We start from the raw sequence: 72,089 nt of genomic DNA, 5'->3' as shown, positions 1-72,089 counted from the left end.
TTTTTTCATTTTCAGCCTTTTAAGAACAAGGTGTAATAACAGAATTGCTTTTAGCACCACTTTCTGGCTGAAAATTACATAAAGCAATTACAGGATCACATCCTAACATTTCTCCATAGCAAGCAGCCCTAGTGGCAGTGGCATTACATCGATTGTAGATCATCACATGATCTGACACCTAATTTAATCTGGGAAGTGACTAAATTGAAACACTGGCATATCTTCCATCTAAGAATAAAAGTCAAATTAGTCCCTCAATGAAAAAATATATATTTCTTATCTAACAGGTAGGATCAATGAAAATATGTATTAAAAATTACTTTTTTTTTTTTAATTGACTTGATATCTCATTGGCAAATAGAAATCTATAAATTTATTCTGCAGGTGAAAGAACAAACAAGCTGTCTCTTTCAATCCTTCCCTGTCTGGTTTGGATTTTATGGTGCAAGAGGAAAAAAGCTTCAATACTTAGGCAATTTTTTATGTATGTATTCATCTGTATTGTGGGTTGCTAGTATAAATCTTATGCTCAGAACAGCAGACACTGTTGTCTTCTTCATCACATTCACTACACTACCAAGAAGCTGACTGCTCAGTGACTGGAAGGAATTACTCTCCAGGCCTATAGTGTGATCATCAATACGTACTGTTTCAGGATATGTACCAGCATGTTCAAGTGATTAGTATTATCCATCCCTCCAAAAATAAAAAAAGCGCTAAAAAATGTTACCAACATTGCCAATATTATGCTTTTTCTGTCTTTCTTGTATTTAGAAAAGACACGACAACATGCAAGTTTTGGTGTAAAACTTATTTGTATGGCTGTATTATATGGATATCACTATTCAACAAGTCTTCAGTAACTAAGTATATGAAATAAATAGCCATTGATTAAGTTCCCCTTAATTTAATATTAAATGGAGGATAAAAATTAACATCTATCCATCTAGATTCCATTGGTGCTATATAGACACTAAGTGTTTCTATCTATTCTCAGTTCTATAATTTTTCTTCACGTATTTTTAGAGCAAATCTCCAACAATAACACATTCTTGCCTAGCTAATCATAAGTATTAAGGCACATAGAAATTATTTAAATCGTGCAATAATGCAATATGCCTATGAGTACATTTCGACAGTGTAACTTTCATTTGCTCTACTGAAGCTTATTAAGAGTTGTCTTTATTAAAGGCAAAAGAAAATGAGTTCATCTGCTTTCTGAAAAACCTTAATGTAGAAAGTAGACTTATTTGGAAGAAAGGTCTTGAGACAGCTGAGAGAGGGATGTTTTCCAGAGAAATAAGACTAGTAAGCCTTTAGACAAAATTGAAAGTAGTAAAAAAATTGATCTTGCCTTCGCAAGGGATTTTTCGCCATCTGTACTGTGGTATGGAAGAACTGTGAGAGAAAGACTCTCAGCAGCCCTCAGTGTGGAAGTCAGGGACTCAAGGACTTCTCACAGGCTCCAAAGATATCTGCCTGAAAAATCTCTTAATCCCTCGGGTTGTTGATAAAGCCATCGTCTGAGCAATGTATTGAATCTGCCAGTGTCTTCGCTAGCAGAGATCATAGAAGAAAGGTTTTCTAAAGCATCTTTGGAGTACGACTTCTTGTTCTTTGCAGAATCTCATTTGCAGGTTGACTATGCCTGAACCACATCACAGCCTCTGAGACTGGGGGAAAAGAGGAGGGAATACAGGGGCCTGACAAGCTACTGCACATTCTAAGAAATCACAAATTTGTTGCTGGTAGTACCAAGTCAAACAATAACAAAAAAAAAAAAAAAATCGGAATATTTACACTGTTTTTGCGGGACTATGAAAAATGAGTTGTATTACTCAACTATGCTCAGATCTGTGGATCTTTATGCAGGGCTTTAGGTGTGTGTCATTCATCTTGGTTATCAAACACTTATTTAGGGGACTATTTGATGTTTGCAACACATTGGTCATGCCAATAGCATTGAAATACTGTCAGAATCACTGCTGTGTTCTGAAAGATATCTAAATGTAAAACTGTCTTTGTTTTGCAGCTTTAAAGAATGTGCAAGCAAGTTATCTAGAAAGACTATAGACTGGTGAAGAAAAAGGCAAAGGCAGGAAACACAGTATTGATGATCTTGGTGGATCTTCCTCTCTATATATCTGCATATATAATCTGTATAGATATAATTTGCATACATACATATTTATATATAAAACTATATTGCTGACTCTTCTAAAGGCCATGTGCCTTTCTTTTAGATCAGGGTGTCAAACTCACTTTCACCGGGGCCACATGAGCCTCGCGGTTGCCTTTAAAGGGCTGAATGTAATTTTAGACTGTACAAATGTAGGAGTAGTTACATTTACACAGTCCTAAAATTACATTCAGCCTTTTGAAGGCAACTGCAAGGCTCATGTGTCCCCTGGTGAAAATGAGTTTGACGCCCCTGTCTTAGACAGTTTGGAGCTATGAGGGGTATAGAAGACAATATAAGTAGCCCAAGGAAGGAAGAAAGGTAACAGATATCAAACTTTTTCCTAGAACATATATTAATATATTCTTTTTTAAATCTTGCAAGCATTTCTGGAGGATGCTACAATTAAGAAGCACAAATTACAAAGGAGAAATATGGAACAGCATGGCTGGAACCTTGAAAGAGGGCAGAAATGTGCATGAGAAAGAACATCATTAGCATAGATGATGCGGGAATGAACTGTCTATCCGTGAAGGTAAAAAGGTTGACAAATCTCCACTACTAAGTGAGATGGGAATAGCGAAATAAGGGGAAATGAGATATTGTGACTGCTTTCATTCCCTTTTTTCAGCTCCAGAAACTTTTTAAGCTGAGTGTTTTATTGATGAATCTAATAAGCTTCATTCTTCAGAAAAGTCTCTTTGCTTGGGTGCATGCCTTTTTCAGTCTTCTCTACTTTTATATACAAATTACATATTGATTGAAAAGTGTAGAAAAAAATAAAATGCCACTGGGAGGTTTTTCTCTTGTTTGGATTTTCATCCTTTGCCTGAAAAGGCAAGAAATTTTAGCAGCCTGAAAAATATATCAAAAAGCATTTGAACTTCAGAGCATTTGTATTTATCTGGACCTACTGTGGTTTACCAAACTCAGACCATTACTCCAACTTCCGGTTCTTAAGAGTACAATTGCTCTAACAGGAACCAAAGCATTAATCATTTTATCTTGTTATACCTTGACATATTTTTCCTAATTATGGCATTACAGAGCTTCTTATCAAATTCCCTCAAAAAATATGTGAGCACATAAGGCAGCGCCTTTTATTCTGAAGACCTAGAGAATTCCACAAAAAAGGAAAAGCTTCGCACACCACTTATATAAAGGCACTCTCTGGGGGAAAGAACTTTATGCCATTTCTTTTTAAAAGCCTAAATACATTTTGTTCCTATTCAGCCACTTGAGTACTTTAAATAGATGAAAAAGAATTATCCAGGAAATATAACTTTCATTCTCCGTGTTCATACGAGAAACTTTATTTAATTCATATTCTGTATGCACTCTACTCAGTTCAGAAAACTAGCTCAAACTCTCAGAGTCTCATTTTCCAGCAGCTTGCTTAATTGTAGGTTTTTAAATGGCAGGATTTTGAATAGGCTTGTACACTAAGTACTGTAGCCATATCAACAACTTGGGTGAGTTTGTAGACTCTGTGATGCACACTGAGAAAATGGTCTATTTTGTAAATCTGTATCTGACACACACGGTTTGCGAATTTTTTGGTATTGCCTGTTTCATTCCTTGCTGTTTTTTGTGTCTTCTGCACACAGCTGCACCCACCTGTTGTGAACACTTTCATCTTCAGAGGAAAAAAAAGGCTGATGAGCATTAGTCTGTTGCTATTTATGATTTATGGTATGATGTGAGAAGAAATAGTGCAGAAATCTGTACTTGCACTTTGTGTGAAGTCTGCCCAAGAATCGGGACATTTTTCTGATATGCTAGACCCCATGTTGCAAGGATGACAGCAGAATTTTAAAGGCCATTTCTGAATCACTGTACATGCTGAAGTGCTGTTCTGCAAGGTGTTCAGTGTCCTTAGTTTCCTTCAATAAACCAAGGATTAATGGAGAATGTGTTTATTCCAGATACTGTCAAGAGAAATGGTGGGTTTTGTAACGGTAACTTACGACTGAGTGGCACTTTTATTATCCTTCTTATAAACTTGATGTTTTCAGTAAAACAGGAGAGAGTCAATACAAATAAAAATGCTAATATGCACTGCAGCTGATATTCACAAGATTATCTAACTACTAAAACAACTCAAATTAATCATGTAAATTGTGTCAAGCAAAAGCCAACAAGACAACTCAATTACTTTTTGGAAATATTCCATAACGGAAATAGAGAGATCCCTTGTGTTTAGATTATTGCTTTTACCAGGTTTAAACAAACAAACAAACAAACAAACAAACAAATATTATAAATAAATAAATAGATACTTTTTTTGTGCCCCATATATATATATATATGGCACAAAAATAAGCATAATCAGCTGTGAACTTCCTAACATTTGTTTTCTTGTGTGGTAAGTGTTCCACCAAGTTTATTTTTTCCTCATTATTAAATAGTCCACTTGTACTATTTGTGTTTATTGTGTGTATGCACAAGGGGAGCACAGGTACTGGAACAGAAGGAATGTATTAGGTGAAGAGTACATAAGTTTGCAGAGCTGAATGTAGTGGGTATGTTTCTGAACTATCTTTGACTAAACCACTGCTGACACTAACAGTTGCATTAAGCCTGTATTCGAAGACTTTATTCAATCAGTCCAGCACTCTAAGGGCTACTGAGCACGAGGAGCTCTGCCTTGTACCAGCTGAGGCTGCAGAGGTTCCTCCCCGACTCCATCACGTGTGAGTCTAAGAAACAAACTGGAAAGTTGAGAAGGTTGAAGAAAGCCTTAAAAGAAACACTGCATTTAACTTTTTTCATTCATACCTGACCCATGTGTTTTCTGTTTAGAGGACCAATCAAAATTTTGGAAATTTTGTGCCTGTGTGTAAAGGCACGCAAACACATGTTCATGTGTTTAATTTAATTAGAGTTCTGAACCACAGCCTCTTATCTTCAAGGCGTTTTCTCTCTCTTCCTCTCTCTCTTTCTTGACCAACTCCTGTAATAGTTTCAGGAGTAACACAGTTCTATGTATATAACTTCAAGTCCCCAGTTCTGTAGGATCATAACCACTTTACTCCATCTAAGGGCACTTTAATAGCAATTCCATTGGAAGACAAATTTGTTGGAACATTCTTTTCAGATGTGACTATAAAAATGGGTCTTAACAGAAGTCTTGCACTACTTTGCTGTTAGAGATGGGCAAATTAGTATATTGAGCTGTAGAAGCAACTTCAATAAAAACAAACAAACAAACAAACAAACAACAAAAAAAAACTCACACAAAAACAAAACCAAAAACCAAAACCAACCAAGCAACAAAACAAAAAAAGTAGGAGCTCTTATTACATTAGCCAAGAATGAGAAGATTTTGCATACATAGCACACCATTTCTTTTTAACTCCTTCCAATACTTTTGGTTACTTACATTTTTAGGATAAGTAGCAACAACCCTTCACAATATCCTACCTAGTTTTCTATTAAACTTATCCAAGAGCTTTTTGTTACAGCTGTTAAAGCATGTAAAAATGCTGAAAGGAACAATATTTTGTGATGAATTTTGGAATTTAGTAACCAGTTTTCATTGTGTGGTACAAAAATGCAGCTCCTTACATATTTTGGAAAAGGATGTGAAGAGACAGGGTATAAACCAGAAAACGTAAGATATCCTTACAGAGATAGATGGTTAAGAAACTCACATGAGATCAGTGCAAAGCAAACTCTGAATGCAACAGAGACAGTGCTTAATCCTAAACTGCCTGTGTTTCAAGTATAATTTTAAATATCAGCTGCTGACAGCTCTGGACTCTTTCTCACTCACTTGCAAAACCTTTCCAACTAAAAAATAATTATTTTTCTAATTTTAAATATTTTGTTTTAAATTTAATAGAATTTTCGTTTGGAGAACTTAATAAGAAACATTTCCCTGACTGTAAAAATATGTGTTGTGCATTTCACATTTTTCTTTTTTGTTTTCTGTTAGGTTTTTTTTCTCCTTTATATAATAAAATATTCAAGAATCTTCTGCAAGACTGTCTTCCACTCTTATGCACATACTCATTTTATTTGTTATTTTTCCGTGCTTGATTTTTTGACATCTTGGAAGATATTTCATATAGGTTTACTTTGTGAAGTTGTGGAGTGTTGTAAGTGTGATTTCTGATGGAGAGAAAAAAACTTCAGTAAGCATATATCAGCTGTATTTCAGAAACCAAGGGAGAAAAGTGAAGTAATATAAGTGGGAAAATAAGTAGATCCTGATTTTATTAAAACTTTCTAGATACTGCCAGTGCCTTTTGCTGTGTAGTGATATAAATAAAATGGCAGAGAGAGTAAAGTAATCCTCACCTAAGAATCTGTCAGTGTATTTGTCACCCAGTATTCATATTTATTATTTTTACTGATACGTGAATTTAATGCAGGACATAAGAATTATTTCTGAGGTACGTACATAAAACTAATTTATTTCCCTATGCCCCATATTTATGTCAAGACAGTTTTTAAACGGCTGCAGATCAAATCTAAGTAGTTTATCAAAGTTACAGGAAAATGCAGAAGAAATGGAGTAAAGGGAAAATACAATGTGAGAGGACTAAATAACAGAACACAAGCACCCATCAGCTGAAATAGTACATTGAAAGAAAAAATCAGATTAGAGTAGCAGGAGAAAAAACAGCTCTGAGAGAAGATATAGTGTTTTTTTTCTCAGAGCAACCTTGAAAGAATCCAACCAGTTTTTCTGGCGATTACCTCAGAACCAGGGAGTGTAGCTTTATGTTTGTTGAGCAGAAGCCAACCTTGACTAAGATGGCCAGACAAGTGCATATTGCTCCCAGAGTTGGTCATCCAGTGTAAGTTGATGACACCGAAGGATCACTCTTAGAAATAGAGTGGTGAAAATTTAATCTAACAAGCTAAATTCTGCTCCTGCAGTCTCTGGTGCAGCCTTAGTGGAGCCATGAACAGAACTGGTCTAAAATGCCTCAGTAAAAAGTGTGGACTTGCTACACAGCTTGCTTGTTTATGCCTAATATGTTCAAAGGGGAAGTCACATACCATTATTGTTAGAGAAGGGTTGAGTGAAGGTTTCCTGCCAAAAACGTAATGCCTAATTCAAGCCCCACAGAGACCATTGGAAAAAATCCTCTTGGCCTCAGTGGGCTTTGCAACAGGTGCTGAACACCCTTGGCTCCTTTCGCCTCCCAGAGCTGGCATTGTGGAAATGCACAGTTAATGCAGCAGCAACATTTTGTCACTGCACAGTCAGAGTGTAAGTTCAATTAAAACTGTTGGCAGGAGCTACATCAAGTCATGTGCACTGTGAATAATGCTGGTGGAAATGTATGAATAAAAATATTGTTCCAGCCAATTCTGACAGACTGTTTCTTGCTGTAAAGACCGTATGATACACCGAGTGCTGCAGACCATATCAGTGCAATCCTCCTTCTTTCTCTTTCCCTCTTCTATGAAGAAACATATGTTATCTCTCTTCACAGATTTTTTAGCTTTTTTTTTCTCCTGCATTTTACTGTGGAAACAATTATGATTGCTGATAACACAATATGGGTTTCAGTAATAACCAGTAACTTCGGAGCTATTTCTACTTCAGCTGCTGAATGTGACTCACTGTATCAAGTTATAAGACTGGTTATTAAGTGGACCAGAAGTTTTGCAGCCATTACTTGTAAATGGGCTGCCAATCTGAAATGTGCATGGTTCTTTTGTCTAAAGAGAATTGCACTGTGGAATCTAAAACTGCAGTGGCAACTTGTTCTCATCTCTGTTCGAAGCCAAGTACAATGGAAAACTGACCTTAGATGAGACATTTGTGAGATACAAACATATAATCAAACCAGGAGATTCATAAGAAACAATGGGAAGTATTTTGACGAAATGAACCAACTGAAGTATCTAAGGCAAGCTGAAGAAGGAAAATACAGACTAATCTTACATGGAGATGTTTTGATCAATTATATTCTTTCTACCTTCAACTGTTAATAAAGAGACATTTGATGATGTCACACCTGGACCTCTCTCAGTGCTTGCCACTTTAGTCTTAGCAGCAGAATCTCAAACTAAACTCTTTATTTGAAAACACAGTCACAAATCACTCAGCTTTTGGTATATGGGTAACACTTGCATAAATGTCAAACCACATCACTTTCTGCTACTAAATGAAGAAAAGGAATTTTGTTTTTGAATAATAGTATTAGTTTTGCAAAAAGTGGTGGAATTACATGGATGAATAATAGGAGATATCTCTATCATTAGAGTACTTCTTAGTTGTATATTCTCTTGATCACTACTTATTTGTATTCAATTATTGCTTATTAATTGCGTTGCTAATGCATGAGCGTGTCTGAACATCCTATACCTGATAGAAACAGGCTGTTATGCATTCAGCAGAAATGTTCCACTTGAGCAATCACTCTGTCAATTGGAATCACTAAATACACTTTATGCTCATATTGCATGTATAAATGTATGTGTTTGCTTTTAAGCGCATGCCTTATTTAGAAGCACTCAGGATGAGTTGGTCTGACTGGTCCAATGACAATGAAAATGACAGCATCCTTTGCACTTGAAGGTTTGAATTAGAGCTGAGTAAAAATTGATACATTCATCCCCATGAGAAATTTTACCACTGAACTGTCCAGAAAATCTTGCAAGGTTTTGTTCAGCAGACTACACTGCATCATTCTCATCATCTTCCAGTGATCTACATGTACTACAAAAAAGGTCTGAGCAATGCAGAAGAGCTCACAGATAGCTCAAGATGCCGTGCACCCATATCCAACTGCCAGACTAAAGAACTATACCTAAGGCAGGACACGAGGTGGGCTATGTGATCCTAGCTCCAGAGGGAACAAGATGTGTAGTAATAATAAGTCCATTGAGCTATGATACTACTGCCAAGTTAGAATATTTACAACACTTATGTTTTATTTATTTCTTACATTTTATTAATTTTAATTATTTATTTAACATTATCAAAAATGAAAGTTTTTATTTTTCAGAAGCACAGTTTTGAATAAGATAAAACTGTTGCATGTATGCTTCTGCTATCTGCTGGGTAGGATATAGCCTTGTGTGTGTGATCTGGGAGTGCATTGATGGCAATTTCTCAACACAGACAGTCAATGAGCTGACCAGGGCAGATTCTTTGCTGACCTTTGTCACAAGCAAGGAAGAAATGGTTGCCTATGTGGTGGCCAAGGGTAGTCTTGACTTCAGTCACCATGAAATTGTGGAGTTAGGATCCGAAGAAAAGCTCAGAAGATGGATAGCACAGATTGTGGACATCAGGACAGAAGATTTTAGCTTGTTCTGGGACATTATTGGGAGAATTGCACAGGAAACTGCTCTGGAGAGTAAAAGCGACCAGGAGAGTTGGTAAATTTCAAGAGCAACTCCTCAAATCACAACAGCAGTCTTTTCCAAGAGACAGAGAACCAGCACATAGGAACAAGGAGGTCCTGAGTAAGCTCAGAGGTGAACAGGAAGCATTCAGAAACTGAAATGGAGATGGACAGCCTGGGAGGAACACAGAGATGTCGTCTGAACGTGAAGTGAAACAGTCCAGTCCTCAGCCAGACTAGAAAACACTGAGAGATGTGAAGGATGACAAGACAGGCTTTCTCCCAAAAGAAAGGCTAAGGCTAATGTGGGTCTGCTGCTCAAGAGGCAACCTGATGACCAAGAGTGTCAAAAAGTCGAAGTCCTCAATGCATGATTTGTCCCAGATTTCACTTGTAACATCTGCCTTCAGGCTCTCAGGACACCATGGAAGCTGTGAGCTCCTGGGGTTGTGGCAACAGTCTCCCCAACCTCAGCTGGGGAGAAGGGCAGGCTGGTAGGCAGCTGAGACAGTCCTGGGCAATGGGCAGCAGGCTCCCTGGGAAGGGACAGGATCTGTATAAGAAAGATTGTGGTTTGGTTTAGGTCACCTGGAAACCTAGTCTTGAATATTAGTGTAACCACACTATGTTGTGTTTTGCTCAGGATTTAGTAGGTTCTATTCTTTAGGATAAAAATGCTTTTTGGAGCAAGCTAAGTGTTAAATATTCCATGTCTGTCAAGATGGATGATTTTCTGGACTATTTCTGTAGCTGGTATTTGTCAAAAATAAGTACTTGTTAAGAAAAATCAAAAAGTGTGAACTCAAAACAGGTTAATCAGCTGTCATTTAATATCCTGGACAGAAATATAAAAAATGTAATGATGGCAATTTTACATGAAAGCCTTTCAGGTAAAATCATATATACAGTGATCTCTACAAACCACAGCTGTACATAACACTATTTGCTGGGTTCTTCTGTGTATCAGTGAGACAAAATCTAGAAGGCATTGCCATGTTATTTTGAAGAATATAGCTGTCCAAAAAGGTCCTTGAAGCTCTCCTCCCCCAGTAACATCTCAATCGAACAAAATAAAATCTTAAACCTTATGCTAGTCAGCAACTGCCCTCTTTATTGGGAGAGATATAAACAAAAAAAAAAAATTCAGTCTTTCTAAGTCTTAAAAAATTCTAATCAGTTTATCAGTGTGAATCTACACAAAGTGGTTTTTTCTTTTCCTTGCATCAGGAGCGGATAATTTGATCAGAATCAAAACATACACTATTATTCTTACATGGACATCACATAGTGATTGATATTGACCTGACACTTGCCTGAGAGGATGACTCATTTTTTTTAGCCATGGGCATTAGCTGGCAGTTACAATGGTTCTCCAATTCATTGTGTTGTTCACACCTTTTTACTCTGTAGGTACAGTGACTTGCAAACTGGGGTACATGCTACTATAAAAACTTTAAGAGGTCCTGCAATTTTTCACCTGAAAGTTAAAGAAAACTAGACAAAGACAGTAAATGACTCATTTGAGGACCTGAAAGATAAAACATGGAGGAGGCTGCAATTGAGAAAAGAGAAAATGAAGGAATATATATAGGCAAACCAACATTTTAAATGGTTGTTTAAATACTTGGAGAAAGGCTTGTAAACAGGGTATGGATACTACGTAGCTTTTCACCAAAGGTCGCTTGCCTCCCTCTGAGTGAAAGGATTACCTGAATCCTCTTGAAGTTACTGAATTATGCATCCATTGGAAGACAGAAACTGCTTCCATGCATAGTCACATATGTGACCTCTGATACCTTAATGGAACTGTTTCTGCAATAATTCCTGGTATTCAAAGGTAAATAAGGAAGTAAAGTGACAGTGGCTTGTATTTAGATTACATTTCAGAAAGGCATTTGATGGTTCTTGCATTTATTTACAATTTTATTTTCAACAATGTTGTCAAGCCTGTAGGATAGAGGCTGCTTGTTTTTCACAGTGAAAAGGTAAAAACACAGAGAACTTGCTTTAGGAGCCACAGCATTGCAGAGACTTTACATCTGCCAGTGGGCATGGATAGTTTATTTGTTAGATATCTAGAAATGTTAAAAAATACTTAGAGAAACAGGGAAATAATAAAAATGAATTATTTTGCTGAACTGTTACCCAAGGCTTATTTCATTCAGCACTTATGTGCAAGAATTGTTTACAATGTATCAAGCTGCATAAACTTGTATACTAACTCTTAGTTGTGGTATTCAGTCTGTGACAATCATCTGTTTAGAATGACCTTTTTTTTAAATCTTATTCAGTCTCACAGAAATTAAAATATTGACAGAAACACTTTCTATGGGGCACACAATTTAACAGAAGAGCTGATGTTACATAGTCTTTTTTGCATTAAAGTTAAACGTTGTACAGTAACACACATATAATCCTGAATTAAATAGATTTTTTACACAAGTATGGACATAAAATAAGAACTAAATGAATATTTCAACACTCTCAATATTTTAGATTCCTAGAAACAAAATTATATTTTACTTTAATTGAGTAAAGTGCAACATGTAACTTGTAAGAAAGTACAAGGTAGTTACTGACTTTTGCTTTCATTCTCACTGTGGCATTTATTTTTGTTTGGTTAATTTCAATTAAGTAATAATTTGTTTGGTTTTTTTTTTCCTTTACTGAGAAGACATGGATGCTCTGGTGTCTTTCAGTAGAATAACTTTTGAAACTCAAAGAATTACTAGTGGCTCCTTCTGCTTTAGCTTAGGGAATTGCTGAGGACATCCAAACCTTTTCATCTCTTCATTGTTGGTTTAAATCCACAGTGAGAAAAGAATGACTGAAAATCATTTCATACGATGTCTGCTCCATGATGGAAAGATGTGGCTTCAGTTCAGTTCTAAACATGCCAATGTCCATGTCATAAAACCATCACACCAATTTACTGTAATTGGTATCCTGATAAGTGTCATGCCACTCAGCTGGTGGTTGCACAGCCATGCTGGGGATACCCTAGTAGGACAAATATCTCAGTCACTTTGGAGTGTGGAAATGATGTGCTTTTGAGCTGGCCCACAGAAATTCATATTAGCACAGTACAGGGTCTAAAAAGACCCAAATTCTGCTGGGACACTCAGTTAGGAAACACGAAAAAGTGTTTCCGCAGCACATCCCTGTCATTTATTTTCCTGAATTCTGGGCATAGTGCCCATAAGTATTGGGAACTCTAACACATGCCATTGATGTGTGGGTGCTACCTGTGAGATTTCGGCCAGGGGGGAAGCCAGACTCAGAGCGATGCCAGGAATTCCAGCTTTCATGTCCTCCCAAATATCAGCCCAGAGAGCAATCTGCCTCCTGTCACCAACTGGCTCTCTGCCAGCTTTGCCTCCTTTCTGGAAAAGAGATTTATAGCTAAAGTTTCCCTCTTTCATCTAAATCCCAGCCCCAATTTCATGGGGTGGTACTTGCTGACACATCCTGGGTCAAGTGAATATCAAGGGGGAAAAATAATCTTAAAAAAATGGAAGGAAATGGGATATGGAGCTAAATGGTTGCAGAAAAGAGAAACACTAGGTGGATGTGGAATTGAGGGATTCGTTGATTTGGAGGTCAGAGGATGCTGACCAGGAGTGCTCAGTGCAGGGACATATCAGGTATAGGAGTGGAAAGGAGTCCCACAGTCACAGACTGCAGCTTCTCACATCCGTCCCTGTCTGGTTTTAGCTATCCGCCCTAGCTTAATTATCATACCAAAATGAACCAGGCTTCTTGTAGGTACAGTTATCTCAGCACAGAATAATTCTACTTTTTAAGATGGTAAATTGGTCTCTGCTGAGTTGCCTATTGCTACAGCTAGCATGGTATTTATACCTTGGCTGGTGGGCTTAAAGGTAACTTGGGTATAATGCACTGGAGTTTTGTCTTGTTATAGAAAGTGCAAGATTATTTAAACCAATGCAACGCCCTCTCTCTATTTGTACCTTCAGCCCAAGGTGTGATAAGACACATTCCTACAAGTCTCATTAAAAACATTTTGCTGTTATTGCATTTTCTGTCATGAAATTTTCATTGGGATCTGTAATTAAATTTTGCAGATATACTTTACATGCGATTTGAACTCCAGTTTTAATCTCATAATTTTTAAATTTGTCATAATTTAAGAATACTTGTAAGATATGGACAGACCAATGTGAATGGTTAATACAGAGATACAGAAAATGTGCTTTCCTTCTTAACACAGTGTTGTTTAGTTTGTCCATTGCACAGGAGAAATCACTGTCACTCTAATGGTGAAACTGATTTTATTTCAAAACAGTTATACATTTTGAATATATTAACAGGTTCAAGAAGCCAAAACTCCGTGTGTGCCTACGTGCATGTACATATCTATAGGATTAATCAAAGGTAAAACTAAATGAAACTCATGATCTGATGATCAGCACTAAATTTTAAAGATCACTTAATTCAGCACAATAAATTACTAAGGTTTTGACTTCCCTTTCTACAGTGAAAAAATATAATACATTAAGGATTTATTCTAGGAGTTATCTACATTGGAACAAATCACATAGTTTTGGGTCAGAGGACTGAATTTGAAGCACATTAATTGACAAAAGACTTCTTGGGTCATTTTGATATCATACATAATATTTATCACTGAATATAGGTGTAAGTACAGATGATTATACTGGTCTTCATATTCACAGTGACTGAAGATAAATGAAACACTTTTGATACAAGTTATGTAAAAAGTCTGCAAATCACATCAGTTAGTTCCAGCTTCACTTCAAGTATTTGATTTATATCAAAGAAATTATTCAAATTAGAGTCACTATTTGCAAGGATTTTTCAAGATATATTATTTGGGGCCTTATTTTAAAGCAATAACATTTGTAATATTGTTTTATTTATGAGTATTTATTTATCACATTGTACTGATAAATTGGTTGTGATCAGTTTTAGAATTCCTCCTTTTCAGGTATAACAAAACCACCTGTGATTAATCTTTATAAGGAGAAGGATATGTTGCAGTAAGTAGCACACAGAAGAGAAAAAAGCTGGTATCAGAAAATACAGATTAGAGACCCAGCTTAGGTGACTTTCCCGGCTCATATAATCTTGCTGTATCAAACTGTCACTGAAAGTGATAGTTCCTACTTTCACTCTTGTATAGTAAATTCTCCTGGTCAGAACCCTCCCTCCTTGTAAATTGATACGTGAACTGTGACATATGAGGTGATGTTCTGAATTACAACAAAAAATTACCATGACACAAACAGCAAAAGTTTGTGCTTGCATTTTGAGCTAATATTTTTTAACAATAGCAATTATCATCAAAAGCAAGGTAGACATGCACTTTAGTTTGTTTATGCAGCCATGAATTTGTTTGAAGACTGGACAATTAGGCACGTAAATAGCCATGGATGTACCTTGTTGTGCACTACTGCAGTAGGTGAGTGTACAGGGTCTGAGGAGTCTTCATACCCTATGGCCTAAAATCACATGGCTTAGGACAGAGCTGTGTAGTTGTTGGTGGATGTACATGCATATGTACACAGTTCAGAATTTTGAGTTTGTTTTAATTATTAACATGTGATTGGCAGAGCTGTGCGCTGAGAATGACCAGGAGTCAAGTCAGGTCTAGGGTCAGTCCAGGAGCAGGAGATTGGACCAGTGGCAGGACTGGAGACAAGGGCATGACCTGGGTCTGAGGCCTACTTGGGAAACCAGGACATGGCATGGGTCCCAAACCCGTGGATAGAAGTGTGAGGCATCCCAAGGGAGACTTAGCAGGGTATGGTAAGGCCCAGGGATGCTCTCAGGGCTCAGATCCTCACTGTTTTAGTTCTCGTTCATTATCTGTAACATATCAGAATTAGAAAATACCAACTTGAATCTATGAAAGCATCAACTGACACTATCATCTGGGAGCAATAATGCAAAGAAAGCCAAATGATATTTCCACCGATTTCTTTATTAGCTTCAGGGGATGAAAAGTCAACAAAATACAAGTTAGTAGACAACACAAGGAACAGGAAAATTTATCTGTAAAAAACAGGCAAGTAAAATACTAATGATTCAATTGTTTCCTATAATAGATTAATACTAACAATGATTTTTCATTGACTAATCTCACTTTCCTCAATATCAAAGAAAAAGTCTTTTTTAAGGGAATAGTACCACTGAGACACACCAAGCAATGAGCTGTATCTGTGCATGAAGATTACTATTGGGTTTTTTTGCTTAGGTGTGTGATTTCTTTTACACATTTAGCAAATTTCCCTCTCCAAAGTTATCATGATGTCACCTTTCTATCTTTTTTACAGACTTTCATTATTTTTACTAACAACACTAGTTAGTTCTAGAACAAGATCACTTTATTATGAAGAAAGGACAAAAATCTATGACAAAGTTTGACATTTGCTTTCCCCAAAAATAAATCAAAGCATCCAGCAGGAAGACAGCTTGGAACAAAACATTTTTGCTAAACACTCTATGCATGTAGACAGACTAACCTTAGTTATTTTCCTAAGTCCATGGTTTAAGCAGCTGGTGTAATGAGTTCAGGAATTTAGGTACATTTTGTGCAGAAATTATTTTTTTTTCTGATGACAACAGGCTTTCATTGTCACTTGCATATATTTAAACCAAAATATTCTAAAAGTAATAAGAACCTGAAATATTAAGAGACATAATACATTGTACATTAAATTCTGGGTGACCATTCTGTAAGCATCCCTCTTTCAGTCTGAAGTGACAAAAATTGCAACTCATGTTCAGAAGAAGAAAAATACAGTATGTAATTTTTAAGCATTTTTGAACTTTGAAAGTTAGTGTCTCAAGATAAAAAACACAAAACCATAAGTATCGGGATGCCCTGTTTCTTGTGAGGCACACCAGATGTCTGCCTGAAGAAGGAATCCAAGAACAGGCATTCACGTCCATATTCAACTTTGAGTTGAAAAGCTATCACTAGGAATGAAAGGAAGTCATTCACCTTTCCAGAGAGCTGCCTGTCATGAAAGTTGGTATTTCATACCAGACAGAGCAACAGAAAGAGCCTCAGTAGGCATGTTATTGAACTGGAAAGTGCTTACTACTTCTAGGCAGCTGCCACTACTGCCAGATTATAAAAGCTGAAGAAAAATTCTTTTTTGCCAAATGCTGGCTCAAATGGTCATTGTGATTGGCAGAGGAAGGAGTTCCAAACAAAAGATACTTCCTCCCACTCTTGCCAAGAGTGATGGGTGAGCTGCTTACCAAAGCCTCTTAAAAGCTTTTTTGGATGTCAGATCAGAACAAAGCTGCTGATCACTGTTAGGTGCATCTTAGCTATCTGCTGCCTCCCAGCCTCCATTAACACATTCACTAGCATTTTGTATGTTTTTATACCCATTTTTAATGTATGGTTTTTTCCTTCTACCCTGTTTCCAAATTGGCTTCAGCTAATTCCTTGTACTAAATGTACAGTCTGGAAATGTACCATTAACCCAGCCAAAACATAAACTACAAAAGTAATTTTGCTGCTTTATGAAGTAACTTTCAGCCTAAGCTATGCATACTACATAGTGTGAGAAACTGAAATTCAGAGAATTTATGAAAAAGTAAATTCAGTTCTGGTCTTCAAAATGCAAAATGCAAAGAAATTAACTGGGGTTTTTTTATGTTGTCAAATATGTAATTACCACTGTGTTTTTCTACCAACATTTCAGTTTAGGGTTGAATGGATAATTCATACCATGAACTGAATCAGGATTACAGAGTCACTGCAATTCAGGTTGGGATGATGTACGATATCACTGAACTATTAGACAAGATGTTCATTTGAAATCCAAGATGTTTACATTTCTTGATCATATTCTTCTGTTAAATTAAAGAAAATGGAGAATGTTTTCAGTTTATAAAATCTTTCTGCATGCTTGCTTTTGACTCGAAGATTTTTCCATTTCTAGGTACACACTTATTTCAAACAGCTATCCTTCCTCAAGATTAGGTCATCATCACAGACCATGAAAGGAAAAATATGGAACATACTAGCCTATATTCTAGCATTGTAGGTGCTAGAGTTTTAAGCTTATTTCATAGCTGCTGAGAGCACATTTGACTGAAAACATTAAGTTTACCTCTGAGACTATGTGAAATCACCACAAAGTGTTTTATATTTCTGATCTTCTAATTATTCATTGCCTGAATGATAGAAGGCCCTAAGGATCTCAATAAAGGTCAGAATTTAATTGTCCTCAGCATTTCACAAATGGCACAACACAATACTTACACTAGGGAGTTCAGCCTAAACTTAGTCATCATGTGCCAGGTGGCTAAGGCAGATGATGAGATGGATGAGAGGAAAAAGCATTTATAAAAACAGGTGCATTCACAAAAGTTTGTAGCCATGGGTGGCCATCAGCCTAACTTGTGCAAGGTGGTATATTGTAATTTGCATGGCAATTGCAACTTCTTGTTTTGTTCCTAAAAAAAATAAATATGATTTGCTTAAGGGCTGAACTGAGTTATTTTTAGTAAAATGAGTTTATAATAAAAGAGATTCTTTTTGTTATTAATATTAAATATGTTTAAAAGAAGTTGGTTAAACTGTAACTTATATAAGATGGATGTTGTTCAGATTTCAGTTCTGAGACTATGAATGAACCTAGCCAGCTTTTGTAGTTATCTTTACGTAAAAGACTAATTTTTGCATGTTTTAGAAATCTGCTGTGGGAAGAGGTATGGGAACAAAAAAAAAGGGTGAAAAGTGACAGAATTTATTTTTATCTTTGGCAAAATAGAAAGTAAATGGTCAATTCCACTTTTTGCCATTCTGTTATGGACCATTGAGAAAGTTGTCTTGGCTGCTGTCTTGATCATTGCAAAAGTGACTGGTCAGCTTTCAATAACCATCTAGAAACAAGAAGATGATTTGGTGTAAGAATTACCTACACAGGTTCTGTGAATAAACCCCTGAGTTTATTCATTAGAGGAAGAGTTCCTTACTTTATTCATAAGAAAATCCAGCAAGATATTTTGTAGATTGGAAGCTTTAAAAAAATCATTTTGTATAACTTTCATGATTAATTTGAGAGAAAAAAATAGTATATAACAGAATACTCTCTTTTCCTGTTCTTTAAGTATAATATCCACACATATACTATTTTTACAGGGTGATCGTATTCTCCTAATCTTCAAAAACCTTTGATTTGTTACAGTTCTATAAACAGTGTAAGATCATGTCATTCAGAAGATATATTGAACATTTTTTTTTCTTAAATATATGATGTCTGTGATTATATGTACACAGAGAAATCAAGTCATGCCAGTGATTCAGTAAGATTATCAATGTTCTGCAGATCCAGTACCACTTGCAAACCTGTCTTTATTTTTGATGTCTTTTCAGGAGTGTGGCTTTTCCTATGCTTGCTGTGATGTATGTATTGACGAATACCATACCTATGTAACTATATAAAGTATCGTTTTCTTCCTCCAAAATTCTTCATTTCAGCTTATTGGTTTGTTTGGACATCACAAGAAACAATTTTTCTAGTTAGTCACTTATTCTGATAGCAGAGCCAAACAGATATCCCTGACTTTCTGTACTTTGACTAGTGTCAGTGAACACATACCTCTTCGCAGAAAATGTTAGTAGCTGGAATGTGCTCAAGAGGCTTAGAGATTGGCAACATTTATTGGACAGATTACTTTTATTACTGCAGATAGATGGTGCATTTTGGGTTAGTCAAGAACACTGAGGAAGAAATAATATATTTCTTGTTGAGTATTAATGATTGATAAATCAGAAAAGAAGGATAAATCAGACACCTCATGTTCACTAGACAATTCAGTAAAATTTAATAATTGTTAGTATATAATAACCTTAAATTGCAAATTATGTTGCTAATACCAAGTTTTCATTCTCGCTAGGTGGCATTTTGTATAAATAGCAAAACCCCTTCGCTAACTTCCATCATGACTCTTGTTGGAAAAGCTGGGTAAGTTCTGGTGACAGCTTTGCTAAACTTGGTAGCAAGTTGAATCATAAAATCCCTGCCTCTTTTTGCCAATAATGTAGCTCTGATTTGGTTCATAGTGTTACTTTTTGCAGATATGCACTCTTCCACTGGGAAGCATTCAGTTATAAGAAAATCCTTATCATTATTTACAGAAATTAGGGAAGAAACTATCATGGAGCTGCAATTTGAGTACAATTCCATGTGTTGAAATCATGGCGGATGTCCCTAAATTAATATTTACAAGAAAATACAATTTCCTACTCAGAAATTTATAATAATCCTTAGTTCACTAGATTCTACCAGACAGGCATTTAAAAGGAAAACCAGTGTACATCCTTTAGTAACATCTGTTTACTATTTTGTCTGTTATAGTATTAATGAAGGCCTAAAATAAGTAGCAAATGCCTGAAAACGGACATTTGTGCAAAAAAAGCAAACAAGCAACAAGAAAAAAACCCTGCCATAAAACCGAAATGAAGATACTATGCTTAACATATGCATAACGACCAAACTAATAGCTGTCTTAGAACACTCTCTCACACTATTTTCTTAACTCTACTTGCTTTTCTGCCGGTATGTTTAGACAGATTTTTTAAATCTAGAGGAAAATATTTTATTTCTGCTTGTTGTCCAGCTGTGTTTTGTTGAAATCAATGAATTCAAAATCATTGTGTACTCCCTATGTCACAGGAGGACTTGTCCACACATTGAATCTCATTCTTTTTGTAACAAGGAATCAATGTTCCATGATCTGAAATGCTTACAGTCTGAAATATGGAAAAAGATAACCTACGTGATCAAAATATATGCAAGTAGGAGCTTTACTGCAAAGAGTTAGGTGTTAGCCTAGGGATATTTTGACTGGCTACATTTGAAATGCTTTGCCAGTGTTGTTAAACTGGTTTAGTGCACTAAGAAAACACTTGGATGTAACTTGCAGAAATTGAGATTTTTGCCAGCAGAGTATGTTCCACATTCCCCTGAATGTAATAGCTTATAGCAGAAAATGTGTTCTAAGTTGTTGTTATGAGATGAAGTGATGCTAAGACTTTTGCCAGACAATCTGTCTGTCCTATCTTTTACCTCACAGTTTTTTTAATTAACAAAGACATATCCCCGTTTTCCTGTGCTGACCTGGTTTAGCTCTTCTGAATAAAATTATAAATTTCTCAGCCTGCAATTTCTTTCAGGTAATAGCTTTGTCACCACAGCTTTTAATAGCTCCATGACTGCTATGTCTAAAAGTCCCTTCAGGTACCTGTAAATTCTAGGGCAGATTCAGATTTGCTTCACCTGCATGCATTACTTTATGAAAATTGCAAATGACCCTAGGTGTGATAAACCCAGCTCAAAACAATCATTGTGAAGGTCTTTGGCTGTTTTCTTCACCATCTGTTAGCTAGTACTGGGATGCTTCATTAGCACACTGTTGACAGTCACGAGCTGTAATGAATACTGGACATAAGCGTCTGCTTCCTCACCAGAGATGTCTCTCCCAGATAAGTTGGACCACTATTGCCTTCCCTTTGCAGGAACTGTTTTGCAGGACCAAGGACTAGGCCAGTTACACAAACGTGTGGAAGGAGGTTATTTCACCAGACTATGAGAAATGATCGAAAGCTTTTCATCAAAATATGTGGAAGGGAAAAATCTGAGTCACCCTGTGAGAAAGGACAGCGATCACAAAAACTGTGTACTGCTATGTTAACAACCTTTCACTAGCTCAGAAATGGGAACTAATGACAAGCAGACACAGGCGATAAAGCCCAAAACAGTATGAATCTGTACTGGGCAGATCACACCTGCCTCTGACAGGTACCTGAGGGGTTTGTTTCTTTTGCAGTCTAGCTAAATTTATAAATATCATCATGCCTGTCAAGTCTGACTGTATTCTTTTCAAGCTGCTGTAGACAGTGATTTGACCCTTCACACCCTTGTGCAAACAGAAGTACTGTATTTTGGGAAAAACCCAAAGCCATAATAAATATCTCTTTTATCTTTAAATGTAAAGGATTTTCTAAACAAAAAGGATTTAAAAAATCTTCTTTGTGCTATGTGTTTGTTGCCTTCACGTTAAAGTTAGAAACTCTGCATGCATCATTGCCTAAGAAACTGAAGAATCTCATTTATCAAAGTATTCATTTTACTGTATTTTTTACAGTTTTGTTTTTCTTTTTTTATTTCAACTGCCAGTTATAGGTGAATTTTGGCGCAGTGCACCTTTTCTGCAAGAGTTTATAGACAAGCACAAAGGAATATGAAGAACCAAATAGTACCTTTTAAATGAGATATTGCTTTTCTATGGTAAAATATACTTCTGCTTTGTGTGAGACTCTTGTTTACTTAATACTGTAGATCAAACTTAATTCTTGTTGGGTCATCCCTCACAATAGAAGCTGGTTTGGATTTGATTTGTTTTTTATATTATTTTTAAAAGACGGAGGTATTCTTACATTCACCCTTCCCCTTTCTTGTTGCTGAATACTGGGAACAAACTGTGACTTCTAAAAAATAGTACACATCATTCATCTGACTTCAATTGTGCACTTTGTGTAACTTGTATGTTGAGGGATGATTTGTCTAGTTTCATTTTACTGCTTTTTAAAAATTGTTTTCTCCCATTTTGGTATTTATTGCTGGTTGTTTCTTCTATTTATAGTGGGTCATGATGATTAAAAGACTAGAAACAGTGCGTGGGTATACACCTGCGCATTTTTCCACAGACCAGACCTCTGTGAGTAACACTATTGTACAGTGAATATTTGATTCACAGGTCTTCCTATAGGTGACAAGTCCGTTCCTTACCTCCTTTGTGCTGGCTTCTGATGAGGACAGATGGATTTTTGTGTCAAATTTTACTGTCTTTATTTTATGACATGGAAATTTTTCCAGACATGAGGCAAAAATGAGTTCTCTATTAAAAATCTTACGTGAAATCATTGGAATTTGTATCCTCAATTATCAGAATTGTGGGATTAGGAAAAAATGTTGAATGTTGTTTAATATGGCTATGGTGGACTCACCTCCAAGGGAAGATTTGTCCTCGCTTGGAAGAGTAGCTACAGTAAGTTATTGTTCAAGTTTCAGCTGTTCTCAAAGACTCTGTAGACACTTGGTGAATACACCACTAAAGAAGAAAAAATGGCTTGACCTGGAAACTTAATTATGAAAGGTCAGATTTTGCAAGCAAATGAAAACAACTATGTTTTGAAGAAAAGTTAGAAATTCCCCAGGAGGTCATGCTGATGGTTGGTCTAACCTGGCAGTCTCCACCCAGTGGTGGCAGTGGTGCTGGTGGTCCTTTCCTCTTATATCCCCACAACTCCCACAGCCATCCCAGCATTAAGTAGGTTACCCAGTACCTACCAGCTTTACAGGTCTGTTTGAAAACCTGGTATCCATGAATCAGGCTAATCCTTTTTTGAATTTGCTAATGGTGTTTACTTTTGTAAATCTTTTGTGACACCATATCCTAGAAGGTCATTATTTGCTGTGTAAAAAAGGACTTTCCTTTATTTTCAAAATGATGTCCTAATAGTTTTATCATGCACCTCATGATTCCAGTGTTGCGGAATACCCTGAGCAGCAGTTCTGCATTGATCTACCACCACTAAGGTGATTTTGCAAACCTTAATTATATTCCTATGCAGCCCTTTCCTCTTCAAATTGAGAAAGAAGTCTAGCATTTTTGTATGTCCTTGTAAGGTGACTAGTCCCTCTTCCCAATATTTTATTAGCTCTTATATATGTTTAAACTACACTGTCTGCATTCTGGAGCTGTAGAGACCAGAACAGTGTATAGTGGTCATCAAAAAGTGAAAACACTAGATTAGAGGTCATTTTCACAGTATTAATTTGAAACACTGCTAATGGACAACTCCACCATAGTTGTGTAAGTAACATCTGTGACACACTATGACTTACCACTAGGCAGATTTTCTCCCTCAGGCTATAAGAAATTGTAGAGTATAAGCACAAGTACATCAAAAATATAAATATGGAGTTTGTTTTGTTGTTCATACTGTTGAGCCTTTTAAAACAGAACTTCAGTGATAATAGCCAATCTCTAGTGCTGACTAGGTTATACAAGCAATGTAATATGGAAGAAGAACTTTTAGTTGATAGTCATGCTAGGTAATGGCTGTAGGCCAGAATCTTGCAGGTACAAGTAATGAACAAAACAACTGATTTTCTGCCTTCTAAAGTTATAAACTTTAAACCATACTTTCATGATGGGAAACTGTGAAGAGACAAGCATGAGGTCTGTACTGTGCTTAAGAAGTTCTTGTCTGTAACAGGTATGGTCTTTGTTATGTATAAAGTAATTAGATCTGGAAGAAAAGTAGAAGAGTAATGAAAATATATGGAGCTATGTATGCTGGGAGAATATTGCATTTGCTACAGAATAAATATGATAAGGACAGGAGACAGATGCTGCGGGGAAAACAGCTACTATTTATACTTGAATGCTCACTAAAATCAGAAGAAAATGGGAATTTTTCGCCTTCTCTTCCACAAAATACACAGCATGATCATTAAAACAACTGTGCTGTAAAAGAAAATAACAACAAGCTTCATGCCCAATATTATTTAAATAGATGCATTAGTAATGCTAAGCTTAACCTTGCTGATGCTGACGTGTCCCCAGTCTTCGCCTATAAAAAAAGGAAGCACAGTGGTTTTGTAGATAAACCTGGAGGACTGGGTATTCTGTTGTCCATGCAGTGGTCATAAATCCGATCTACTTCTCAGTGGCTAGATAAGCACAGCCTCCAGCTGTCGACCTTCAAGGCTGGTCATTTTACGCAGCTAGATACAGGCTCAGGTGACTAAGATGGCCAGTTATAGGCTGTTTCTCTGTATGGCAGGTTCACAACCCACCAGTGGCAGCCTTGAGTGTCACAGCCATTTGATTCATATTTTTAATATTTATACTAGTGCCTGGAGCATAGCTGGAATGCTTTTAATAAATCTACGTAGATATAAATAAGTATGACAACCTCACTGTTACTTAAGCTTTGACCTGGCACTTTTAATGATAATGTCTTCATTGAGTGACTTCCATAAAGAAACTGCAGCAAAAAGGCAACAATATATTGGTAGAAAAGTAGACATAAATTTATCTTCTGTCTGTGAGCCTTCTCTGTTTTTAGACTTACATTTTGCTCTATCTTTCTGTTCTGCTGTTTGAATTACTAGTCAGTGTGTGCTCACTTCTTTTTTTGGAATACACACTATGCAGGGAAAAAGAGACACATGGTATCTTGTTGAATGTCTTATTTTCACACGTCTTTCTGAACTAAAATCCAGTGGGGCATTATTAAATATACCATATATACGGAAAAATATCTGGTGGAAAAATATATTCTGTATCTAACACAGACACAAGAACAGTATCACACCAATATAAGGTTAGGAAAAAAAGCCCCTAAATGTTATTTCAATAAGATGGCTGTTATTAGATTAAAATTTTAACATGACCTGCAGATGTAGATGAAACCAGATTTTTAGACCTTGAAGCAAATAGCCACTCAGGTCAGGTGGCTGAATATTTCATCATTTTCCCACTGACATTAGAGAAATTTGTCTTTGAAGACAATTAGCTGTGACAGATGCAAACGGTCCGGACTCATCCCTTCCCATAAAGAGCACCTTATTTCCTCACCTTCTCAGAGGTTACATAAGGATGCCTTTCTTGGACTGCTTTACACTGTTCTTGAGGTAATATTTTACACTACACATGAATTAAAATTAAAACCCATATATACCTGAAAAAACTAAATTGCTGCAGTTGACAATGGATTAGCACCGTATCCTGCATGGCAGCTAGAGGGACTTCAGCAATCTCTTGCAGAAATGTCGATCATACTCTTCCCAAAAGGCAGCAAGGCAGGTCACTCTTCCAGAGGCATCCAGTGTCCAGTGGGAGTCTCCCTTTGCCTGGTATAACCATAGTTTGTTGTAGAGCAGCAGGTACTTTTTATTCTGGTTTATTATTGTTTGACTGAGTCCCAGAGGAACATTACAGAACTATAGGTTTTACAAAATGAAGGGAATCACGACAGAAACCACAACAGAGACAAGAACAAAGTGAAAAATCAGCCTAGCCTTTTCATATGGAAGCTGTCTATCTCTAAATATTCATAAGTAAAGGAGCCCATATAAACCTCTGCTGACATGCTTGAATGCAACTCTTCCTCTGGGTGTACTTTTATTTCTGCAGCCAGAATGTTAGCAATATGAAACTGAAAATGTCACAAAATGCCAAGTCTGAAAATGTCACTGAGGGAAGGAAGGAAGGTAGGAAGGAAGGAAGGAAGGAAGGAAGGAAGGAAGGAAGGAAGGAAGGAAGGAAGGGAGGGAGGGAGGGAGGGAGGGAGGAAGGAAGGAAGGAAGGAAGGAAGGAAAAGATATTATGACCTTACACTAAATACAAATCAAATACATATGTTTCACTGATAGTGAACAGTGGTTTCTTGGGGGATATGATTTTATACATTTTGTATCCTATTAATTTCCATGGCATTGATGGAGAGATATTAAAACTGTGAGAGTGCTGAAGACAAATTAACTCATCAATTACATGTATGGGACAGTGGAAACTGAGTTTATTTCACCATTTCCAATTGCAATAAAACTGTAATTACTAACTTGTGGAATCTTCATGGAAATCTGCATTCATTACCACTTAATTTGAAGTCAGTGACTGCTGTATATTTAACTTTTTGGTCATCAAATGCAGAGGACTAGGAGACAGCTTAGAATAAAGCAGTCTTCCTTTTCAATTCTCATAGCAGTTTTTTCTCTGCACTTGTCCAAGCTAAGTATTGCCTGTGACAGTAAAGAAATTGGTCTATATTGAAAAAGTACAGAGAAATAAAAACAAATACATTTACTCAAGCATATTAAGGTCTCTGTTCTTATTTTGTTTTCCTTGTATGTGTAAGTTTCTTTTACTTGAACAGATACTAGGCTGCATTCCCTCAGGAATAGATTCTGCCTTTTTTATACTGAATAACATCTTATTTTGAGAGCAGTCACACAGAAATGGTAAATGATACTTCATGTGAACCAGTCTAGCATGTTATGGTTGCAGAGAGAGACTGACACCAACCCGTTTCTTGCATTGCTCTTTAATGTAAAAGAAGTAAAAAATTCTTTATTACTTTGTTTCTTAAAATAAAGGCTGAAGGTAGGAGGAAGCATTTTCAAAAAAAAGTATTTTGGTTTGACTTGTTTTCAAGGAAGGAAAATTTGTACTTCCCAGGTTTTTTTCAAGGCACAGATGAGAGCAACCTGCTCCTCCTTGTTATCTGCAATCTCTATAGCATGTGGGCCACCTGCAAGTGACCTTCCTGAATTATTAGATCATGAGAGGCAGCAAACCAAATCAACCAGTATTTTATATTTGGAACATATGTTGATTCATGTGTAGCAGCGTGCTAGAGGTAAACCAGAGGTCTAAATCTACCTTTTACATGACTCATTCTAAAATGGTTATATAACTATGGCTCTATAATTGATGCAATTGCATTCACATGCAACAGTGTGGTATTGTTAGCAACCCTTACAATGAAAGATCATATGACTGGTTTTAGTAGAAGGCAAAGGGCATAATATTTCTTATATTTCATCACTTCTATGACAGTAAAATACTTAAATTGAAAAGTGTTAGATGTTACAATTTTTTTGTGTCTGAATAGCTATTTTTTTTTCTAAGATAAGTATTTTGGTAATGCTGACTGTTTTCATGAATTGTTTAATTTTTTTCCAAATGTGAATTCTGTTTTGATATTTATATATTTTGACAGGGGAAAAAATAGAAAGAGAACTGGCAAATTTAATGTCAATAATATAAATGTTAATCTGTTTTGACAACCTTTTTTTTTTTTTTTTTAAGAGTTAATCTTAAAAAAAAAAGAGTAAATCTTCCAATCACTGCATTTTTTTTTTCACAGAAGATTTTGATTTTTCAAGTAGTCTTAATTGTTACTCGTGAATGACAAATCTTAAGTGAGTACAGAAAGACTTAGGAAAAAAAAGTTACATCTGTAACTTCAAATCTGTCAATGATATTGTGGGACAGAGAGATAATTTATTATTCTAAATGTTATATTTTAAATAGTATTCTATAAAAATAGCTATTTTGAATTCTATACTTAAGCTTACTGTAGTTTAAAGGTTCTTGGCTTTTCACTGCAATAAAGCAGGAGCACGTCTATTCTTAAAACAGTTATTTAGTCTTCCTATGTATTTTCTGAATTTATTTTCTTCATGTAAGACAAACACCTTTTCTTGACATAGGGTAATACTTTCCAGTCTAGTTCCAGCTTTACTCCTCAAATATCTGGGTGTATTCAGACGAAAACCAGAAGATCAAAAATCACTCCAGCAGTAAATCTGCTTCTGATCTGCTTCATGGAACAGCAAGTATATCACATTGATGACATTTCTATGGCAAGTTTAGACATCATTTAATATTTAATTATTCTATTCTAATCTATTAATCTGATATAATCTTTACAGGTAATTGTTAATTTATAGCCCGTGTGATAGAGGATTGGAATCTTAGATTTCTGTACCAGAATTTTTTATTTGCATCTAGCTTGAGAAATCAAACTTCTGTTAAGTTTAAGAACAGATGAAATTTTTTTTAAAAAAGAAGATAAATTGTGCTACTTTCTTATATTTTAAAGTAGGTTTTCAACACAGGGTATCCAATCTGAAAAAGTATTTATAATTCCCTTACATAAAGTTTTCATAAGAGTGCTTACAAAACATGGTCTACGTGAAACTGTTGTATATGTGTAAAAGACAACTGTACCATGGAGTGGGAATCAATGACCTAATAAACAGAAGAATGTGATAGTCTGCAGAGATACTGCTTGGTACTTGGAAGAGGAAATAAAGTATTTGCTTAATAAATAAGCTATAAGAAACAAAGCTGGATAACAACTACATTGGAGAAAGGGTTTAGAATTTAAAATTCTCTTGATAAATTGGAGACATGGTATGGGAAATAAGGATGAAATTCATTATGATAAATATGAAGAACTCTGTGTAATAACAAAAGGCTGCAGAAATTCACGACAGGGCTGTTTAGAAAGCAAACTTGAAAAAAAGTTTTTTCCTAATATGGTGGGCAAGAAGCTAGCCATGAATCATCATGGTTATAAGAAAAAATGCTAGGATGTATACTAGGATGTAACATAAACAGAGCATGTAAGACATGTTACATAATTATTCTTTAAAAAAAATCATTTAGGATTAGTAAGGAGAAGGAGTAAGGGTAAGGAGATGTCACTGAGCTTCTGATGTCACTTCTGAAAATATTTTAGTTCTTTAACTCAAAAACCCCCACTGTCTTAGAAAACTTGGGGTACAGTTTTGATACGGTCAGTGTTAAAATATTTTTACAATATTTTGCTTTTTTTTAAAGTTTAGAATGGGGAAGCATGGGTGAGGAGGGAAGAATTGAAAGTACTGGTGAAAAGTTATTTTGTTTTAAAACTTAGTATTTAATTTATTAATTTTATGGTACTTATTAACTGAGCTTGCATTTCTTTGTGTGAGTAACTGACAAGCTGTAATCAGCTTTTCTTTAAGTTTCTTGACATTTTCTTTTTTTTTTCTTTTTTTTTCTTTTTTTTTTTTTGTCAGAGTGGATGGTGGTAATCAAATAGTTGAGGTTCATGGCATTCCCCTTAAGGTATAAGGATACAATTGGCATAAGTGAAGCACATTGTAACCCCATCCACTTACATTTGCCCGGAAGCAGAGCAATGACTTAAAAATTTGGGCTTTAAGTCCTGAGCCCTGCCAGTTCACACTAACTTTTTCATTTGTTTTGAGTATGGAGTAGATGACTGCAAAATCTGGATGCAAAACCAGCTGTTGAGATCTTTCTGAGTTTTGAAAGAATAGACGTTATTCGCGAATAGAATTCATAAACTGCAGATAATGCTTTTCTCTCCTGACATCCTTGTGGAAAGCACCAATTCTCTGTGTGCTGTCAGTGGTATTCTGAGGCTGTTCATCTCTCATATGTGAGATGCTTTTTACTGGTTGTGATGTCAAACACTGTGATGCTAGAAGAGATACATGGTGTTTACAAGAAACTGGATTAGTTTAAAATCAATCATGGGCACCACCCAGAAACTTCATTAAAGTTGTAGAGCTGCTTCTTTTGGCAGAACCATTTGCTCCTGTCTAGAGGAAAACAATGCATATACAATATAATGAAGAAAAACAACAGAGAATAGAACAATTAAATAAAAGAAAGTTATACCTCCACTTAAGTTGAAGAATTGGGAAAGCACAGGATGTGAAAAAACTGTTAATGTAATAAATGTTGCATTATTGTAAAATGAAATGTGGTACACAGAATTAACAAAAACAGAATTACAAAGTTAGATGTTCTATTTATGTATTAATTTAATCACACCAAAGCATATCTTGCATAGAAAAATCTGGTTAGAAATAGCTGTCTTATGGTCTGTATTTTCCTGAATTTATGTAAGGCAACTCTGCTTTCTTCTATCCCCAAAGCAAGGGAAGAAGAAGCAAAATGTGTAGCCTGATTCTTTTATTCTTGTATACATTTTAGACACTTATATCCACAACTGGTAACTGTCAGTGTTGGCTATTTAAAGCAATTTACCATGAAGTTCAATTTGTATGTTCTGTACAATCTGTACAACTTCCTTTTGATGCTTCAGGCTTCATTTGATTCTTGTGTAGCAAAAGTGGGAAGTAATAGTGAAAAATAATGAAGCAGACATGCAAATATTTTTTTTTCGCTTAACATTACAGGTGGATTACACAGGCTTCCTGACTAGTTTCTTTCTCTACAGAATTTATCTCACTAACACCCACCTCTTTGTCCCCTTACTCACAGAACATCTTTACCTTAGCATACTCCAGCTGTTATTCATTTATTTCCTACCATTCTTCACTTGAACTTGGTCTGGTACTGCAGTTCATCCAGTTCATAGACACAGCAATCCTGTTTGCATTTCACTAGGGTGAAGGGATTACACGTAATTTTGCACCATGGAAGGCTTTTGTCAGGAACTTTTTAGTTTCATAAACCAAAATGAGTCAGGATAAGATAGAAAGAAGAATAAATGAAGGATGGAAAAAAAATAGCTAGCAGCTGAGAACCAGTTTTTCTTCCTTTATATTAGAAATGTCTATCTCTGCTGTAAAGCCATGAAGTGAAAAAAATGTCTTTTAACTCTGAACAATTTTGCTGAGGATGTAGTAAACAACCTGTATAGGAATCAAGCAGGAGTCTGAAAGGCTGCAAATAAGCTTGGACTGCATAGTCTCAGCAATGATAGACTCAGCAGACACTGAGCTTAGCGCACAAAAAGAATATCTTGCAGAAGCTCATGTGTACTATGGTATTAAAGATATTTCAAGCCAAAACTAGTTGTTTGGAACAATCTAGTTTTTTCAAATACACTGAGATCAAGTAGGGGATTAGGGCTCCTTTCTTGTATTGCTGAGCCCTCCCACTTTCTTGAAGGTTACACTTGAAGCAAGGACTTTTCTTTTGCAAATTTTGGTTTCTGCACCTTCAATGGCTAATTTTTTTTTTTTTTCCTCTCTATTATGGCTGCTTAGATGGGTGTACAGTCCTGGTTTACTTGGTCTAGCTGTGCAACCTTAATGAGAATCAGTCATTGATGTAACAGGTTCAAAAAAGCTTTCAAAAGTAACGTGTTGAAGTCTTTCTCATGCCAGATAAAAAATTTAATTTATTTTTTGTTTTTAGGTTTTATGTTGATATTTTTTTAAAAACCTACATGCATATGTTCTTCCTTTCCTTTAATACTTGACAATAAAATATAATGACTACTTCTTTTGCAGTCAGCAATAATGATTTTTGAAATACCTTGGTTGCACTTTTTTTTTTTCAATTAATATTTCTATATTCATTCTCTAACCTGTTCTCATTTTTTCACTCAGGTTACAAACTTCTACAAGTCCCTTAGTATGGTAATTCCTCTACAATACTTCGTGAATTCCACTGGAGAAATTTTTCTCTGGTTTAGAATAATTTTTTATAAATAAGTTATAGTGAAAACTTAATAATCCTGGCAAAAGATGAGATGACAAATTTGTGTGCTGTTGAGACCGTTTCACAATTCTTGGTCTATTACTTGACAGTAGTGCTGTGAGTTCTATTTTACATTTAGATTAGGAAACATGCTATTTCAGTTCTAGGATTCTGTTTTGCCTTTTTATGTTAGATTCTCAAAGCTTTTACAGAACCATTTGCCATTTGGTACGATTTGTAATTGAAATCATCCATTAGGTATAGTGTAGGTGAATCATTTTTCAAAGCCTGGCTCAAAAAAATTAACTTTTTATTCTAAGAGATGCTGGGCAATGGGCTGACTCAGCATGAAATTTTCATAATATTGCTGTGTCATGCGAGAATCAGTGACCTTTTGTTTTAAATGGGCTGAAGCTCAACATTAACAATACAGTTTTATTTAGTTACTATGCATTTAAAAATATTTAGCAGCTAATTAGAATGGTATTGAGTTTGTGTTTTGCACACCACACTGATTCCTACTCTTTATACTGATTAGAGTAACTGCTGCTGTGTGAATGCATTTAATTAGAAATTTAGTGATAGATAGCAATATAACCATGATAACTACAGTGAATGCAGAAGCAAGTGCAAGACTAAATTTCTCCAATTTACGCAGTAGAAACATGTTTTCAAGATGGCATAAGACGACGTGTTACTCAGAGTTTCCCTGTGTAATTTAAGCTTTGTGTCTGGGTGTCAGGTTGTGGTCAAGGGAGGGTTGGCTTTAAGCTCTGTCAAAGGGAGCAGGATGCAAACTGCCTGCTGAGCTCATGCCATCAGGGTTGGAGGCTGCAGCAGCTCCTGTTTTCCCAACCACCAACTCTTCTTTCCGCCTGTAAAGTCATCTTGCTTACCCCCAGCAGAAGCAGATCTGAGTACCACTCTCCGTCTCACTTCTGTGCCTCTTTCACAAGCCTTTTCTCTCGCTGCAGGACTGCCTTTGGATCCTTCACTCCTCCTGCAAAACAAGGAAAAAGAAGAGTGGAGAAGGTTACTGTGTGAAAGGACTTGTCACAAAAGGAGACAGAGAAACTCCTGTCCCTTCGCTCTTCAGCATACCAAAAAACTCAGTGGTTCTTTCCATCTCTAGCTAGGTGCAAGTCAAACCTTCCCAGTTTCTCTATGCAGTATGAAACTTCTCCAACAGCTAGCAACAGCTTTCTATTGGTTCTCAAATGTGATAGCACAAATGCCACAAACGAGAATTTTATTGACGCGGTGGACCTTGGAACCAACAGGATTTTCTTCAAGCAGTTCAGTCATCATTGGATCACGCTGTTGGTAATTTGTGGAGTATATTGTTTGATATGTACATTACTTTAGGTATAGTTCTTACTTTAGCTACACATTGTAAGGGGACTTCACTTGTCTTTATTGTCGGTTTTGATTACACCTTAATTTTAGACTATCGTCGTCTTCTTCTTTACCATAATTTCTCAAGCATTTTATGCGGTCTCATTATATTTTTCCTTGTAATGCATTATTTAGCCTTTCCAATGTTTATTACCTGTTGAACTCAAAGACGTTTAGAAAAAGGCAATAAGAATGATCAAAGACATTAAACACTTTCCAAAAGAGGGACCAGTGGGTAGGTCTGCAAAGGAAACAGTTGAGGAGGATAACATAGAAGTCTACAAAGACCTTGGAGAACTTGTTTGGGTGTCCCTCCTCTGACATGGGAGTAGAGGGAAACAAATGAAACCAGGTTCAGAAAAAAATTAAAAGCAGCGATTCATCATGCAGTGGCTTAATGATTTGTGGAAGTTTTTGCTCAAGGTGTAGTGGACTCAAGGGGTGTGTATTTTCCTTAGCTCCAGGTGAGCTAAGGTAAAAAAAAAAAAAAAATCCATTGGCAGCTGTTAAATATAGAGAAACCACAACCTTCCCAGGAAGGCACTGAAATGTAAATTGGAAGCTGAGCAAGTAATACCACCAAGAATTTATCCCATATGGTTGACCTGGTTTTATTTTACTTATGGTGTAGGAGGAAGAAATAACTTCAGTTATAAGGACAAGCTATTAATATTTGAGCCAGTCAGTACACCTTTATGTTTTTGTGACAGGTAATAATATTACATAAGTGACAATAGCTACCTAGAATTTTTGAGTCTCTTGGTTCTCTAATTCCAGCAAATTTAGTACATTTAACTAAAACTTCACTTCAAAAGATCTTTAATTCAGCGGTTGAAGACAGCAAAATTCTCCAGCCAACAACTGTAACAGATATTTAGCCGATACTATTATAGAAAAGACTATAGAATTAAAGATCTTGGCTAGTTACTCAGCTGCTTACAGTTGGATGAAGTAAAGAGAAAGGTTTGATAGTATTTCTTAATTGCAGCTTGTGTTTAGAGTATAACCAAATGTTCAGGAGTCAGCCCGTAGTATTTGTTCGTATACAGGAATAAGTAGGATATAACTTGCTCTTTATTAAGCATTCTGATTATTTATTTCAGATTTCATTGCAAGCTTGAAGACGAGGCAAGACTAATACTGGCAAACTGTTGCGGATAAATCCTGTGTAGAATCAAGTCAACCACTTCTGTGCTAAATGATTTTCAGTAAAATAATAAACCACTTGTCATTATTCATTCAAGAAACTTATTAGCAATTAAACTGTGTTGTCGAGAATGAGCTAATTAAAAGCAAAATCTGTAGGGCACACAATTACAAAACTGCCTATTAAACTCTTTTTAAAATTATCATGTGAAAAAAATCTATGTGTAAATTATTATTGATATAGTTACGAAACTTTGGATACTGGAAGATTCATACATCCTTAGTTATGCTAGTCTATAATGTTTTCATGACCTTAGTCTTACTGTACTAACAACAGGTAAAGAATTACACATGCAAAATTATTGTACTGCAAACAGAAGCTTGGATTTACTTGTGGTTCACGACCATTCATAAAGTTTGAAGTTTTCCAGATGCATGACCCAAATTAATATTGTTGGTAAACAGTAATTTGCCCCCCTTCAAAGCAGCTGCAGCTGAAATTCTTGGAAGGTGATGTGAGAACCACTCATTCTCTGAAAAATGGTGATTTTTCTGTAGCAATCTGCAGTTATTCAAGTATGTTGAACACTCAGCAGTGACACGAGAGACATGAGAACCCATGTGAGGCAAGCTCTTTGTTTGAGCATGAACTTCTACTTTCACCTTGAGCAAATCACTAAATATTGACATATTTTTATCTTAAGTACCTTAAGATGCTGATTGCAGTTGTCTGATATCCAAGTTGATCTTGAACATGTGATATTAAAGATTCCCCATACTGATGCAAATGAACATGACAAATAGAATGGAAACATTCAGGTAATTGGACACAAAAGGCGGCATTCAGCACTAAGAGTTAGGCATTTGAGTCACTTGTCTGCCTCCTTACATCTTTAAATAACTTTGTGTATCTGGCCTTAATAACTGACCATGGTGGCAGTGGAAAAATTTGAACTGAAGTGTAACACTCTTGCTTTGAAAATATTCATTCCCAAATTGAAATGCAGCAAACTCTAGGACTGCTGCCTGGACAAATGTCAAAGTCATACAGCAAATCAAAGTAATTCTGGAACACTTTTTTTAAAGGTCATAAAATGCTTGTAAAGGAAAATGTTTTCTCTGGAAAGGAAAATATGGCCAAAGGTGTTACTTATTACTGCCTCTGGTAGTAGTCTATGCATGGAGATTTTTAAATTAAAATACAAAATATTTGCAATATCTCGGTTTTCACACAGTGATAACTGTGTGGGCAAATGTTGCCTTTTTGACAGATATTTCAGTGTGTTTGTTTTTATTTTGCATTGCTTTATGTATTCAGTTGGTCTCCTTCCACTATTTTGGGATGCAAATCCTATAAATAAATAAACAAAAGATAGGTTCTGTCACAGGCATAGAAGACAAATGTTCAATAAGTTGTTTAAAAAATACCAAGGGAAAATATATTTTTTTGGAAGAAAATGCAAGGAAAGATCAACAGAATGGGAGAAACGAAGAGACTGGAAAACAAAGTTGGTAAGGACCTCTACAAATAATTTCAGAAAAAATGCTATTTTCCTCTTTATCAATGTTATGATTTTGAAGACCATTTTTCATCTGTGTTCTGGGAAGGAAATGCGGTATCTTTGTATGGGATTAGACTCATGGTTCTAATAATTCACCCTTAAAAAGAAAAAGTGAATATCATTTTGGTGTCTCTGTTCCAGCTCCTCTGAAGGGTGTTGTCAGACCAGGTGGAGGAAGTGTAGATCTTCTTTTTGGATCTACTTTCCTTCCTGGAGGGAAAAGAACAGTAAATCTATTGGATGGGTGTAATTCAGCAGTGCTGATGTAATCTCAATCTATATATCTGAAAAAAATCTGCTTTTGCAACTAGAATTGTAATCGCCTTCATTTTTTCTTAGGTAATGCAGGTGCTTATTGTGGAAGTAAATGGGGAAAGCATTTCAAAGCAAGTTCCCTCTGCATTAAACATTATTGGCCTAATTTAGCTCTGTTTAGCTGGGGAAAAGTTATTGGGTTTTGTTTGTTTGTTTTAATCAGCTCAGCAGGACAGCTTCTTATGTTGACATGAATCTCTTTACACAACAATGCACAGAAGACTTTGTCTCCTAAAAGAGGCCTCAGAGAAAATAAAACTCGTATTTTGTTGTGATGAGCCCTGCAATGCCTGAGCTGGCCTGCACCTCTGGCTCTCAGCAACTTTGGCAGGTCTCCGACTGGGCACTCGGTGAAATGCCGTATTTCAGACAATTGCAATGAGGAAAAACCAAAAGTGAAAAGGGAACGAGATACACCTGCAAAGCCTGTTGCTGCACAGCAGGAGGCAGGATGCCGGGGTCGGTGGGAGTGCAGCGTGCAGGCAGCATGTGGGTAGTTTGTGGGCAGCGTGTGGGCAGCATGTGGGCAGAGTGTGGGCAGCTCATGGGCAGTGTGTGGGCAGCGTGTGGGCAGCTCATGGGCAGTGTGTGGGCAGCATGTGGGCAGCTCATGGGCAGCATGTGGGCAGGGTGTGGGCAGCACATGGCCAGCATGTGGGCAGCGTGCCCACAGCCACCACAGCCTCTGGGTGCACTGCAAATACACAGCACCACAGTTTGCTTGGTGAGCTCCAGAGAAGGATAGCTTTTCATGTGTAAATGAGAGACCTTTCATTTTTCAAGGCAGTGTACAACATCCCCTTCTTTTGAGAGCAAACACAGGGAGTCAGCCAGCACTGAGTTAATTACATGAGAGCTTCAGCTCCTATTTTAGCGAGACAAAGCTCTGCCACTGCTTTGATGCAATTCCTCCCCCTCACTTCAGTACCACGAGTTCATGTCCCTGCTGGGGACTTCATCTCTTGGTGAGACTGTTTTCTGGAACTTGGTGTTCTTGGTGCTAAAAGCAATTATTACAAAGTGGGAAATTCAATCAGAAAGGCAAAAACTATAAGGGGAATGACTGTGTAGTGCCTGTTCACTGATTCATAACTAAGGATTGGAATTAAATAGTAGATTGGTTTAGACTCTGCATTTCCCAGTGGCTTGCCTCTATGGCAGCTGTTGTGGTGTCTTGTGGGATGAATTAAACAGGGAAGGAAATGTGACAATAAAAGTAATAATAACAAAAAATATCATGGCTGATTTTTCTTTTAAGTGAATGTCACTTCTTTCTCTCGGGTTGTATATATTTTTCAATTACCTTTATGTTAACTATCTAAGTTTTACATATCTGAGTAGCCACAGATTTTAATTTTAGTATTTTGAAGGTGGATTTGGTAAAAAAATGGATAATGGAAACCTGTGTGTCATACTTATAAACCTAATAAATTTCACTTCTTTTTATTTCTTTCTTTTGATAAGAGGTTAAGGCTCTGATGCTTTTGAATATCAGTCATGAGTCTGAACACTTACAGGATTGAAACTGCAGACATTTTCTCTTTGTGTATTGTGGATTATTGCAGTGGCAATAGCCTCGGAGGGAGAAGTATGTTTGAATATGTCTATCTCTAAATCTATATCTGTCTTCTAGAGGTTCTGGTTTGTTTTAATAGAGAACTTTGAAAAAAAAAAAAAAGGGCTGAATTCACTGCTGGTCAGGGAGAGAGTGGTCAGTGTATTTCTGCACTGTGTGTACCTACGTCACAGACAACTTGTGAGGGCTAATTAGGAACTGATAGAAGAGGAAAAGGAGAAATAGGAAAGACTTTGCAATAGCAAGTCCAATCCTGCATTATTGTTCCAGAAACTCTTTTTGTACACCATTAAAGTCTTTCTCCCTTCCAACCGTTTCTTCTCCTGTACAGCTTTACACTCTCTTCTCAAAAACAGTAACATACTGGGACAGATTTTGCAGAGCCTTATAATACCTGAAGGTGAGGAAGTTTTTAAATTCTGTCCCTGGTTTACCATGACCATTCTGTCTATATTTGTAAGTAAATCAACACTGTTGTTTAGTGTATTCTGTTGCACTCCCATTTCAGGTGGTTTTTGATGGTGATCTGTTCTCTTCTTTGATATTTCTAAGCTAAAAGAATGACTCTCTTTAATGCATTTTTCCTAGACAGGTGTCTCTGCTAGTTGTCTTTGCAGTCCTTCTTCTACTTTGTATTCCTCTTTTCTTTTTGGAGATGGGTAGCCTAAAAAGAAGTCTAACTTATGTTTTGTACAGTGGCACTTACTCCTTCTTAAACCTTCCTGAAGATAACTGATACAATACAGAAATGAATTTGCTTATTTGTAGCTGTTCTTCACTAACACCACACATTCAGTCTGTGCCTGATGAAAACTACGTTTTCATTCATTTCTAGAGTAATTTTCAAGGCATGAGCACCCAGTTCATTGCTTATTCCCCCGGCCTCAAGTCAGAAAGAAAGAAAATAAATCTTTGTACCCATCCCAAGCCTCCATCCCAAGTCTCTGCGTTTTAGCTTGTTTCTACATCTCCAGTCCTCCAGATCTCCTTTCTTTCCTTACTGCACTCTAATCCTTACCTACGTTTACAGTGACTCCCAGATTTACAATTCAGCTTTGTATGCCCCTGCAATTTGTGCAAAAATAATTAATGAAATTTTTCTTAATGAAAATAAGATTATTCCCACCGTGAACCACTAAAGAACTTTACTAGTGACCTGGCTCAAGCCCAAGTGATCCATTTGCAGTACAAGATATTGCCATATTTCATTTCATCATTTTCTTTTGCTGCTGTCTGTTCTCTGTTCTGCTACCGACAGAAACAACTGTTTTAATGGACACTATATCAAAATGTCCAACCAGATAGGAGACACCCTGACCTCCTTTTTTTCTAGAAAGTTTATCAGGAAAGATACTAACCTACTTACTGTGGTAAACTGTCCAAAATATTTCCCCCAGTTCCATCTGAATCATCATTTTTTTTTTCTTTCCTGTTTTCTTACATATGCTATATTTGCAATGTTCTAGACATAGTGTGCAGTCATTACCTTGAGTATTTAGTCAGGAATCTTAATTATCAAGCCAAACACTTAAAGTCAGAAAAGTCAATGATAGAAGGTATTTAACAGATCAGGCAAATAAAAACAGTAGTTTCATACATATATATCTTTTGAAGACAAGGAAACGAAGAGCGTTGTGGTAAAGTTGTCTAGTTGAAGAAGTCCCTGCTCATTGCAGGAAGAGTTAGACGAGGTGGCCCTTAAAGGTTGCTTCCAACCTAAAGCATTCTAGATTCTATGAATGTATTAGTAGATACTGATGTTATAGAAAAGACATAGGGGCAAACAGAAACAAGGGCTTAGGAATGAAGTGGAACAAAGATTGAAGTTTTTATGATAAGCTAAGGACTATATTACTGACTTGAGTTTCAGGAGATCACTGAAGTGGGGTTTGCTCTTGGTGTGCTTGACCATGCCTGTTTCCCTTTATTGAAATTGAGGATAACAACATTTTCCGAATTTGTAAATCAATGTTGGAAATATCCTTTTCATAATGCACTCTTTTGTAGGTGATTTAATTGATGCTGTAGATAGGTATGCTACAGCAATATAAAAAGAGGAGTGAACTAATTTGGAATTTGTAGTTGTGAACATACAAACTAAAACCACTCCTTAAAAATTAAAGATACAAAGGTCTTTTTTTCTTTCCCCCCTAAAAAATATTCAAATCTAACCTCAATATTAGTTCAGCTGGCTTTTGTGGAATAAATACACAGTCGACAAGAGTATCAGTACAGATAGGGTCTTTCAATCAACAGCTGCTACCACCACATGAGGATGCCTTTCATTAATAAATTATAATCACAAGTCATTTGACACTGCAAGTTTTTACATTTTGTTTTGAACGAGTAATTTTCATCTTGTTTTCTTCGACCACCCGAAGCCCTAAATGGAAATCCTGCTAGAGGAGTCGAGATATGTTTCTATGGCCCACAAGTGGTTAATGCTAACGATGGCTGTACCACATCCATAAATAGAATTAACTGTAGCTTTGCAACGGCCTACATATGCTGACAGTGCAAAGGCCATCTCCAGAATGTTACTGTGATCATGAGACAATGTGAAATTTCTTAACAGCATGATATTTTTTTAAGGAGTATGTGCTACATGTGGAGTTATTCTTATATGATGTCTCTTTCCATTACTCATGCTAGACCAGCATGTAAGCTCATTTAGCTGATCATGAAAGCTTTTAGGGATCATTGCCCTGAGTCACAAAGAAGGAACAAAATAAATCCAGTGAAGAGTAGGAAAAAACACAGTAACAGATTTGTAAAATCCTCCTCGTTATAGCATTTTGAATATCACTGAACGAGTCAAATTTCATGCCATGCTGATTTTGTGCTTTAAGGCATACAGAACATTTTTTTACACCAGCCATGGTGTATCCACAACAGTGCTGTATGTTCACACAATGCAGTTCAACTGTAGTTCAATTGATAGTGTACAGAATCTTTCAGAAACGCACATATTTGCTGGCCTTTTGAAATGTATGGAATGTGCCAAAAATTATTGGAAGCCAGTGACTCGTCAGCTGAGTGCCTGCCTGGAGTTGGTTTTGGGCCCTTTCCATTTGTTCTTCTTTCCTGCTATACATTTAAAGAATTAGATCACCAATCTAGAATATAATTTCCGTCAGTACAAACAGTCTAATATTTCTACACTTGGGAATTATTAACTTCTTTCAATCAAATTTACTTAAGTGCTGCCAGCAGATCTGTCCTTAGCCTGCAGACATAGTTTGGTTCCCTTTAAAAGCCTACTTTGTCTTCTTGTTGTGAGATGATCTCTTTTTCTGTTAGCATTTCACTGATTCTTCTTTATTACATGTCTTGGTGGATGTGTGTGCAGATTTTTCAAGATATTTTGCAGGAACACTGGGCTATTTCTGCACTTCAGGTCTTTTTGGCAAATGCAAAAAATGTTTCAGAGTTTTGCATGATACACATACACACATACATGCATGCCGTAGAATGAGAAACATATTGCATTGGCAGATCTGAACTACTCTCTAAGATCTATTCAATGAACTTCTCTCAAGATCTGCTTCAATTAACCAGCATTTTGTGGTTAAAGACAACACATGAGGTCTCTGTGAAAAATTTCAGGTAGTTTTGTAGGATCTTGAAAACGTAACAGACATTATAAACCAACTGTTAGTTCACTTGGACAGAATTCCATTTTATTAAACTCTGCTGACTACCAATAAGAGAGAAGTATGTGACATTCCATTTTACTCTCTTGCATTGTGCTGCAGATGGAATTTTTAAATGTCTGTTGTGCTTTTTTTTCTTTTTAAACTATTATTTTTACTGTAGTAAGATCAATCGTAGTATAGATCTTTTATGTGAAGGGCCATGGAAATACAAAGTTAATGGGCTTCTGGCCCTCAAAATTTGACTAAAACGTATTTTGCATATAGATAGGTTTTCACATATAGTTGAACAGACTTAACATGGTAAAAAAGGGATTATTTTCAGCATTTTTAGATCTTACCTCCACACCTACTTTTCACTACTGAAATCACAAAATTCTATTTTTATCAAATAGGAAACTTTTATATTACTAAAATATTCAGCTTTAGGATTCTCAAGTTTTCTCATGTTTGCTGTTTTCTTTGCCAAGCAAAGTTTTTTCTCCAGAGAAACAGATTTTAAATCATTTCATTAGACTGCAGCACTTTGTTTCTGCCACGGCATGGTGCTGCACTAGGTCGCAAATGAACGGCAGGACCCTGTGGTGTCATTTGAAAAGTGTCTTCGTAGAATGAAGGCCTGTCCCCCTAATTCGCAGCACAAGGAGAAAGAGCTGTTTCCCTGAGATATAAGAACGTGCTTCAGTTCTGCTTCTCAATAGCAGTGACAGAATGAGCACAGGGAGAATTTCTGCAGCTTGTAATGGGACTGGTTCCTCCTCCTCCTCCGCTTCTCCAGTCACTGGCATACTTCATGTGAAAAATTGATGTTAGATGTCCACTGAGATACTATAAGTTCATTTTAGTAGAATTTGAGAGTCATACTAAAAAGATGTAAGTGACCAGACAAGACAACAGTTGCTGTCAGAGCAGATACTAAGTCATCCCTGGGTTTCCACATAGAGGGTCAGGAGGAAGCTGAAGTACTAATCTCTGAGCTAAATTTAACTTTTCTTTTCCCTGGGCTGATTATTCTGCAACGGGAGAAGGATACCTGCACCATCGACAGAAATATCCAAAGCCAAATAACATATGAAGTATGATGGAAGGTTTTAGTTTTTATCAGCGATAATAGACTTAATGGAATTGAGGCAGGACACCAACGAGGATGGTTATTTCTCTTCCGGAAATAATAATAAGATTCATTTTGTATGTCTCCTTATATAAAGAGTGCCACAATCAAAGCTTGCATAATTGCTGCAAATACAAAGCACTCTGCAAGCACAAATGAATCTGACGGTATAATAATAATATATAAAACAGTAGCAAGAATGTAAAATGCCATGAAAGATATTAAAAGCTATGTTTTCCAAATTAAGACTGTTACTCTTTTAAGTAGCATGTGATGCTAAGATTAAAAAAAAGGCTGAGAAAATCCAAGAAAATACTGATATTCTAACTGTAACTTACTGTATGTTTTGTTTATATATCTCAGCAGCCACAAATCCATTAAATATTTTTTACCAAATTTTTCACCTTTGTCAAGGCATCATTACTTAAAAAAATAAATATGGCATATGTAACTAAATTCATTTAGCGGACTTTTTAACTTTTATAGGAATCATAAGCACAATGGCTTTATTCTTATTGTGAATGTCTAGATTTTTCATCCTTCTACCTCATTTGATCTTCACCTTTTTTGCAGAAAAGTTATATTCTGACAGAATTACATTTGTATTAAGAAAGAAGAAAAGTGGATTTGGTTTAGTTTAGTCTAACGAAAGTTGAATATTTTTAAAAACAGGTTGGGCTGGGAAGCCCTATTAGAACCTGGAATATTTTCCTACATTTAAGCATATATAACTTTATGTGTTTTCATTGGTTTTGTCAATGTTTGTATATGAATATGAATTCATAGATGAATTAAGCATATGGGCATGAATGTTAATGCTTTTATAATTTTTCCTGTTTTCTAATTATATTGAATCTATTTATTCTATATCACTGCATTGCCTGTTGAAGCTGATTAACTTAAGATTGACACAATGTCATTTTAAGGAATGGATAAGAAATCACAGCTCATTATGAACACGTAAAGAAATTCCAAAATCTGTCTAAGAATTTTCTTTCATTCAGCAAATATTATTTTGTAGGACAACAAATATCAACACCTGCATTTCAAGTACACATTTCAAAATAAAAGTATCATTCTGGTTTGAACACCTGAAATTTAAGGATGGATGGAAGAAAGTGCAGAATCAAAGATTTCTGGGTATTTTCAGATGTGGAAAATGTAAAAATGATGAAAATGTTCCTATAGTATTCTGCTAAAAAATAACACAAATTTCTTGCTAAAGCTCTCCATTCATTTTTGGCTGAGGATATGGAAGGGCAACCACTGGATAAAAAGAGCATTTCATCTTTGAAGAATGATCTTTGTCTAAACTAGAGAACTAACTAGGTACATTTTGAAGCTGAGAAGTTTCTAAATAAAGACAAATGAAAAAAAGAACCTAATATGGTACCTTTAAATAATGGTAACTCCTAATATTGAAGATGCAAGAAAATCTTTAGATTCTTAAATAATGATTGAATTGTAGGTCTCATGACTCTCAAAATTCAGTCCTTAAAAGCTAACAATTTCTTTCTTTCTTTATGTTTCTTTGCTTTATTAGCTTAACCTCTTAGAAATGTTTACATTTATAGGTGGATAATAAAAAAATATTGTTAATTTTTTTTTTTTTTCCTTTTTCTCCTGCAATATTTTCGTGCTGTTTCCCAGCAAAATTATTATACTGGAAACAGAGATGCCCTATCTTTTCATTTTAATGACAGTGAAAATGAATTAGATTATAAGAGAGAGAAAGATTTTCGTATGTGTTTAATAATATATTCTCAATCATTAATCATTCAGGAAAAAGGTGTGTATTATACTGCAGGAACACGTGAAACAATAGCTGGAAGCTACAGCCTGTGATATGAAAAGCCTTCTAGTTTTCTTTATACAAGAACACACAAAATTAGATTTATTTTAGAAAGTGCGCCTATCTGAGAAGTGACCTAAATTGATTTTGGTGCTTATAGACTGGATTATAAAAAATATTATTCCTCTTAATATGTCCATGTTACATATAGGGAGTAAGTAGGGAAATGTAAGTAGGGAATGAGTTGCTATTCAGCTGAAGCATTTAGGTCACTTTATTTTTGGTATTGACATAAGTCAGAGAAATTTGATCAGAACCAGTGATCAAGAATAAGAAAGACCAAACCTCCACCTTGAATATTTTCAAGACTAAAGTGTTTAGTTCTTCAGGTTTTAGAGCTGTACACTGGAGCTGATTTGTAGAGGTGTTAAATGCCAAATATAGTGGTTGAAGTATATGTAAAAGTGAATGATAAGCATATCTGAAAAGGCTTTAAATCTATAAAAGTCTTCACATTGATTTCAGGATAGAGACAGTAGAAATAAGTAACCTTGTTGGCCTCAGTGAAACAACAGTTTCCCTCCCCTATGACATCTTCAAAGGCTAAAGCTAAGCAACTAGCTAGGTTACCAACCTGAGGTGCTAGAGATCAAGTAAAGTCCATATTGCTGTTGTTTGGTTATGGGATTTCGTTTTGGTTTTGTTTTGTTGCATACCTCTAATGGAAGTAAGTGTTGGAGGAGACATAAATTACACTTTTAAAATAATCTAGTTTCCTAAATCAGTCTAAAAATTCTAGGAAGAAATAGTCTACTTAAAGGAGATATCTCCACATTCCCACAGTGCTTCATTTTTGTCTGGTCACAGAAGAACCACAATTTCTAAATATTAAATGGATTTCAGATGCAGGCTGATAATGATAACATTTTTTAAAATGAGTCTATAAGTTACAGTCCTAAGGGAAAAGAGGTAAAATCGAATGTTTAATGACCACTTCCCCTGCCATTCTACTGGTGTTTGTTTGTTGTTTTTTTCCCCCCCACAAAATTACTGCTTTTAATTGCAGTCCACATACCTCATTTATTTTGCAACTTTTTGCTGCTCTTTTTACATTTGACCATCCCTTCTCTTTGCTCTTGTTTCTCTTCTGGTTCACTTTTTGTTCTTTACCTGTTCAATTGGTATTCACATTTTCAACATTTTTTTTCTTGCTCACTGTTTCCTGCATGACTAAAACTTTCTTCTTCCACTCATAGTCATCACTTTGACTGCTTCTGACAGATCTCCCTGCTGAATGTTTTTTTTTTTTCTCCATTTCAGGGACAGGTCCTCTTACTGCTTCCTTTTACATAACTCTGTTCACCAATTCAGACATCTGGATTGCCATCTTCATGTCTTTTGCTGCTTCCACATGCACTCACTTTTCTCTTTGTAGTGAGAGCCACAGCAGACCTCAGAAGCAGAAGAGGAGCAGATCATGCATAGGGCTGGTGTGAATTCATATGACTGTCAGTTCCCTTAGGTTCTTTGTCAAGGTCCCACATTTTAGATCAGCCGTGTAGCCTGGAGGAGATTCCTGGTTTGATTTAAGAACAGTGTGAATGATCTATAAAATCATTGACACACCTTTGAGAGAGGAATTCACAAAAGTAAGTTTTTGAGAGGGCATTCAAAAGACTCAAGTAGTAACAGTCAAATTTGACTGCCTGCTTGGGCTCCTAGCACCATAAGAAGGCTTTGCAGTGGAAGATTTTCAACAGAAGTCAGTAGAAATTTTGAAGACCAAGTATTTGTGAGAAATTATGTGTCTATATATGGTTGTAGATGCCTACAGTTACTTAATAAGTTTGGAAACCGTGAATCATATGCTGTGTATATTAATTGTGAGCTGATTTCTTTGTTTACTTATTTGTTCTCAGTTCTTGAGAAGCTAGTATCAAAACTAGATATTTTAAATAGATTATGCTAAATGTAATCATAATTTTTGATCTAGAAACAAGAATTCTTTGTCTCAAATCCATGATTTTGAATAACAAACTACATATTTGTATCAGAAATGTGTTGAGCCATTCATAATTATTAACATTATACTAAGACTTGATATTTACTAAGTTTAACTTTTATTTGTATCTTGCATCCTGTTTTATTGCTTTATGTGAAAATACATTAGTTATGCACTTATCATAAGGGCATCTGTGATAGTAAAGGATACTGAATGGTTAGTCTACTCTCTCTAGTCGATCAGAGCTTTGTCATCTTGCACATTTCCAGACATCTGTAAAAGGTTTAAATTAATCTACTCAAGGGATAATAGCATGATATACATTCCCTTTGTTCTCCTTGCTCACAGAAAATGGAACCTGAAGTGAGTAGAAATGAAAATCAGCCATAATAAAAATGGTTAGTACAAATACTTTGATTTTACTGACGTGTCACATCAATCATGGAAGTGACTTTTGCCTCAATCCTGTTCTTTTTCTTTACCTGTTCAGAGGATTTGTCCTTGCCATGTGAAAAAAAGAGTCAAGATCAAAACTTTAGTTTGCTATAGAGTTTGATTTGATTCTGTGCGTCAGGCATCTCTCTCATTACTGAAAACAGGGTATGGCAACATAGAACATGATGCTTTGGTGAAAATATATTTTGCACGCTTGTTAAAAATCTAGCCATGTTAAATATATGTCAGAGGAGTGCAGATAAGGAGGGCAAGGACTTTGGAGCAGCCCATCAGAGAGGTTTAGCTAGCTTTGCAGTCAGATGAACTCATTGCAAGAAGTATAGGTTTATAGATGCTTCTTAAAAACTGAAATGAAAGGAGATAAATGAAACAAAAGAAAATTAACCAATGTTTCCAGAAAAAATGAAGTTTGATTTTTAAATTTTTGTTATCAATATATTTTGTTTTCAATAGCATCAGTGATCCAGGCAACTTTTATCTGAAACGTTAGCCTGGCCCAGTAGGTGTCAGATTAGATATACATTACTCTATTATCTCTGTCTGATGCTCTGCATCAAGGGGACCGTGGAGATGAGGCTCATGAGAGAGAAAGAATAAATAAAGGATATCTCTTTTTGGTTTTGGAGCAGCACTTTTACCATTAAGAAAAATCAATAACTGGATTGACTGCATTAAGTAGGGAGTATTATTGTTTCCCATAATGTATCTAATGGATATCATTACCAAAGTAATCACATTATTATCTGCCTTTGCCTTCCTACTTGCTTGGCTAGACATAAACCCAGAACTATTTGTAATGGTGTTTTTTTTCCCTTCTTCTTCAAAATTGCTGCAAACTGTATTTCTTCTCAATTCCTTTTTTAGCCATTTGAACTGCACAGTATCTCTAAATTCAAATTAAGTGTTTTCCCTCTTCTCCATTTCTGTTTTACTCACATTTATCTGATTCAAAGTTATCATTAACTTGAATTTAACTCTTGCTTTTCTGTTTCATCTTCTGTCATATTGCCATCTTATCTTGGATATATTATATTACCACGTCTAATACCATGTATTAACAGAAAGAGATAGACAGTATATTCTTCATTCTAACAGACTTCAAATATATTAAGAATCCCACAGTGAGGGGCCAGGGTTAGCAGAGCAATATTGTAATACTCAGATAATTCAAAGAAAAAGAAACTTTTAGAAAAGTCTGATAATGACTGAACAAATAGAAAAAAAAGACATTAAGGTAGTCACAGGAAAATGATAATGGGGATTAAAGAAGAGACGAAAAAAAAGGAGGAGAGAACTCTTTGAAGTACAGGAAGCAATTAGATGTCGAGGAAGGCTTAGTGGTGAAATCAAACCAGGACCATTTACATTAAATGGGAAATATGGATGTCTTCTTGGTATTAATTCAAAGGCTTGGCCTGTGGCCTCCAGCCACTTGGAAGCCATTTTTGGCATCAGATTTTTTCCAAAACTGAGGCAATACAAGGATTTTTTCTTTCCTGAATTAGTTGTTAACAGTTTCATATTAAATCTCTGTAGTCAGAGATACGAATCCCTGCTAATAATTCACTATGGATTATGATACAGACATGGACATTTTGCGTTGTAGGGGCTGCATTGCTTAACAGAGGTCTGAACTTTGGCAAACAAACACCCATACACTCAACTGGAAATGCTTTTGCTTTAACTGTCATTTGCCCTTTATACCTTGGGAGGACGTTAAGCTTGAAAGTTGCCAGTAAATTAAGCTCAAAAATGTGTGTTGAGCAGCTTCTTCTTGTGGGGCCATTCAGCATACAGATGGGACTTACATGAGCCTACGAATACTTTTTTTCTCATGACATGGTAATCACGAATCTTCCAAAGACATTGTAAGGTGTACTAATTTCTGACAACACAGGCATCATTAATACAGAGTTGCATGAGACCGATGCATCACTATCCTGCCAAATTCTCAGCTGATATAAACCATCAGGACTTCACTGACTACCATGAGCACAGACTAATATACAGCTTCAGATAATCAGAATCAAAATTGCTGTAGTAACATGATGGAGCAGTACTGAAAAGATCATTAGTGCAATATACTACAGCACTAGTAGATGCAGTGCAACTAGTCTACAAAGAGCTGGATTTGTCTTACATATAAAGCATCTGAGTTTCTTCAGTAAAGGACACACTTGATAAATAGTATTGTGTCATATCTGAAGTATAAAAATATTTCAATGGATAAATTGTAGAAAAAGGTTTTCACTAAGTCTCCTGTTTGTAAATAACTGAAAATAAATAAACCTCAAGCCCAGGAATGGCAAGAAAAGGTTTTGGTAAAGTAGTATTTTGTACGTAAACATCCCGACGTAAAGCCCATTTAACTTGAGTAGAAAACATGAAGAAGACATGTGAAAGATGCTGGTTTATATACAGAGCTATTAATAAAAAGAGAGGAGCGTGAAATTTTAATGTGACTGGAGTTAGAGGGGTTTTCATGTTATTCACTGAGTCTCTCCACACTCTGTAGATTTCAGAACGTTGCTTTCCTGTTCTGCTTTCCTTGAATTTTAACCACCTCAGAAATTTCATTTTTTACTTTGCCTCAGTTGTTAATAAAGTCTTAATCGAGTCTCATTCAAATCAGTAGATTTGCAAGGTTTGTATTAGTTTCTATGCTATTTCCACACAAAAAGCACAAGTCAGCCCAAACATGTTGAACAGTGAAGGAAATTAGAAATACGATCTACTGGAAAGCATATAGGATAGAGCTAGATTCTTAGTTTGGCTGCATTCACTCAGTGTCAACATTGTATTTTTTTGTAATGTGACTCAGTTTTATTATGTGAAGACTCTATACATTAAAAACAGACTAAAATGCTTGAGAGATGGTAAATCTTTAGCTGTGTAGTAAACATTCAATATGTGAAAAAATGTGGACTGAATTGTGATTTGAAATTGGAAACTATACCAATTTACAAAGATCTAGATTATGCATTGAATTTTGTATTATACATCATACATTGAAATTCATATTTTTGAGTATGTTTTACTTATATATGCACATATATTGGTAAAGATTTAAAATGTTTCACACAACCTATTTAGCTGAAAAAAACCCTTGAGAACTGAGAAGAAGTTAAGAGCAAACACAATGAATACCTCTGACCATGACAGAAGAGGAAAAGTCTAGAGATGATTAAAATACAATATATTCCATTAATCACACAGTTCATTAAATAATGCCTTATGGTCGTTAGCTTGAAATATTGCTCCATTGAGCACGCAGAAAAATACTGTACAGACAAAGAAGTACACCTATGGATAACATCATAATAGCTTTCAGATAAACTCACTTTTTAAAAAATTCTGTACCATATGCAGTGTCTTAAAGAAGTGGGTTGTAAGATAGGTCTCTTTTTTTAATCACAGAAATTAAGGTCTGAAAATCTTTTTCAATGCCCCTGTCTCCCTCAAAAGAGAACACGAAAAGTATGTGGGAAGAAGAACCTACATGCATTTGAATGAAAAAAAGTATTGCACAGAAGTTAACTGTTTTCTCTTTAAAACCATGTCGCAGCAATATTTCATTCAATTTTAAAAGTGAGCTTGAAAGATGTAAGATAAAAAATTACTCTTAAAAAAGGCAAATCAATGCCACATTTCACTGACAGGTAATTATGTGAAAGCTATATATTTTCAATGACCGGGTTAAAATGTGATCAGGAATATTCAGCTGCTGGTATAGAGCTACTGCATCTGCCCTTGCTAGTTTGCTGATATCACAAAAGAAAACATCTAAAGAAATGAAGCTGATGATATCTCATTCATATAATCTTTGAGCTGCTTGGCTTGGCTATTTTTGTTGGTCCATCTGCAGTTAGAAGAGATGCAGCATGGTGTTTGTATTACAATAATCTACATGAGAAGTGTAGCTCTTTGTTTTCCAATATTTTTAATCCCTCTAACATTATTCAAAATTTGTACAAAGCACTTTGTATGATTCTGCAGGTATACATTTATTTATCTATTTATATATTCCATGAGATGAAATAGGTTGGAATAGTTGAAAACAAATGTAATATTTTGTAGACCACATGATATTTGTGATAAACAATAAATTAGGATGAGAGGTGCACAGCAGAAACTAAATGCAAGTTTAACTAGGAGTATTAAAGCAACATAGCCACATGTACATTAACAATAGTAGCTTTCTCTTTGTTTACATTTTGCTTTTTCTTTACTTTTTTTTTGCCTGTATAGGGGAGCTTGCACATGGGCTGCAAAATACATAAAAGAAATAAGAAAGATCATAAAAGGGGATAACCAGTCTCCCATATATGCACACAGAAAGATGATGCTGCAAAAGCTGTAAGGCAAAGCAGCAATTCTTATCATAAGATTCTTCATCTGAAGGAATCAATGTGGTCGATATAGTTTTATGTAATGAATACCGTTGACAATGACATGGGAATACCGTATCTGCAATATAAACAATGTTTAACAGATTTTCTACACTTCTTCAAGAAAATCTCTAGTTCATAGAACCATAGAATCATAGAATCATAGAATCATAGAATCATAGAATCATAGAATAGTTTGGGTAGGAAGGGACCTTCAAAGCTCATCTAGTTCAAGTCCCTGCAATGAGCAGAGACATCTTCAATTAGATCAGGTTGCTCAGAGCCTGGTCCAGCCTGGCCTGGGATGTCTCCAGGGATGGGGCATCTACCCTCTCGCCTCTCTGGGCAACCTGGGCCAGTGTTTCACCAATTTTATTGTAAAAAATTTCTTCCTCATGTCTAACCTGATTCTCCCATCTTTTAATTTAAAACCACTACCCTTTGTCCTGTCATAACATGTTGTTCTAAAAAATCTGTCTCCATCTTTCTTATAGGCTCCTTTTAAGTACTGAAAGACCACAACAAAGTCTGCCCAGAACCTTCTCCTGAGCAATCCTAACTCTCTTAGCCTGTCCTCGTAGGAGACGTGGTCCCTTTCCTGTACCAAGGGCTCCAGACCTGGATGCAGGACTCCAGGTGAGGTCTCACCAAAGAGGAGCAGAGGGGCAGAATCATCTCCCTCCACCTGCTGGCCATGCTCCTTTTGATGCAGCCTAAGGTACGATTGGCCTTCTGGGCTGCAAATACATATTGCCAACTCATGTCCAATCTTTCATCCACCAGTACCCCCAAGTCCTTCTCAGCAGGGCTGCTCTCAATCCCTTCATCCCCCAGCCTGTATTGATAATACCAGGGGTTGCCTTTACCCAGGAACAGGACCTTGCACTTGGCCTTCTTGAATCTCATGAGCTTCACATGAGCCCACTTCTCGAGCTTGTCCAGGTCTCTCTGGATGGCAACCTGTCCCTTAGTCATGTCAACTGCATGACTCAGCTTGGTGTCATCCACAAACTTGCTAAGGGTGCACTTGGTCCCACTGTCTGTGTTATTGATGACGATGGGAAACAGTACTGGTTCCCGTATGGACCCCTGAGGGACACCACTTGCTACTGGTGTCCATCCAGACATTGAGCCACTGACCACTACTCTCTGGGTGTGACCATCGAGCCAGTTCCTCATCTACCAAAGTGTCCACCCATCAAATCCATACCTCTCCAATGTAGAGAGAAGGATGTTGTGGGGGACCATGTCAAAGGCTTTACAAAAGTCCAGAAAGACAGCATCTGTAGCCCTTCCTTTGTCCACTGATATAACTACTCCATCATAGAAGGCCGCTAGGTTGGTCAGGCAGGACTTGCCCTTGGTGAGGCCATGCTGGCTGTCCTGAATCCCCTTCCTGTCCTCCATGTGCCCTAGCATAGCCTGTGGGAGGATCCACTTCATGATCTTCCCAGGCACAGAGGTGAGGCTGACAGATCAGTAGTTCCCAGTATCCTCCTTCCTACGCTTTTTAAAAATAGGTGTGATGTTTCCATTTTTCCAGTCACCAGGGACTTCACCTGGCTGTCACAACTTCTCAAATATCATGGAGAATATCTTGGCAACTACTTCAGCCAGTTCCCTGAGGACAATGGAATGCATCTCATCAGGTCCCATGGAAATATGTATGTTTAGATTCCTTAGGTGGTCATGAACCTGATCGTCACTTAAACTGGGAAGGACTTTGTTCCCCCAGTCCCTGTCTTGCAGTTCATTGTCTGCTCGAAAAGTGTGGGAAGAGAGCTCGCCCATGATGACTGAGGCAATGATATTTTTAAGTACCTCAGCCTTCTCCTCATCCATTGTTACTAGTTTACCAGTCTTGATCATCAGGGTGGGCCTGCTTCCGCTGACCTTCCTTTTCTGATTGACATACCTGTGGAAGCCCTTATTGTTATTCTTTGCATCCCTCGCCAAGTTCAGCTCCAGCTGTTCCTTGGCCTTCCTCATCCCACCCCTGCACAACAAGGCAGTGTCCCTGTACTCTCCCCAGGACACCTGCCCCTACTTCCACTGCCTGTGCATTTCCTTCTTGCCCTTCAGCTTGACCAGCAGGTCTCAAGTCAGTCATACCAGACGCTTGCCTTCTCACACCTGGGGTTTGAGAGCTCTTGCTCTTGACTGAAAACTTCCTCAAAGATGTGCCAACTCTGTTCTGCTCCCTTGCACCTGAAGGCAGTTTCCCAGGGGTCCATTGTCTAACTCCTTGAAGAGCTGGAAGTTGGCTTTCTTAAAATTCAAGGTCCTGACCTTACTTTTCACCCATCTCACATCCCTCAGGTTGTCGATATGTTGGGTTTTACTCTTTTGAAAATTCAAAATAGTTATGCTAAAACTCACAATGTAATTTTGAGGGACAACATAATTCTGTGACAGTAGAAATGATACATTTGTTTTCCAATTTAAAAAAAAACCCAGTCATTTATTTAATTTTTTTTACCTCAAGGAATTGAATAACTTGTGACTTACACAAAACTAAGCTAGACTAAGACCCTATCAACGGCAAGGATTCCCTTGGTATGGGATTATCTAATGTAAGCAAATTAAACAAAGGAAAAGGATAGCTTTTATAGTGTATTCATAAAGCAGAGCAGAGATCAATACAAGTAAGAATGCAGTAGAATAAATGGTGCACATTTATTCACTCTTATGTTTGTTGTTCTTTTTTGTTAGTTTCTTCATGCTTTGCTATGACTTCAAATCTCTTGCAACTGCTTAAATCTTGAACACATTCAAAGGCAAGCAAAGTCATGATTTCTACTGTTCAGCCTGGGTTATGATCAAGTAAACAAGTTTTTGGACTTTTTCATGGAAATAATTTTCTTCCCCTCCAGAAGACGGCATATGATTGTGACTTATGCTTCTTTTGAATTTGCTTTTGTCTGAACTTGGCCAGAACTCTGTTACCCTGTGTGCAAATGTCCAAGTAAAATTCAAAACTTTGTTCTTATTCAGTTTCTCCGTGAATAATTAAGCAAGAGGATTGAAAGTAAGTTTAATGCTCCGTAAGTAAGGGGGAAAACTGAATTTCTTTTCTGTCATTGCGAAGTTACTTGTGACATTACCTAATGCTTTGAAACGCTAAAATGGAAGTTTTTGGGTACAGTCTACACACACACGTTTCCATATGCACACACACACAAATATATATACTCTCATTGTGCACTGGGTATCGTGGAGAAAATTAAGAGAGGCATGTTCCTCTGACTATTTTTTTAATACACCATATAGGAATGTAGTACATACTCTCCATTGCCTTGTAAACAAAATAAAATTCACCACACTTTTGTTGCTGTCCTTGAACACCTGCTATCTTTTCCAAATTAGGATCTTAAAAGGTAAGCAAAAGTTTGACATTATCAGAGTGATAAATAGAGAGAAAGGGTAGTTTCAGAAAAGATCTATGTCTGACTTTTTGAACAGCATGTCCTTTGTTATTGCTACCTACTAGAAAGTGCTGCCACAGCCCTGAAAGAGACCACCTGGATCTGTATAATGCAATTTTCAAGCATAACCTGTATGGACAATTAATACGTATCCATCTGTTTGTTTTGATTTTTTCCCAATGGTTCCATGCAATTTTAGCACACAAATTATTCTTCATTGTGGTTAATTTTTTCTTCTTATCATAAATAATTCATATGCAACTGATCGTTAAAATCTCATGCTCTTAAAATGGGACACGATAAACTAGTTAAATCTACATGTTGGCAGTCTGCAGCAATATTGTCAGTACATAGATAAGGCAGGATGATTTTCTGCAGCTATAAGTTAATTCACCAAGTAGATTTTTAAGTGTTTGCCTTTATATTACATTTTAGTTTAAGTTTGAAATGGGATGTTGAGTGATTATTTACACATAATATTTACACGTGAAAAATATGGAATTACCATGAGACCTTGTAGATGACCCCACAGTTTAATTGGATGAAAACACATTTCTGATGGATTTTGTCTTAAAAACCTTTCAAGCCATGTAGAATAAAGAAAGACAGCATGCTTTGTGTTGTACAGCTGTTGCTACAATACACTGAATATAACTGATATTTACTGCATAGTACATCATGATAACACAATATATTTACAAGTGAGGATGCTGTTTGAATGTGAAATTTAATATTTGACAAGAATTGTAAATAATGAGTTCAATTTTCCAGTCAAACTCATTTTTTTCACAATACGGCAAGTTTTAGAACACAAGACACATTTCTTTAGGCTGGTGTGCTCCTCAGAAGCATCACATTTTCAATTCTTTTGAGTTTTTAGAAAAGAATCTGAAAGTAATTCAAGAGAACTACTCTTCTTGCCCCAGTTTCCAGATTCTTGAGAGTTATAGAGGTACAATATTCTACAGTAGAGGTGAGGTAATCACTAGTTATTTCATGACAAACTTTTCTAAAAATGTCTAAGTTTTAAATGTACTTATAGAAATGCCTAATTAGAGTCTTCCTTCTCTTCTTACCTAAGTCCTAACCATAGCTGTGTTTATTTTTCAAAACTGGAAACTGGGTATTTAGGTTACCATCTGATATTGCAAAGTGTTGAATGCCAGTAGGCTGATTTCCAGCCTAAACAACAGACTAGAAAGCCTTATTGTGATGGTATTAAAAAATACCTCTTGAAAAATTTTTTCCCATTCTAGCATTCTGCCTCTTTCCTCAAGTCCTTCTGTGCTCACAAATAACAAACAGTATCACCTAAACTGTACTTAATTAGTAAATCAGAACTTTGAAAAACTTAGAACTGGGTAGATTAACATAAGGAAACCAAAACATACTCAGAAAATGCTGCTACATATTAATTTCTCCTAATTCTGTCAAATATACTGCATTCTCTCTCTCACAGAAAAATCTTGCCAATACATTTCTTTATTCCTTGCATTTATTAATCTTCAGATAATGTTGTTGATCTTTATGTTGCATTCATTGAGGACTGAATATATATTTTTAGTGAAAGCAAGCCTTACTAAGCATCATTATTCTCGGAAAATACATGCTGTATTCTATTTTACAGTGTATTATAAAATAACTGTAACTGAATTTCACTTGATGAAATAAAGGAAGAAATTACAGTATATTATGAAATAACTGAAATGCAAGTGCAATTGACAACAATGAAAAAGAAAATTACAATGGTTTCCTTGAAAAACTTGCAACATTTGCATTTCCATTTACTTAGAATTTCAATAATTCATTCCTAACTGTTAGAATAGATGCTTTAAGTCTCTCTTACCACTACAGGTTTCATTTCAGAGAGAATGTGGGGGAAAAAAATAAAAAAGAATGTATTTACTCATTTACTAGAATATTAAATTGATATAAACTAATGACATTTCCTTACTGAATCAATGTCATCCAAAGACATTTACAGAAGGGAGCTGACTTTTCTGCCCAGTTAGAATTTTAAGTGTTGAAAGAAAATCACAAGAAACCCGTATCATAAAATAAAAGGCAAATTTCATCCTTTGGCAAACTTTGTGCAGTTAAGACAAGTAACAATTTCACATGATAAATCAGAATTGTTCATTTTAATTTATTCACTTCACAACACTCACCAAATTACTGTAGTAATGAGAATTTTACCTTTCTAATTAATTTATCATTACGTAAGATTAAAAGTTAGTGACTCTCTGCCCATATATAGTGCATACTCAGACATGAAGTGCTCACGTTTTGATGTGATTAATTTAGAGATACCAGTAGTATTGCCCAGTTTTAAGTGGCCTTGTATGGAAATGGATTCAAAACAATGTCTTTGGGTCCACTAACTTTCTATCTAGAAAAAAGTTACATATCTGTTTTTTCAAGAAGGCATTTCTTTTCCAGCTTACCAGTAGCAGCTATATGAACAGCTATGAATAGTGCAACACAGTACTTTCAAAAGCACTCTAATGAAAAAGCAAATATGAAGGAAGAAGAAAAATATGAAATGAATCAATTGAAAAAATAAGCACAAAAATAAAATTTTTTGTTTAAACTGTCATGGACATTGACATTAGAAAAAAGAGATGGCTGCACTCTACTAACACATGGCTCCGTGGCTGGTGTCACCACCACAATTTCGGCTTTTTGGTAATGGGATGGCCTACATGGCATCAGGTTTGCTGGCATCTAATGGAGTTCACCTTACACATAAGGGGAAGAGGGTCTTTGCACACAAACTAGCAGGGCTCATTGACAGGGCTTTAAGCTAGATATGATGGGGGAGGAGGGTGTGGGTACATTCAGAGAAGTGCCCTCTTATATGTACAGATATTACTTGTTGAAAAATAGAAGTAGTGCAGGTCTAACAAAGCTGCTTTTTAGGTTTATTCTTATGTTAAAGGTAGGAAAAAAGTGATAGTTATGTACTTTCACTTTTCAGTAAGTTATTTGCTAATATGCCAAGTTAATTTTTTTTTTTTAATATTAGGACAAATTGACTTGCATGTAAATCCAGGTGAGAATTAGTCATATAAATTAAAAAAAAAAAGGAAAAAAGAAAGGAGGAAAATTTTGTAGGAATTTATAGGAATGTGAAAAATCAAGGGCCAGTGGAGTTAAAGGTTCAGACTTATTTAAATCTTCTTTAACTAAGATCTTTGCCAAGGTCTAGAAGGGGGCATTAAAAGCCCAATAATGACATTTTCCAATTATGCTGTAGTGTTTTGCTTTGTATATTTTCTTGCTCTATTTTTGGCTGAGAAAAACATGAAAATTAACCCCAAACAAATGCATTGTTTGTTTGTTTGTTTTTGGAAGATTCTCACAACAATAAATGATTAATACAATTCTTCATGACCTAAGAAACTTCTCTGGTTTTGTTTTCTTTTTTTTACACTTCTTACAGCATATTCAAAGGAGACCAAAAATAACTTTCAGTGTAACTAACTTCCGCAAATATTCTGTATCACTGGAATTAAAAAGGTACATGAATGACAAATGAAATGAACCCAGGCCGATCATAAATTTATCTTGGTGTAAACGTGATATTTAGGTACATTATTCAAAAAAAAGGCAACAATACATCCCCAAAATAATATTTTTAAATAAAAGGACAACCTTAGCTCTGATATGGAATCTCATTCATATTAAAAGGATCTTATTGGTTTTCCTAAGAAAGCAAAAAAAAGAGTTAAATTACAACATAAATGGTTAACCTTGTGTTTTAGAAACAAATTCTGGACAATCGTGGCTGGAAAAACTAATGTTTAGAACACTCTATTAGCACAAGCATTTATTCTATTAGCAAGACCACTCCATATCAGAATTTTGGAAATATAATATTATTGATCCAAGAGCTTTTGCTGGTAGAGACTTAGCTGAATGACAGAACAATACATTGCATATTATCCCTGACAGTGCAGACTAATATCTTCCAAGCAATATTTAGAGCAGTATTTTAGATAAATTTTCCTTTGGAAGGATAGCAGAAATGCCCCATTGACTTTCACTTTCTTTTTATAGTTCTTTTTTACTACATCCTTTTGCTGAAAAAAAAAAGTATATATACTTGTTGCACTAAATACATAAAGGCATTAGACTATAATTATATTACTATCTTTAACATAATACTTCACAAATATCAATATTCTTAAATGGAAATATGATCCCCAGGGAAATTAAGAAATGTTACAACATTCAATGATTTATATAAACACATAGGCCTCCTGTATTCCTGTTTCCCAGGCTGTAGCTTAAGGAATATTTTCGGACTAATTCATAAAAACAGAAATCAGACAACAATGCTTAGTTATTCTTCACACCCTTGTCATGGTTTAAGTTCAGCCAGCAACTAAGTCCCACACAGTCATTCATTCACTCCCCCTGGTAGGATGGGGGCAAGAATCAGAAGAGTAGAAATGAGAAAATTCATGGGTTAAATTAAAGGCAGTTTAAGAGATAAAGCAAAAGGTGTGTGTGCAAGCAAAGCAAAACAGTGGATTCATTCACCACTTCCCATCAACAGGCAGGTATTCAGCCATCTCCAGCATAGTAGGGCTCCATTACACATGACGTTTACTTGGGAAGATAAACACTCCGAATGTCCCACCCTTCCCTCTTCTACTCCCAATATATATACTGAGCATGACATCATGTGTTATAGAATATCCCTTTGGTCATTTGAAGTCAGCTGTCCTGGCTCTGTCTCCTCTCAACCTTTTCTGTTCTCCCCACCTCCTTGTTGGCAGACCAGTATAAAAAGGTGAGAAGTCCTTCACTGCTCAGCAACAACTAAAACATCAGTGTGTTATCAACATTGTTCTCATAGTAAATCCAAAACACAGCACTATATCAGCTACTAGGAAGAAAATTTAACTCTGTCCCAGCCAAAACCAGAAGAACCTCCCTGCTAAAAACATAGTGTCTTGAAGTTCAATAAAACTAAATGTTATGCTATTCTTACATATGGATTATCCAATATTATGAAACAAAATACTCATGCTTTGCCTTTTAATGAAAGATTTGCAATAGAGATTTTCAGCTGATTCTTGTGTGTGCGTGTTGTTCAATTTACCAGTGATGAAATACAAAAGTTTTCAGACAGGTTTTCTGTGAGGTTTGAATTGCTGGTTTCTGCTCCTTTTCATGGAGACATTTTTTTCCATATCATTAAGAATCCTGGTCTTCCCACTCAATGTATTCTATGAGTCTATGATTAATAATAAAAAAAAGTCATAACAGAAGAGCATCTTCTTTGAGCCCTGAGACTGTATTTCCAAAATCGAATGGAGACATGCTCAGAAGATGAGGTTGTGCTATTGAGCATGCTCTGATCACAGCATTCAAGAAAAAAAAAAAAAAAAAAAAGTGGGCTCAAATAAAACAGCTAAGTCTATAATTGTGGCTGAAGAGCAGGCAATTTTAAGTTTACATATGAAAGATGATGTAAAGCTTTTTTTCTAAAAAGCATTAACGAACAACTGAAGATGATAGTTCACCAACGATTACAAACAGAAAAAGTAGGATCTTATTTATGTTGATATTAAGCTATTTTGATGACACTTTAGTAAGAGTAGATACTGCATGAAACTGGTTTTTTTGGTTTCGTTTGTATTTTGGTTTTGTTTGTTTGTTTGTTTGTTTTGTTTTATTTTGGTTTTGTTTTGGTTTTGTTTGTTTGATTTAGTTTTTTCCTGCCTTTTCAGACAGTTAAATCACATTTTGGATCAGACAAGTGATTCATATAGTAACATTAAACTGATAGTACGTACCATTCATGCTTTCTTTGCATAAATATGCATCTTTTCTTCAAATGTGAAGGGCGAAGGATCTTGAAACAAGAGGCCTCTGAGTGAGGTGATAGTAATTGACCTATCCCTTGCTCAGGTCATGAGGTTCCCACTCATGTGGAGTGAGTTTCTACCATTGTTTTGTCATAACGTGTGCATGTGTAGAGATCATGACTGTGGGTTTGCAGTATTATGTAAGAACATAGAGGCTTTTATCCCTCAAATTTTTCTACTTTATTGCAGATTACAACAAATACAAAAAAAGAATTATCACAAACACATATATTATCACAAAAGTACCACTAGCAAATATACTTATGATAGACAAAGTGTATATAAATACATACATATCAAGTTACAAATTACTATCACTAATCAATAATAGCAGCAATCAATCATATGGCAAAATTCAGTATCATAGCAACAACCAACAATAGAACAACTAAGTAGGTATATACTTCACAAACTTATCATTAGTGAAGGAAACTTCTCAACAATATAGTAGCAGATATAAGAGACTAATTGTATGGATGTATATTAGGATGATATGAATAAGATAGATTTCAGAATCAGACAAACCAGTCCAGAGGGGATGACAAACAAACACTAGAGGGGGGCCCAATGACCTCCAAAAGAGGGAAGGACAGACAAAACCAATCACAAAATTGGATTCAAAAGGGTACCAATATGATAAAAGACAGTGTCTCACTTCAAAGATGATCCATGTCAGCACATGGAGTCAGCCAGGCATCCCTTGAGAGAGTCCAAGATACTGCAGAAATCCTGTGTGGGTTTCAGCCTATGTAGGAAAGGATGCACAACATGGAAAGTTCTCAGACAGAAAAGCTTCATTTTGAATAAAAATTAAGTCCTTTTGATATCCTAGAGACATGAAAGGGTGTAGGACACCACCACATCAAGCAGCAGTAGATGTTATTAATTTCTGTTTTCACTGGTAACAACCAATAGGTAGTGAAGTTTTTTATTCTTCCGGACCAATTTTATTTTCTCAGACTGTTTCCACATCTGAAAGTTGCTGTTATATTTTTTTTTTTTTTTTCCCACTTATTGGTGGTACTTCAGGGTGTCTCCAGTTTCAGCTGAAACTCAAAGAGGCCAAGTGCATTTTTCAAGGATGTTTCTGATTCCCAGGCCTGGTTGCCAGACTGGCAGGCTTTTGTTGTTGTTGTTCAGTAATTTTTTCCTTCAAACCAGTCTGCTTTTCTGGCTACTCACATCTCATTTGCCTTTCAAGGTTTAGTCATTTTATAGGATAGAATTATTAGAAGTTAGTTTTCTTACCTGCCTTTCTGATGTGGCAGTCCTGTTTATTTATAGCTCTTGTCTTCCACTCTCGAGAAATGTCTCTCTGCTGGAGAGCTTGCAAACTTTTTATGTTTTTCGATCAACATAAGAAGATTCCACGAGTAGAGCTCTACAAAAAATGTGTATTAAAAGATAGCTGAAAATGTTCATTTAAGATACAAATTAAAAAGATGCATTTAACTTTGATCTTAAATTAAAGTTCTCTCATAACTACATGGTTGTTTTCAATTTTCAACATCCAGTTTTTGACACAAACTCAGAATACTTTCTATGGATGGTAATCAACACGTGATACCTAGGTGCTTGGCCCAAATGCCTCCAAAACTTGTTCTGCTTTTCCTTGATCATCTTTGGGGAAAGGAATTTGGAATCAATTTAATTTTGCAACTTTGTTTTCCTTACAATAGCAGAATTCATATGGGGACAACTGCAAATGCAGCATGTATTCCTTGAGGTTTTTTTGTTCAAAGGACCAGGCTGACAATATTTTCAAGCAAGGCAATCATGACGGCTCAACCTAAAGTTCAATAAACAAAGCAGAACCATGATTTATATATGAGTTTTGGTTTTGTCATAGAAAGCATCTCCTACTGTACCAGCAACAAATGCTGGAATGCATTCAACAGACCTTAACTAACATGGAAGAAAAGTGATACTTTACATTTAATTCAGAATGTCGCATTGTGCTTTATTTAGAAAATGAGAACTGTCAAGCACTGCCAAAGGACCTTAGACTGAAGAGTGAGCTTCAGATATGACTTTTATACCTGCCTGAGACTTTGTAGGAGAGATGTTTTGAGTGTTTATACAGGGATCATTAGACATACCTCATGCTAAGCTTTCATGAATCTTTGAATAAGGAACAGTCAAAAGTCATCAGGTATGGAATATTTTATGGTGACACATTGTTATAATTTCTGTAGAATGATTTATGCAAAAAATATTATATTTGGGGGTAGCAAATGCAACAGAAGCAAAGACAAATTTTGCATCTGCTTAGATGGATCTGAAAACAGTAACTACAGGAGAAAGAACAGATAATGTGCATCCACTGATGTGCAATTTAAGAACTACCATCTTCCCAATGAACTGGAGGTGGAAGAGTAGTGATGAGCCAGATTATGGCTGGAGTCTGGCAGGTGTGTGAGATCTGCATGAGTCACATAGTGTTTTCCATTTACGCTGAGCACCGAAGGAAAGGATAGAAGAAAAGTAGCTGGAACAATGAGGGGCAGTAGACTATGAAGTACACCCCGAAGCAAAAGCAAAAAATTTGTGATCAAAGGTGTAAAAGGACAGGGCAGACACAACAAGTAAAACTGTTCAACCAGCAAGATATACTGCAAATTCAAACTTAACAGAAAATATCTGTTATGCAAAACAATTCACAACTGTTCTGCTGTTCTGTCTGTGCTTGTGCTTGTAAAAAAAAATGCTCTAACTGTCCTGTGCTTACTGAGAGAGCAAAAAAGAGTAGAGTGTGCTGAATAAACATGGGAAGTGCTTATAAGTAGTAGTTCCAAGATAAAAATTGGCTTCTGGCACATACACACATACAGCTCAGACTCTCTGGGTCCACAGTCATCTCCCCATATTCTTCTAACAGTTGTGGTGGTTGGCAAGAAGATTTAGCACGCTTGGCCTCTTCAAGGAGAAAATGTTGTTTAGATGTATTTGTAAGTGCAGACTTTATAGCGCTGTTGTTTTGTATTGGTAGTCGTCCTTTCAGTGCTGTGGCTCTATGACTGCACAAGTAGCTCTTGTGCAATGACAGTCTGCTGCTTCTTAGGTATAAATTAACCATTTTTTCACGTAACAACATCTTGTGGCTAGTACATGAATTTGCCTAGCCAAACAGTGCCGATGCTTGTGCCTTTTTTGTGCTCTGATTTTTCACTGGGGAGCCATACGTGAAACCAGGGAGTGTAAAAGCAAGGGGGTTATGAGACAAAATGACGATGGGGTGGTTTGGTGCAAGGTTTATCTTGGCAATTTCAAGATACTTCTAACAGCATGATACTCCACAGGCCAGATGGGTTGAAGGTTTCTGCCACCATTACAGATGTAGCTCTTAGGTGACATTTCCAAGTATACTCTACACTGAGGCAATGTGTTTGGTCAGAAACATGATTTTTGAGATAGTGTCAAGGAAAAGGCAGCAACATTCTAGACTCAATAAAATTGCTCAAATTAATCAAGGTGTACTAATAAATGAGGGTCACCATACTGGAACATGAGCCTGAGTCAGCCTGCAGTATATAGTTCATAACCTCAGTGACTTCTGTTAGAGTGATTTATTAGGATTTCTGAAAGGTACTCAAATCTAAGTCCTCCTCTGAAGGTCTGGCTTATGAAATTCCTTTCAAGAGAAGAAAAACAAAATTCAGAAGTTTGTTTTAAAAAGATGGGGGAAAAAAGACTGAACACATTTTAGCTTGTCCAGGTCAATAAGTTTTTTATAACTTTTATATGCTAATGTTTATCTACTTGTACACATGCACAAAAAAAATCCTAGATTTTTTTCTGACATTAGTCAAATTACTAAATTACCGTATCTAACAGACCCATACTTGCTGAGATCTCTTAGTCTAAGGAGTGCAGTGCTGGATACCAATTATAAGACAGGCATAGAAGAATAAGAAGAGGAATAAAAGTGGCATGTGAGAGTAAGAATTTGATCACGTACAGAAGTTCAGAACATTGTATTTATAAATGTCATGTAGAAATAAATAACTAGTACAGGCTAAATGCAAGACTGTGATCTTTCAGTGATCTCTTTTCTAGCAGCAGGAGGAAGGCCACAAGAGGTAGTACATCAGTAGATTGCATGTTATCAGAATAATGATCTTAGAACCATAGAATAGTTTAGGCTGGAAAAGACCTTCAAAGCTCACTTAGTCCAACCCCCCTGCCATGAGCAGGGACATCTTCAACTAGATCAGGTTGCTCAGAGGCCTGCCCAGCCTGGCCTTGACTGTCTCCAGGGATGGGGCATCTACCACCTCTCTGGGCAACCTGGGCCAGTATTTCACCACTCTCATTGTAAAAAGTTTCTTCCTGGTTCTCTCCTCTTTTAGTTTAAAACCATTATCTCTTGTCCTATCAAAATAGGCTCTTCTAAAAAGTCTATCTCTATCCTTCTTACAGGCCTCTTTTAAGTATGATCACCTATAGATGTCTGGCGTTTAAGGTATATGACCTCTGTTCCTACATGTGGGTTGTAGCCTCTCTAAGTTGTGTTACTCAAAGTAAAAGCACATAAAATGGCCTTGATATTTCTGTTCAATGTCTAGAACTGTATGTCATGCTTTGTTCTGTGCTAATGTACCCATGATTTTCAGGCATTTGAGAGGTCAGCAGCTTTATGCTTTATATAGTATGTGAGATATGAACTTTGCAGAACTGGGATTCCAGATGTTAAACGTGGAAAAGAAATTTGTCTGACTCTCATTAGCTAAGAAGAAAAAAATATTCTGTTTTTTCCTGTGTTGTAGAAAATAACACATTATACAGCAAATGATTTTTAGTGTTTCTGACATCTTTTGCTGTGCTTTTTTCATTTACAGGGCAAGAAGGAGGACCCAGGTAACTATATACTGGTCAGCCTCACCTCCATCCCTGGAAAGGTGATGGAACAACTTATCCTTGGTGCCATCTCAAGGCATATCAAGGATAAGAGAGTCATTAGGGGCAGTCAACATGGCTTCACCAAGGGGAAGTCATGCCTAACCAACCTCATAGTCTTTTATGATGACATAACGAGGTGGATAGATGATGGCAAAGCAGTGGATGTGGTCTTACCTTGACTTCAGTAAAGCATTTGACACAATCTCCCACAGCATCCTCGCTGCTAAACTGAGGAAGTGTGGTCTGGACGATCGGGTAGTGAGGTGAACTGTGAACTGGCTGAAGGAAAGAAGCCAGAGAGTTGTGTTCAATGGGGCAGAGTCTAGTTGGAAGCCTGTATCTAGTGGAGTTCCTCAAGGGTCAGTACTGGGACCAGTACTATTCAATATATTCATCAACGACTTGGACGAGGGAATAGAGTCTGTCAGCAAGTTTGTTGATGACACTGAACTGGGAGGAGTGGCTGACACGCCAGAGGGCTGTGCTGCCATCCAGCGAGATCTGGACAGGCTGGAGAGTTGGGCAGGGAAAAATTTAATTAAATATAACAAGGGCAAGTGTAGAGTCTTGCATCTGGGCAGGAGTAATCCCAGGTTCCAGTATAGGTTGGGGAAAGACCTGTTAGAGAGCAGCGTAGGGGAAAGGGTCCTGTGGGTCCTGGTGGACAGCAGGATGACCATGAGCCAGCACTGTGCCCTTGTGGCCAAGAAGGCCAATGGCATCCTGGGGTGTATTAGAAGCGGGGTGGTTAGTAGGTCGAGAGAGGTTCTTCTTCCCCTCCACTCTGGCCTGGTGAGACCACATCTGGAATATTGTGTCCAGTTCTGGGCCCCTCAGTTCAAGAAGGACAGGGAACTGCTGGAGAGAGTCCAGTGCAGAGCCACGAAGATGATGAAGGGAGTGGAGCAGCTCCCTTATGAGGAAAGGCTGAGGGAGCTGGGTCTTTAGCTTGGAGAAGAGGAGACTGAGGAGTGACCTCATCAATATTTGTAAATGTATAAAGGGTGAGTGCCACGAGGTTGAAGCTCTTCTTGGTGACAACCAATGATAGGACAAGGGGCAATGGGTACAAACTGGAACACAGGAGGTTCCACTTAAATATGAGAGGAAACTTCTTCTCAGTGAGGCTAACAGAACACTGGAACAGGCTGCCCAGGGAGGCTGTGGAGTCTCCTTCTTTGGAGACATTCAAAACCCACCTGGACACATTCCTGTGTACCCTCGTCTGGGTGTTGCTGCTCCAGCGGTGGGATTGGGCTAGATGATCTTTTGAGGTCTCTTCCAATCCCTAACATTCTGTGATTCTGTGATTCTGTGTATTCTTCCATAAAATGCTTTTTCATCAACAGGGTGCCCTAATTATTAACATTCTGTAAATAATTCTTAACATAACATTCACAGTTAAAAAAAATCTCTATAGGTATTGATCACAAGATATAGCTTGTTTGAAAAGAAAGTCAGCATTTTAATTTGTACAAGTAAATATTGTCATTAAGCAATTAACCATACAGGCATCTATGGCTGGTAATTATAGTTGTTTAAACAAAGACAAATTACTTTCCTAGGAATATAATTTTGCGTGTGGCTTCTCTAATGCTCTTCAGTGAATATAGTGTATTGATAGTTACATATAAGAAGAGAACAAGATTGATTGGCCATAATAATCCTAACTTAGATGTGATTCAACAAAAATGTTTGCCTTATTAACTTAAAAAGAAAAATCTTCCCAAGAAAAAGATGAATATTTTCATCACTAGAATTATTATTGTTTGGTAATGAACAGTGTTCTTGGAAAATACGTATTTAATATGTAACTAATTAGTAAAAAAATTAAGTCAATTACCAAAAACATTTTCTGTGCTAAATGTTAATTAAATTCAGAGGTATTTTTAATAAGATTAATATAGAAAAAACAAATTAAGAAAAAAGTCAATTTAGCCCCAACTTAATCTATTAATCAAGAATAGTGTTTGATTTTTATAGACATATTTATAGTAATAATTATAATAATGGTTGATTTTTCATTCAGAAGTTCACTTCATAACCAAAGGGTTTGAAAATTCAGTTAAGCCTGCTGTTTATGTAGTTGAACATAAGTGAAAGATATATTTCAATGCAAACATTAAAAATAAAATATCAGCAATACTCTGTTGGTTTTAACAAAAGTGCTGAGTTAAGCCTGACCCTGTATTGATTTATACTTTATGGCGCTCTTGAATAAATATGCATCTTAAAATATGCAGTAGCAAAGAACTTCAGCTCATCAAGGTACTGAATATAGGAAAGGTGAAAATGGGACAGCAGGGACCTCGGTCTCTTTTCTTTTTCTTCTTAGTAGCTATGGGGTTTGGAGAAAATATAATTCAAAAAAAGGAATTTAAAGTGTGTGTAAAGTTGATTTCTCATCCAGTGCTTCTATTCTAAATAAATTTATGACCAAAGTATGCTCTGTGTATTGGAAATTCCAAAAAGAACTTTATTCCTTTAAGATGAAACAAAATGTGTTTTGGATTTTTGTCTCCCATAATCTAATAAAATTTAACCTGAAAGTCATTGTGATGTGGTATAGTAGTATGAGAAATTCATTCATGTTTGAAATAAATTCTCTTTACATGGAGGCTTGAAGGTCAAGTTCTGGTTGGGGAGAGAAAGCTAGTTTTAGTGGTGGTGTTGGACTTCTTGTGGGAAAAACAAAACAAAACAAAACAAAACACAGAACTGTAACTGTTAAACTTTAGTTATCTTGTAAGATGCTACATGGAGAGAAAGAAATTTTAATTTTTACCAAAATGTACTTGGTTACAGGTATGTCCTATACTGTGCGTTTGAGGTTGTAAACCTTGTCTCATAATATCATTGTGCTTCTCATGGTAAGACTGTCCCTTTTGTCTTCTAAAAGCAGAATACCTTGACATTTGTTATTCTCTAACAAAGACTCTCCTTTGTTTGCTACAGCGTAGCCTTGGCCATGATTCACTGGGGAGCACAGCACTTCCAGTCAATCTGCAAAATCTCCCTCGGTGTGGCTGAGGCTAAACAGCTGAGGTAAGGTGAAAGCATGCAAAATACCTCTTCTTAGCAGGTAGCTTCAAGAGTGCTTACGTCTGCTGAGAGCTTGCCTTCTCCTTCCACAGAGATATTCTCACTAAAACATTTCAAGACCTCTTCAAAAGGCCTGCTCAGTAGAGCAGAGAGATCTGACAATAGGAAAGCAGGAGATTCAACGAGACAAAATCCCAGCTTTTGAAACACAGGGTGTTTCAAAAAGATGGACCCAATACAGAGATATAGTGATTTCAAATTGGATCCATCTTATTGAAGCACACTCTAGTTAGTAAAAAATGTTCAGACATTAGTATTCATTTGTGAGAAGCAGTGGAAACACTAAGGCAGGAATGAAAGCACAGAGTGATGTAGCGATTTGTCCAGGATCACTTCTTGTTCCAGTTCCAAGGATGACTTTGGAAGCTGGTCCAGAGCTTTCTCCTTGCCACTCTGCTTTCCTTAGTGCTCCTGAGTTGCGCTCCTATTGACTAAAAAGCAAATACTAGAAAACTGAGCAGTTAACAGCACCAATTGCTAAAGGAACAGTAATCAATTTACTAATTTTAAATCAGATTACATCTTTGTAGATAAATTTACAACCTTGAGTATGATATGCCTGATTTCTTAAAGAGAAAATAATGGCTTGGATACAATTATCACATTAAATAAAATTTTAATAAGAAATAGTTTGTCCCAGCTTAGATCTTACAAAGACAAGGTAGAAGACCACTGTGACATACTGTATTCTTGGTTTGTTTAGCTCTTGTTTTGTGCTGTGTTTCCATAAGAAGAGGAGGATGGGTGGGTTATTGGGAGTGGACTAGGAGGAGGAAAGGAGACTGCTGATTGCCTTGGGGAAAACAAACCACACTCACAGGAGAAAAAGGAGGATGTAGAGGGCAAAGAGAGAGAAAGAGAGAAAGTAACTTCTTAGAGCTAAGAAACTATGGATGGAGTGAGACACGGCAGCAAGGAGCAGGCACAGCCAGTCTGGCCTCCATGTATGACTGAACGGAGGAAGCAATTTTCAGAGGACTGGATGGGAATGAGGAGTGTGTCACAGGGTAGAAAATGCCTGGGTACAATGACATGGGCAGAGGAAAGGTTGTGTATGAACCTTTTTTTTTTATCTTTCCTGCTCAGCCTGCCCTCACATCTTGGAGTTTTCTCCATGAAGAATGCTAAATACTCTATATCTAAGTTTTCTATAATTAATCTTTCTGACTATAAAAGTTTGTTTTTAGAAGTTATTTAGCTTTGTCTGTGAAGGTTTTGTGTGAAAGACCCAGAAAAAACAACTCTATTTGTTTGATGGCCCTGTCATAATAATCCAGAGATTATTTACTAAAGAATTCTTAGATGGGCTGATACAGATTTTTGTTTCTGGCCAGATTTTATGAGTCATTAATGAAGTAGGATATCTGAAAATGTTACTAGTCAAATTAGCATCTGACAAACCATGGGTGCTGAAAGAAATGAGAGAGGCAACCTAGTGGGGAACTTATGTAATTATAAAGGCATTGAGCATATGTAGAATAAAGACTGTAGAGCTATGGAATGGGTTTCAGATGATTAAAATATGTATCAATGCAAAAGTATTCAGAGATGCAACCTAAATATCTCCACAAGACATGTATGATCTGTCAGATGTAGCCTTCATATGGATCAACATTTAAAAGCAAACTTCCTTGGTGAGGAGGTGAGTCTTGGCAGAAATAGATGGTGAGATAAGAATATGTGAAATACTGACTAGATCAAAAAAATGGATTGAGTCCTTCCTCCCATCATGAATAAAGGGCAAATTTCCTGATATACTCTGCGAAAAACAAAAGCTTTCTGTAAATTTAAGGAAGACAGTTTGAGACGCCACTGAGCTAACCTCTCTTTTTTGGTGGGAAAAACGGGCTCTTGATTTTCCTGTGACAGGTATGATCTTGCATCTTATGCGCTCTCTGCATGAATCCCCTCTCTGCTGTGTTTTCCTTTCATACCTTTGCATTTTCCCACTTTTGGTCCCACCTGTGGCTACAGCTAGTCAGCTTATCTGAGCCCTACCATGAAGCTGGTGCCCAGGGTTTTGTGTAGGAGAGTCTGTGATGACACACAGCTGCTAAGGAACTACAAAAAGGGGCAAACACACAAACAATAGACTCGTCCAAAGTTTTGTCTTCTGTTACAGGAGGGTTCTTACACAGTTCACCTTTTCCAACACGAAACCTCACAAGGCAAACAAACTCTGTTATATGCACCTCACGTGTCAACAGAGAGGTAACTTAAGAGGTCTGCTTAATGAACAGGCTACACAGACAATAGCAAGGTTAGCCCCCTGTGCTTACCTGTAGTCCCCAAAACATCTTTGAATGGAAAACTTCAACCTACTTGAAGTTTAAAGTCAGCTGCAGAGTAAATATAGGTACAGACTGGGTCATACTGTTAAAGAAATAAAGTTATTTTTCGTTCTTCACTGCTCATACCTACAGGAATTATAGCATGTCATGTGTCTGCAGATGTTTATTTGGTGCAGTAGCATCTAGTCCTATACCTGTATTTCCCTTGAGTGCGATCTTCCTATGCTTGCTTAGGCAAAACGAAAAGCCCATCTGCTGCTGTCTGTTCAATGGAACAGAAAAAAGCATATGGGCCCTCCCCATGGTGTGGCTGAATAAAAATCATCTGTCTCTATGGCTGCTGTTCCAATACCTTTCATAAACATTAATTTCAACCATAGACATGGTTTAATACAAGATTCTCAGCCGTCTATGTTTCTGAATCTGTATTACATTGGTGCAGGTTTTACATTAAATATTCTTCTCTCTGTTGTTTACTTTGGTAGTTTATCCATGGCAGAACCATGTGTGATGCATGCAGAGAAAATTACAGCATTCCCCAAAGAGTTTTCCATACTATAGCATGCATATTTTAACAAAGCATACACAACTGGGGATGTTTAGCTTGTGAGTGCTGAAAAGATGGCTACAAATATCTGGGGGAATGCAAAAACAGCAAGCTAGGTCTGTCTTTTTATTTGTTTGTGACTTAAGGAGCTACCTTAGATATAAATATGCTAGTTATACATTATAACCTTGTGGATAGAGGCAGATCTCGATCTGTGGATATGCCTACAAGGTCTTCTTATTGTGAAATGGAATTCAGTGTCCTCAGAGGTGCTGGCTTCTCAAGACATGACATGTAATTGTGCTGGAAATGGTACGTGAGGAATTGTCTAGGCATGTCTTGACACCTAAGGATATAGCTGCAGATACTTGAGGCTTTTTTATCCCATTTTCTTGCATAAAAATGTAACATGGAAGCAAACTCCTAAGGAATATTTGTTTATTAGGTATTTTTGAAGGTCTGGGTTATGTGATGAGATTTTACAACTTGTAATTTAGTAGTATATGTTTGAGCAGCTCCCTTGAGTTTGCAAGGTCCTTCCATATGAGGAAGCTTGTCAATCACTTCCAGTTTCACTCACCTTACAGGTGTTATTCAAGAGACACCTTCCACAGTAGTATGGTAATATAGGGGAGGAAAGGAGGAGATGGTAAGATTTCCAGCTGTGCAGCTGCAAAACTATAGTCTGTTAGCTATCGCTGAAATTTCATGGGATGAATCACATGACTGTAGCACTGCAATCAATAGCTATAAGCTGTTTAGGAGGGACAGACAGGGAAGGAATGAGGGATTGCTCACTACATTAAAAAAATGGATTGATTGCACAAAGCTGTCTTTGAAAAACTGCAATGCACAAACTGTGGACTTATAGGTGAATATTAGAGACCAACTCAACAAAGGAATCCTCATGGTTCATATTTTCTACAGGCCACCTGATAAGGATATTGATGGAGAGCCTCTTATCTGAACTACTGAAAGCATCAAGCTCATGGGCTTTGA

Source organism: Caloenas nicobarica, chromosome Z (genome assembly GCF_036013445.1).
Source record: "Caloenas nicobarica isolate bCalNic1 chromosome Z, bCalNic1.hap1, whole genome shotgun sequence".
Lineage (NCBI taxonomy): Eukaryota > Metazoa > Chordata > Aves > Columbiformes > Columbidae > Caloenas > Caloenas nicobarica.
Note: the sequence above shows the minus strand (reverse complement) of the source record.